Source organism: Nuphar pumila, chromosome 6 (assembly GCF_984573655.1).
Source record: "Nuphar pumila chromosome 6, dmNupPumi1.hap1.1, whole genome shotgun sequence".
Lineage (NCBI taxonomy): Eukaryota > Viridiplantae > Streptophyta > Magnoliopsida > Nymphaeales > Nymphaeaceae > Nuphar > Nuphar pumila.
This window is the reverse complement of record NC_143254.1, coordinates 21,530,313-21,595,859: the sequence shown is the minus strand read 5'-3', so window position 1 is coordinate 21,595,859 and position 65,547 is coordinate 21,530,313. Positions and strand designations below refer to the sequence as shown.

Below are 65,547 nucleotides of genomic sequence, written 5' to 3'. Positions count from 1 at the left end.
CAGGGATATAAAACAAATCATGTTCCAGGATAAACTTTCCCATGGCAAGTACTTTCTTGTCTTTCCCTATTGATACTTTTTCATTGTAGAACCTAACTTCCAGGCCTCTCTTCATCAATGCTGGCACAAAAATCGGATTTCTTCTCATTCCAGGTGCATAAAATACATCTTTGAGGACCATGATGTTGTTCCCAAGATCCAATCTATAATCTTCAACACCTTCCACATCTAGGTAGGTGTTGTTCCCATATACACCCTTTGTTCTCCAACATTGCCCTTCTTCATCTACACCAGCCCCTTTTTCGTTTTTGCTATGTGCCGAGTAGCCCATGCTCAACTTCTATTGCATCGGTACAATACATGTAAGATGCATGAAGGTGATAGCGTTGTTGAGCATGTCAATAAAATGATCGTCATGGCTAAAGAGCTTAAAACAACTGGAACTGAGATTCATGAGAAAATACAGGTGGAAACTATATTGAATAGTTTGCCAGCCTCGCTTGATATGACAGCCACAACATTGAGAATGAGTGGTTCTGTACTTGAATCATATCCAAATCCAACCCATTTCTACCTCACATGACCCACCTAAGACTACCCTGCCTAAATCTCAACTCTCTTGTTGGATCTTCTCATGCCTGTAATAACTCACAAGCCTTGAAATCCTAATGAACTAAGAACCAACTCAAGTATGCCAAAACCTACGAGTTCAAAATAGAGTTTCTAGAGTTTCATGGCCGATTGGATATAAAAGTATTTTATAACTAGACTTATGTGGTCTTTTTCTTTAAGTACCACCATGTTTCAGAGAATCGCAAGGCTTCTTCATTGAGAGCAACACGACTTATAGGTTCAACTTAAGTGTGGAGGGATGAGTTGTAGAAGGTATGGGACAAGTTCAAACATAGGAGGAGATCCGACGTTTGATGCAGACTAGATTTGTTTCTTCAAATTATGTTTCAAAAGACTTAAAGTAGTATATCCAAGAAAGTCTACTTGTTTCTAAAACTTCTACCAAAACCCAAGTAGTTTAAACCAATTTAGAATCTAATTCAGACGAGATTTCATTGAAACCAATCTATGACTTTCCTAAGAACCCAACTCAAATTAAAGAAGATTTGAATCCAAAATATTATAATGAATCTAAATCAATTTTATTGAATCGCCTAAAACCCATTTTAGAGTCAGTTGACCCAATCATAGACAAATCCAATTTGGGCTTGCACAAAAGCTTGTTAAATCTAATTTAAACTTAACCTTCCTATATCTGGATTCAAATCCTTGATATTCAAACCCAATTAGGTCCAAACCAAAGTAAGCTTTCCCTTATCTTACACAATACCCAATACCAATATCTCTTTGCCAAAAACCCATTGGATGTAGTTTATTATAAATTCTCTCAAATTGTAACTAGTACCCAGATCCAAAAACACCCTATGCCCAATTTTTCTAAACCATATCCAAACTATTTTCAGAACCCAAGCTGTATCATGAATCAACATCTGCATTTGGTGTATGGAGTTATGGATACCTCATATTGGAGTATTCATGTATTGGATATATGTATGATTCATTTGATCCATTCTACGTAGAGGTATGATGAATGATTATGACTAGTTTGAGAAGAACATACATGGTTTTTCTACACTTCCCAGAGTGGGTCATACTTGGTATCCCTCCTAGTATGAGGAGCATAACATTGTCTACATTGTACATTGTACATGTGTAACCCAAACAGTAGAGCAAAACCGAAAAATGCAGAAGCGAGATCCAACCTTTAGGGTAAGTCTTTTTCAACTCGAAGAGAATGATGCAGAAATGGGAGCAAGACACTACTTGATCCATAGGGTCCATCCAGATCTATTTTTATTATTTATTTTTTTGTATTTATTTTGGATCTTCTTCAGATCTTCATTGAGTTTCAGATCTATCTCATATCGGTAGTAAGATTAGGGTTTCTAGGGTTTTTCTCTCTTCATTATAAATATTCTTCATAGAGAGACAAAAAGGGAGCCGGTTAATAGACTTATTTTGTTTAAAAACTACCCACATGCCATTTCATCTCTCCTAAACTTTCTTTGCCGTCTCTTGGACCCTATCGATGCCAGATTCTTTATGGGACATGGATGATAGTTGCAATCACCTCTCCTTTCCTTTAGGATAAATACCAAAGTTTCAACCTTGGAATAGCTCCTTAACAACGCCCAAGATGGAGAAACAAGGTTGTTTTGGTTCAAATTGTCAATGTTGCAACATGAAAAGGTAGAGAGGTTGAAGAATTGCAAATTCAAATCTTGTCCAGCTATAAACAAATTAATAAAGAATTTGCATCTTTAGATGACACAAGTATTCAGTTATTGTGTATGAATGATTTGAATATTGCATGATTGTCAAATGTGTAGTCACAACTGCAAGAGATGGGCACAATCTTGAGTGCAGACTGTAGGTTATCAAATAAAGTTAATAAATTAATTCCTATAATACCAAAAGTAATGAATTAAATGAAAGATTAATGCACATATCTAGTTATCTTTCTATTTCTCGTATAATCAATGAAACTAATTAGATAAATTGTAATAGTTACCAAGTTACTATACAATCAATTCCAAAAAAATTAATTAGGTAAGTCAAGCCCATCAAGTCGGCCCAGTAGCCTGTGGGCGGATTCGGGCCCAGTCCATGTATATAACAGATTGGGTTTCAACCCAATAAATAACATGTCAGGACCTAAAACTTTGACCCAAACCCTGCCCATGGTGAGCCGGGTTGGCCTGGCCCATGGTCCACCCCTAGCTAGAACCAGTTTTCAAGATCATCTTTACCTTCTTTTTGTAAGTGTCATTTACTCATGCTAGACGGTTTCCATCAATTTCCCTAACAGGAGTTAACTAGAAGGCTGGATTTGGAATGGTTAAACAAAAGATAAGGCAGGGATGAAATTGGGATCAGCCTATAAGGCAGGGGTGAATATGAAAAAAATCCTTTGGTTATTTGTGCACTTGTTCGCAATACACGGAATTCGACTTTTTAAACTAAGGGTAAGAACAGATCGGATCTGGCCGGATATCCAATCCAAATATTGCGTATGATTCTTGGATTCGGATCCTTCAAGTGAGATCCAAACAAATGTGCATTTGCTTCAGATTCAGATTCCTTTAATATGATCATTTTAGGATTCGTATTAGATTCAGATCAGTATTTTAGGTCGGATCTAATTTGGATTTGTAACAAAATCCAATCCAATTGCATTTTTTAAATGTAAGGAGCATGTTTTGGATATGTTTTCAATGGAAACAGGATTACCACATATAATTCAGGTCTGGATTCAATCTTAGACTATCAGATCTTTTTCAGATTCAGATCAAATGCACAAAATTCTGATTCAGGTTCAGATCAGGCAGGATCCGACCTGTATCTGATCTGTCTGCAGCCCTATTTTGAACCCAACTCCATCATGTTACACTGCTCCCCAGCTTTAGTGGGTTCCAAGCTTACATGTGAATTGGTGATCCAAATCGGTCGGACTTTGACTTGGGTCCAAAACAGATCCAAACCATATTGCCTTCTCTGGTAGTATGCATCCAAATGGGGTTCAGTTGAGACCAAATATGGTCGTTTCTAGTTGGACCCTGGTCAGAATCTGGTAAAGAAATATGATAAAATCTGGGCCAGAACCGGTTTCTAGTTTGACCCAGGTCAGATTTGACCGATTTTCAATTGGACACAGTACCATATGGCCCTTGTAACTAGGGGTGTCAACAGGTTGGGTTTGGTTCGGACCTAGGTGGAACCAGACTTGGACCAGATTTTTGGGTATGGTATCGGGTCTTGACCTAGGATCTAATCGGGCCCACTATAAGAAAAATCATACCCAGACCCAATAATAACTACATGAACCAAACCCAGACCATACTCGGAAAACCATATTTTTTTATCATTTTTACATTGAAAAATTGTGTCTTAATCGGAACTCGGGTTGGGTCTGGGTCTGATATAAAATTTCACAGACTATACCTGGGTCCATACATTAATCAGACATTAGGGTCTGAACCTGAGTCTTAATCGGGTCTTCTTATTTATCACCATACCCGGATCCTATAGGGTTTGGTTTGGTTTGGGTCAGGTTTGGGTAAACCGGAACCATACCCGAATCCAATAAGAACTACATGAACAAGACCCAGGCTATACCCAAAAAAATAATGTTTTTTATCATTTTTACATTAAAAATTTATGGGTCTTAATCGGAACTTGGGTCAGGCCCAGGTCTGGTATAAAATTTCACAAACTATGCCCGGATCCATGTATTAATCAGACCTTTGGATCCGGGCCCAAATCTTAATCGGGTCTTCTTATTTATCACCATATATACCCGGACCCTATAGTGTTTGATACAGGTCGGGTCCGGGTAAACCCGTCCCGTTGACACCCGATATGCCCACTCACCCACTTCAAAACATGTGCAAATTATTTTAATATGGCACTAATACATGAGCTGGTTATGTAACTTGCATGTGCTCATGGACTGAGATCTGTAACATTCTGAAGTGTATTTTGTGTTGGTGTTTGTTTCTTTACAATCAGAGGCACATCACCACAACGAACAATGGCTAATTATTAAAGCCATGTAAGCTTCTACCTTCTATCAAGATAAATACCTTAAAAAAAATAAAAATAATATAAAGATAATAGCTTTTGACCATACATAAATAATAAAAGGGACAACTTTACACTTTCCACTCTTCTTATTTTTTTGGATTGCAATGGGAATACAAATTGTTGGCACACGAAATCTGAAGCTTACTAAATATACAAATCATTGACATCCTAAGACTCCTTTGATTATAGTAGATGTGGGGCATTCTTAGCCTCTTCATGTAAGTATTATATTTGATAATATTCTTTTATATACACAAACAAAAAAACCATATGCCAAGGAAGATACCTTTCTTTAAATTACTGAATTTGCTCAATTAGTGGCTTCAAGGATCAAAAGAGCTCTTTATGGAATTGGAAACGTGTAGAGGTATTCTGGCTCATCTCATTTGACAGCTTGTTTAGTTCTTTGGCCAACGTGGGCACCCCACAATAGAATACACCTGCATGCATGGGAAGAAATACAACATAAGTAAAATAATAAAAAGAAGAGTCCCTTAATTAATTAATTGCATCGTCCTTTCAAGCCAAGCCTTTTAAGTACCATTGGAAATGGCATAATAAATTTATTTTCGAAAAACAAGTGGTATAGTTAATGGCAATTGATGCAAAATGTGGTTTCTATATGTTTTTGTAATAATTCAAACTTAGTTTTATCATTGATTTCATTAAATTTTGACAGGCATGGGTCATGATTTTTTGAGGAGTATCCAACCCGATCTGTGGCTTTTTTACCTTGTACCCAACCTGACCCGAGTATTATATGTATATTTTAATAAAAAATATATTTCTAAAATTATCTGGGTCTGGGATTCTATATATTTTCGTGACCCCGACAAAACCCGAACCCGGTTATTAATTATATGGGTGGGTCCGAGTCAACCCTGACCCAACCCTTTGACAGCAGTCGTTTGCATTCAACAAATGCCGTTGCCTTTCTGACATCACTGGTCCCTGCCATGTTGGATCCAGATCAGGACCTGGTTGAGGCCTGCTGGAGGTTGGAGTTGGATCCAGATCAATGCAATTTCCAGCTGCATCGTGCAAGCTTGCAGTTGCAGATGCTGAAGATGATACCTTGGGAATCAAGTGTTTTTTCTCTTTTTTAGGAAACTTACCTATAGTTGCACCAGGGTGCTTGGAAGCAATTACGGTAAAAACTTTTCTCCAATTGGGTCTTGCAAAGTGGGTCCGTACCTGGAAGGATAATCAATTTCATGTCAGAAACTCTCAGTTTGTTGCTTCATATATATTCAAGAAGTTTGAAAGTTGTTTTCATTTGATTTGTTATAAAAAATAAGCATAGAGAAGTAAATATTTCCTACATAATGAACAGCTAAGAATACTATATATTGAGCAGGTCCAAAAGGGTTTGGCACAGTGGTAAGAGGCCTAGGCCACTAGACGGGCAGTCGAGGTTTGATTCCCATGGGCATCCCTGTGTACAGCAGGCTACTTTTTTTTTGGTTTAGTCAAGCTGGGGTTAGGCGGACCTCCTACCAAAACATCGGGCCGCCTCATGTGGCATAGGGATTCGATCCTGGGCCTTCAGCTTGACACAGGACCTCGTTTACCACGGGATACCACCTCGGTGGTAGCAGGGCCAGCTAATAATAATGGCTGAGTGGCAGTATTCTTAACTCCGAATTAATTACACTTCTGCGTCTAAACTTTAAGTTTGGTGGATCCCGACCAAGATCATGAACTACAATGTTCCTACTATCGTCAGGGGAAGTTATAAGACTAAGATCATGAACTCTAATGATTCTTTTTCGTGATTAGTAAAAGCATAAGAATTTACCAAGATCATGACATGGACATATTTATTGTCTTCAAGCATATGGCTATTGGAGATAGCAAGTGGCTTTGATCTTGCCTTATTTGATGTGAAACATATATGCCTTGGTCTGAATAGGGTCATTTGAGTTCATGAACTTGGTTACATTTCATGTGAATCACGAACATGCTCTTAGAATAATGACTTTTTTTTTTCCTGAAAGGCAAGCTGGAGTTAGGCAGACCTCTACCAGTCATACAACCCTATACCAGTGTGTTTTGAACTTGCAACATTCCATTACATGGTGATGTGCACAAGCTGCTCCTGCCAGACAAGGTGGAGCCCTTGTTGGTTCTTACAAGAAAGGCTTGGTTACCAACGGGGCTCCGCTTGTCTGGTAGGAGCACTAATGCACGTCACCTTATGTTGAAAGGGCGTTGCAGGTTCAAAACACAATGGTATAACTGGTAGGGTCTGCGTAACCCCAGCTTGCCTTTCAAAAACGAAAAAAGAAAGGCTTGGTTGAATGAAAGATAATCACTTCTAATGATAGGGCACATGATGGAAATCCTACCGGAATCAGAATTTGAAGTGTATGGTCCTCAGTAATTTGTAAAGCACAATATGTCACAAAGACACGAGTAAGATCCGACACTTGACATAGTTGGAAGTACATGGAGATATGGTTGTTTAATATTTTAATCAATTAAGAAGCATTTCTGATATTTTAGCATATAAAATATACTTTTACTAAAAATAATTAAAAAACATTAAAATTTAAGCAATGTTCATTCGTAACATAGTGACAAAAGTTAAAAACGGCAAAATCTCGGGAGAGTAAAAAACTCAAGAGATTTTGAAAATGTTCATAAATCTTGCATTTTTTGGGCAAAATCTCGGCAATAAAAATAAATTTAAAAATGTAAAAACTATTTTTTATAATAAAATATAAATAAAACACATTTAAAAATAAAAATCTCAGGGGTTTTCACGATATATATCTGCTAAAATCATAAATATCGGAATATTTGTCACAGTTTGAAAATCTCGCAAGAAATTGCCATTTTAAACTTTCAGGCAATTTCTCGCTATATTCTCGCGATATTTGTTACAGAGGTTCATACACATGTCCCGTTGTGTCCTGTGACAGTGTGTGCCACTGCCGGTTCTTTATATGCGTTTTTAGGTGACCTCTCACATTCCCACATAAATAATCTTACAGAGATCACAAGGGCTTCACTCATCTGGTAGGGCTGATGTCACCAAATTGATGGGACATCACAAGTTCGAAACCCACGAGAGGCGTCCCTTGCCACAAGGCCGAAGTTGGGTGTTATCCCTGATGAGCATGGGGGACCTCAAGGGTTTTATCAACCCGAGGCCATCCAATGTGTCGGTCGAAGATAGAGGTTTTTACCTTCAATTAAAAAAAAAAAAAAATCTAAGTACAGATCGGTGAATTATTCATACATACCCCTGTTCCAGACAGAATATCAACTCCATGTTTGGCATGATTTAAGGCTTGCACCATTGTGAGTAACGTTGACCGTGCATCTCCCTCCTCATAGACACTAGTAAGATAGTTATGCATCTCTATGATACCCTGCAGCCACACAGCCATTTGAGGACAATATAAGAACCACAATAAAGATTATTTAACTGGGTTGAGAAGAATGCCTAGTTTTTCAATACAAGTGATTTTCAAAATGCAAAGCTTGTAAATAGTTTGGAACCTTATACTACGTCAAACTGAGAAAAGGGAGAGAATGCCTCACTTTCTGGTCCATTTCAGCAACTTCATTCATGACTCCTTTGAACCACTCGAAGGATCCTGGCTCTCGAGTCACCCAGTAGAAATGAACGCTGGTTGTTCTCTGTGGCTTCTTCTTTGAACTTCCACCAGACTTGAAGCTGCCCAAACTGTCATCCGACTTGCTTGTTTCTGTATATGAATCCTGCCGCATGAAATGATTACTGATAAGCAAATTATATATACAGGTAAAAGTTTGCTACGATCGATTGTATTTACAATCAACTTAGCTAACACCTTTTTTTTTCCCTCACATCTAGTGCCATATATGTGATTTATATGTTTTTATTAGTGGTGACAGACTTTTGTATTACCTGAATCCAACCTGTATACAGCTTTTTTTGACAATACAAAAAAATCAATGGCTTAGTGCATGTTTTTTTTCGACTCAAGAAAACATGATCCAGGGGTCATTTCTCACTAAATCGAGCATGCTGAACATATCTATGAGGTTAAATAGAGTCAAAACAACTTGTATTCAACTAGATTTTACTGATAATTGACTATATATATATAACCAAAATATGTAAACCAGTCAAATATGTAAACTGATAGGCACCGAGAATTTCATAAGCTTTTTTTATTTTTTAAATTTGACCATACGGATGAAATCTAGATGCATGGTTTTATAGAAACAGACTCTTGGATCATCCGATTACGATGTATAAGAAGGATATTTTAAGGTTTGAAAATCAAAAACTAATAATTTTCATAAATATGCAAGCATAAAAATTCATTTTTTTATCCGATTACAATGATTCAATAGTCGATTCCAAGCAAATGGACCATGTTGAATGCATCTATAGGGTTAGATTTGCAAAAAAGCTATGGGAATCTATGTTCATATCAGTTTACATATTTGACTAGTTTACTTATTCCAGTTGCCCTATATATATAATCACTGGAATATGAGAATTTAAATACGAGACCATAGAAATATGGGCATTTTCAACACTATTTTTGTAAATCCAACCCTGTGGATGTGCTTGGCTTAATGAATTTGCTAAGAATCAACTATTGGATCGTGTATTTTTTATGAAAAAATATGATTTTTGAATACTTAAATATTTATGAAGAATACAAACCATTGATTTTAAAGCCTTAAAAATCTCATTTATGCATCAAAATCAGATGATTCAAGAGCGTGTTCTTATAAAACCAAGCATGTAGATCACATTCACATGGTTAGATTCAATAGAAAAGAATAAAAAATTCTTGAAAATTATGGTTCATACATTAGTTCTCATATTTTCAATTCTCATATTCTAGTAACTATATATATAGTGACAGTCACCGAAATATGAGAACTGAAATATGAGAAATAGAAGTATGGGCATTTTCAACACTTTTTTTGCAAATCCAACCATGTGGATGTGCTTGGCATGGTGAATTTACTAAGAATCAACCATTGGATCATGTATTTTTTGTGAAAAGATGTGATTTTTGAATGCTTAAATATTATGAAGATTACAAGCCATTGATTTTAAAACCTTAAATAAGTCTCATTTATACATCAATATCGGATGATTCAAGAGCGGGTTCTTATAAAACCAAGAATGTATATCACATCTATATTGTTAGAAGAGAAAAGAATACAAAAATCCATGAAAATCTTGGTTCACACATTAGTTCTCATATTCTAGTGACTATATATAGGGAGAGAGATAAAGTGGCAGCTGCCCATCACTTTTTTAACTTACCACCCGCATAACATGAGCGAACAGTATTTTTGGATCGTTTTTTGCAAATCTGAACCTACAGATGTATTCAACATGTCAGATTTGTTAGGAAACCATACTTGGATCATGTTTTTTTATTAAAAAAAATATTTTTTAAGCCTTGAATATTTATGCAAATTTTGGACCGTTGATTTTTAAATCTTATAAAAAACAACATGCGTGAATCAGATAATCCAAAAGTCGATTCCTATAGAATTAAGCTTGTAAAACACATCTGTATTGTCAGATTTGAAAAAAACATAGAGAAAACCTTCAAAATCCTGGAAGGCTGGCAGTAGGCTCGAAAAGTGGTAGGTAACTACCACCTACTCTCTCTCTCTCTATATATATATATATATATATATTGCACTGGTGTTAAACGCTGTTATACAGTGCATCAACCATACGGATGTGTTCAAGTACATCATCCATTTGCTAGGAATTGGCTCTGTTAATGTTCTTTCAATGAAAATATATGATTTTATAATGTTCCAAAATAAAAAAATCTGATGATTCAAAAGCTGGTCCATACATACAATATGGTATCATATATATATATATATATATATATATATATATATATATATATATATATATAGAGAGAGAGAGAGAGAGAGAGAGAGAGAGTTGTGGACTTCCGTTGCCATTCGTGAACATTCACAAGTTCACTACAATTTTATCCCTTAACAAATCTTAAATGCCATGGTTTTATTCACTAATTCTTATAGTTATTTTATAAAGAATGCGAAAGACATTGTGCATTTTCCAAGTCGGTACAAGGTAAAAAATATATCATGTACTTTTGTAAATTTGTTAAAATACACAGGATGATGACAACAAATACATGAAACTACCATGTCATTTTAACATTTGTCAACTCTATGTATTTGTCGTAGACTTGTTAACATGTACATATGGCCATGCATGGAAGTCCACAACACACTCTCTCTCTCAAGCATGGAACCAACAATTTCATGCTAACTCCCACAAATGATGGTTCAATGATACCCTAGGAGAATTATTGTCGTGCTTTTGTCAGATCCAATGACTTGAAGAAAGATAATCATGTTTCTAAGATTAATGATGTAATTTTACTGATGTATGGGAATTCTTTAGTGTGGACATAAAGAGCTTAATAAAAAGAGCACAGGCATTGAAGGCCTTTTAGTTTCCTTTACCATCAGTTCATCTGCTGGTCGGATGTGATTGAGTAGATCTCTGAGTATGCTAATGAAGGGGGTGGCTCCAATTCCAAGTCCAACTAAGAGTAAGACATCATAGCTTTTGTAGTCTTGTGCTGGAGCACCATATGGGCCATCAACCAGCAACCTTGGCATGCTGTGTGCAACATTTGCAGAAGAAAGTTAGGTGGCAAAAGAAACACATGACCCACAAAGATGAACTACTTGGGATTCAGGGATCTCTTAAGTGATCCCTTGTCTGCAACAGCCAATCACGTACTGCGTTTTGAGTGGGGCCTACACTCTGTTGCTATTGCCCCATAGAATGCTTGATAAATTGCGAACAACTGAAGAGTGAATACAACACTGCCAAGTCTGGATCAGAGACACAGGTATCGGTGACTAAGAAGTTCAATGGCTAATATAACTGCTAATTAAAAGAGTTGATTATGGAGTTCTTGAAGCAGTATCTACTAATGGGACTGTCGTAATGGAAGACCACTATAATATTTCTATGCTCTTTTGATCAACTTAAGCACGAGGTCACCAAAAATCACAAAGCTCAAGAAGTTGTTTTCGGTTTCTCATTATGGTTTTATTTGAGAAGTGAAGCCGCGAATCGTAGTCACAGCAGAATGAAATGCAGACGCCTTCCATGAAATGTTGCACATAGCTTATATCCATAAAAGATAAGAAAAAAATGAAATTACCTTGCTTGATCCATTTCTCCAAATTTGCTAAACTTCGCTCTTCCAATTATTGAAGAAGAATCAATAGGCTCTGTGAATACTCTCTTCAGTTCTTCTGTCCAATCCCCAACTGTTCGTATGTGAAGGCTCAGATAATCATCACCAGGTGCAGAAGTAATGGAGAATGGATGCCTGTTCAATTCCATTGATGCAAGTCAGAAGTACTGCTTAAGTTGTATTTCCACTTGTTTAATTCCCGTGACTCTGTGAGTACGCTAACAGCAAGTAGCCATACTGTAGGACATATAGGATCACCAAGGGTGACCATGTATCGTTTGCAGCACAAAGTATGTAAAGAGTATTGTTTGCAGGCATGTACTGTAATCCATCCTTTTAGTGTGTGAATTCCTAGCCATGAATTACATGTAGAGCTTGTTTGACTTAACCAAGAAAAACTGTATTTTCCATGACCATTTTGAACATCTGCTGCAAAGAACAGCCTATCTTTACTGTGGTGAAACTTTACCAATGTGCTACTGCAAATTTTCTAGGTACCAACCTACTTGTTTACACAAGTCACATAATTTGGAGATTTCTCCTTGCAACAACCTTTAAAATTAAGATGGGTGAGGGATTGATTGCAAATACACACAGTCTACAGACAGCTCACTGGCACCCTGTTAAACCAAATTCAAAGATCTGAACTCCAAAGTTAAGGGAGCAAAGGTGTATCAGCACCCAACAATGTAAATTGTCTGCTCTCTTTATAAAAATCATGGTTACTCTAATCTCTTTCAAAAGTCAAAATATACAGAATGCCATCCAAATATTAACTTTATCAAGTGCGTTTGGCATCTCATAAAATATAGTGAAGTTCACGAAGTCTAAAGATTACGTGATCATATTAACAGTGTTAATGAACTAGATCATGATTTATGGGACACCGAAATGCGCCCTCTGTATCAATGGTAAGACTAAAATCTGCTTATTGGAAAAGGCGCTTTTTTTTAGGGAGAGAAAGGCTAAAAGTTATTATGATTTAGTAAGAACTCTGTGGATTTCGGTTGCAATTTATTTGTCAAATATGGTTATTTCTATAATTTCCAGCAGCAACCGTAAAGCTAAATGGGTGTAAAAACTTGGGGATATCTCAAACCCACACACCATTCAAAGGGGGAGACAGCAGGACACTGGAGGAATACATATTGCCCGCTCCTGTAGCGAAATCCTGGAGGCTTGGACATGACCAGGCTTAGAACGCTCCCTGGGTGTGCTGAGACCTGGAAGAAGGATATAACAGAGATCAGAAAAACTAGATGAAATTATGGTTGATTAGTGTGTAAGTAATAGCTCAAATATGTGCTTAATATAGACCCTCAAAATCAATCTTTGGGTACTGTAAATGGTTTGGACTCTGGTCAGATACAGGTTGGCTTCGGAGTTAGGTCTGAGCTTCGAGGTCCCTGTAACCATATTTTGACCAGGTACTATACTACTAATGTTAAACCTAATCACCTCTCTGTCTCTCTCGTTTTTTTCTTGTATGTAACATGTTCATTGCACAAGCAAATTAGGAGACTGTCTTTCAACTTGTACTCAGGTATGGAACTTGCAACGTCTTTCAACTTCAACACCTTAAGCTGATCCACTTAGCCAAGTGCGTGAAGACATTATATATATATATATATATATATAACTTATGGTGCTAGACTCTTGACTTACCTAAATCTAATTTACAAAAGTAAAATCTAACCTTTGTATCATGTTAAGCATTTTCTGTTTACTATTTTTATATGTTAAAGTTGACTCCAACTTGATGTTTTATGTAATTGTTAAACCACTTATTTTCATGGATTGTGAGCCACTATTCTTCACTATCTCACAAATAGAATCATGTGCTGTAGTAGACATTTTTTTTGAAAGGATGTAGTAAACATGATAAGACCTTTCAACATAGTAAATAAAATATGCTAAATGCATCTGTATGGTCAGCACTAAGATTTGGTAGCTGGATCCATACAAACAACAGTGTATACATACTACAGTGTGCTATCATGGTACAGATCCAATATATATATATATATATATATATATATATATATATATATATATATATATATATATATATATATATATATATATATATATATATATATATGAGAACTGTACATATTAAACTCTCTTTTCTTGTTCTGCCCTGTTAGGCCTCATAGTTTAATGTGTTTTATGATAGATATGAACCGTCAGATGTGTTCCGCAACTCAATTTAGTGAAAATCGACTCTTGGATTATGTTTTTTCGACAAAAAAATATACTTTTATGAGCTGGAAAAAATTGATGCCTTCATAGCCATTGATTTTGGATCACCGAAAAAAAATGTATATAGGTCAGATTCCAGTGATCCAAAAGCCGATTTTCACTAAACAAAGCCTATAGATCACATCTATGGTGTTAGATGTAAAAGAAAAATACTGAAAACTATGATTTTTAAAGGGGCCTAATAATGGGGCAGAACGAGAAAATGGAGCAGAAAGCGCGCAATACTCTGCGTGTGTAAGATGTTTACCACTTTTTTTGGCCTACTACCAGCTTATTGAGTTTTTTAAGGGCTTTTTTCATGTTTTTCTTAAATCTGACCATAAAGATATAATCTATTTGTTTGACTTTACAGGGATCGAATGTTAGATCATCTGATTCCAATACATAGGTAGATTTTTATAAGATTTAAAAATCAACCATCTAAAATTTTTATAAATATTCAAGACTTAAAAAATCAATGATTTTTATGAAAAAAACATTATTCAAATTCAAATACTGTTTAGTAGCAAACCGACCATGCTGAACACATCTTCAGGATCAGATTTATGAAAAATAACCTGAAAACACATGTTCTCTGGTGGTAGGTTAGAAAAGTGGTAGGCAGCTACCAGTTATATATATATATATATATATATATATATATATATATATATAGAGAGAGAGAGAGAGAGAGAGAGAGAGAGAGAGAGAGAGAGAGAGAACCTTCAAAATCTTGACTGAGTAGGATTTAGACCTTAGGGCCCTCAGGGTCCTTTCTCCCAAGTAGAGCAGCAAGGGGATAGCAAGGTACATCCATGTCTGCATTTGTAAAACAATCGAATTAAAATAATTTTCTATGGAATATTATAAGCAAGAGAAGATGCAGCAATGTAAAAGTTTGGCTTAAAAGCATAAAGCATATAGACATAGAACTGCCAACAGTTTACTTTTAATCTAAGTGCAACCGTGGATCTGAACCAATGGTTGGGATCAAGCGAGCAGGGCCTGCTTGGTTCCTTCAACAGTATGCGAGTCACGTTGTTATGCATGAGCTTGTACCCTTGTGGAGCCAAAACCATTGGCAATCACGTAGTTGGATGTGAAGTGGACATGGGTTGGTCTCCATGTACCCAACTTACATTTGAACCACATCCACATCTTTTCACAGTGTATGGTTGTGGATATTGTCTTCTCTTAATGCGACCCATATCTAACTGGTTTTCAACCCTAGGGATGAAAATATGGGTCAGATATAAATTCAGTCTTGCTTGCCGTGATGCAGTATCCAATTAGTGGAAATTGGATATGACCTTGAATATGTATCCCATTCAGATCTCACTATAGAGTTCTGGATCGCGACCCCATATATGTCTCCGTGGTACTAGATCCACTGAAAATAAGCAGACTATCGATTTTCAATGTGGAAAAAGTGAAAGATATTGGATTAGATCCGATTTATATCTGAATCCAAATGTATGTGCTTGTCCAATTACAACCCAGATTTGACCAGATGGGGCCATATTCAAGATTAACCCAATCTGGATTATGATATATGCAACCCAAATCTGACAATAGAGGTTGGATTCAGTTTGGGAGCAGGTTGAAACTTGGACCCATCTGCACCCCTAGCATATATTGGAGGTGCAAACGGTTCAGATGTGGGCTAGACCATTCTTGGTGATAATCCGAACCTGCATTTTGTGCACAAGATCCAAATCTGAGTCTAGATCCAAGTACGATCTGACGATCGATCTAGGATTGAATCCGTACCTGAAATGTACATGGTAATACTGGATCTGGGAAAATCAGACTTAAATCAAGGCATTTACAAGTAAAGACTGGATTAGATTTGAATTCACACATAGATCCAATTGGAAACGTCGATCCAAATCCAATCCAAATCCGAAAATGTTTCTAATATGATAATCCAAATACACTTTCAGATCATAATCTTATTTGCAAGAATCCACATCCAGGAAAAAGGTGTCGGATCGAGATTGAAGGTCCTACCAAATCAGATCCAATTTGCACCCCTAGAATATGAGACCTCAAGAAATGTGGTTCACGTACCGTCTTCTGATACCACTTGTGCACAAAGTACATGAAGTAGCCATGGAGGAGCAGGAGGAGGTAGACGATGGCAAGCAGATGGTGCGAGTACCAGAAGGCGTTGAACCCCGTCAGCCGGTCGAGCGGGCGTGGGAGCTTGACGGTGCTCCGCCGGAAGCGGCGGGTTGCGAGCACGAAAGCTACCGCCATGAGCAGGATCATGGCCACCCCTGTGATGCCCTCCACCCCCTTCAGCAGGCTGGGGTATGTAGGCTGCTGGTAGTTGAAGTCTCGGGCAACAAGGGAGAACTGCTCCGGGGATGCATCGATGAGGCGGGGGAAGTCGCACATCAAGTGGTTCCCCGCATGAAGGACGATACCAATCACGATGCCGAACGCTATAACCTGGAAAAATCAAATTTAAATGAGGCCATACATTTTATTAGAAGTTAATATATATATATATATATATATATATATATATATATATATATATATATATATATATATATATATATATATATATATATATATATATATATATATATATATATATATATATGAAAACCTCCCCAATGGAAACCCTCCCAAACCTATCCAATGAAAAAATTTTGGTATTTTTTTTTCAAAATTCTGACCGTAAATATAGTTCACATCTATATGGTCTAAATTTTTGAAAAAAGATATAAAAAATCCAATTAAATGTTCATTGGGGAGATTAAGGAGGTTTTTCCATTGGGGAGGTTTTCATTTCACTATATATATATATATATATATATATATATATATATATATATATATATATATATATATATATATATATTTGGTGTCATTGAAGGCACAAAACTATTGAATATAAATCAGTTTTCATATTTTTCAGTTTCTTTTATATCAGATCTTATGGATGTTATCTAAGTTTGTTTACTAGAAAATGTAACCAGGTTTCAAACATCAATGGCCCACAATGCACTACAATTTCACAAATCAATAAATCATATTTTTAAAATGAAGCTATAAGATCCAAGGTTTGATTCTCAGCAAACAACAATGCTGAAACACATTTATCACGATAAAGCTTGAACATATGATTTCTAGCTCAATAGTTTCATGTCTTTGACAACACCATATATATATATATATATATATATATATATATATATATATATATATATATATATATATATATATATATATATATATAACCATCTGTATTTGGCATAGTTTATTTACTATGTTAAAAGGTTTTGTCATGTCTAATTCATCATAAGATCTTATTTTTGAGACTGAAAATCAACCGCCCATAATTCATAAAAATAAGGGTGGTCTAGAAATGGTATAAAACATTATATTTCACTCAACTTTAAACACATGAAAAGAGTAAATAAAACATGCTAAATATGACCCATTGGTTAGCTTTTGCATATATATATATATATATATATATATATATATATATATATATATATATATATATATATATATATATGAAAATTGAACATATTAGGCATTATTTCTCATTCTGTCCTGTTCTGCCCCACAGGTTTTAAGTGTTTTACGATAGATCTAAACTGTTAGCTGTATTTAGCATGCTAGATTTAGTGAGAATCAACTCTGGGATTATTTTTTTTGATAAAAAATATATTTTTATGAGACAAAAAAAACCGATACCTTCGTATCCACTGATTTTCTATCACCAGGAAAACCAGTACACAAGACAGATTCTGGTGATCCAAAAGCTGGTTCCCACTAGAGAAAACATATAGATCACATCTACCGTGTTATGCGTGAGAAAAAATACTTAAAACTAACATTTTTGAAGGGACCTAACAAGAAAGAAGGAACGAGGAAGGCATTACTCCTCTCTCTCTCTCTCTCTCTCTCTCTCTCTCTCTCTCTCTCTCTCTCTCTATATATATATATATATATATATATATATATATATATATATATATATATATATATATATATATATATATATATATATATATATATATATATATATATATATATATATATATATATATATGAACTCATATTCATAAAACTAAACTCCTCTAGGTTTCACCAAAAGTTTGTGCAGCTAACTTTACATTTAATACATGAAGACAAAAACTCCAAGAAAACCTCAAATCTTTGATACTTGTGGGGTCTCAACTAAGATGGTAGGCCCCACCTGCATAGTTCTCTGGGATAACTTCAATAACTTTATCAGAAGTTGGTTTGATAAAATTAGGCTGGTTTGAATATATCTTGCCATCTTGATTCTTTTATGCAATTAAAACAGAATTATTGATTAGAAAAATCTTGATGATCTCAATGAGTTTGGTAGAGAGCACATTTCCTATTGCCAGTCGTGGCCCACACAAACTAGTATTTCTGGGTAGGGTAGGTAAGAGAGATCCCATAATTATAAAGAAAATGGTTTCCCTCACAAACCATTTCATTTTAAAATCAAGCCTCTGCCACGTTTATAGGTGTAAAAGCTCAAACCACAATTTTCAGAACACCCTGGACCGTTTTAGTTGTGTACACGAAAACACTTTGCGGTAGTTTGGGAATGCCAATACATTTTTAGGTTAGGTTAACTCACCCATAAATTTATTATTATATTAAAAATAATCTCAACTACCAACAAATTAATATATTCAGAAGCAGATACACCCATACACGCATGCACAGTTACAAGCACCCGTACACACACATTTTTGTATTTAGTATTAATTGTAGTAAATTATTATCTGGTAAACCCTATTAAGTTTTTAAAATCTGCTAAAAAAGTTTCATAAATCAAACTCTACAAATGAGATCTCTATATTTTATTTAGTTAAAAACATGTTTTAGATAATGGAATTTGATGTTTAGGTGCGCTTTTAATAACAGTAAAAAATCAATGACCCCATAATTCTTCAAGATTTTGTGATGCAAAAAAAAAAAATTGGTTTCAGCTTGACCCGTATCATGTTTTACTCGTGAAAAAAATCCCATGAGAAACACATCTGATGGGTTAGAAAAATTGGTAAGTCATGACTTTCTACTAAATATCTCAGTTGTTTGGTAGGAGCAGTTATTACTGATATATATATATATATATATATATATATATATATATATATATATATATATATATATATATATATATATATGGGTTTGGCCAAATATTAATTTTTCTTTGAGCCGATCACTACAAACATATAAATATCACAATATTTCAAAACAAGCTAATCTATACAATAGATGCTATTTTGAAAATATATTGATTCAATTAATTTAATTTAGAATATCGAACCCTTAATTCTGAAAATAATACCAAGGTTCAAATATGTTAATATATGCACATGTTTTAAAGAAAACACAATTATAATATACACGAACCCAAAAAATAACCGAAAATAACCCATGAAGCACACCAAATAGCCTTAGAATATTAAAAAAAAATTCTCATAATAATTTTTTTTATATCTAACACTTGTGCACAAGTCCGGCCAATCGGATTTGGCCAGACCCACCTGTGGGTCCAAAATTGGTTTGACCTAGATCGGGTCAGACCCAATAATCCATAACCGAGAGCTGGCCTGTGCAGTGGGTCGGGTCTAACCAACCCGACCCGTACAGTGTCCCACCTGACTCGGTTCAACTCCTCAACCGAATGGAGCTGAACCGAGTAATCAGACCCTTTCACCTCCAAATGCAACCTTAGTCGGCCCGGCCCTTGATTGGGTATCAAACCGGTTTGAGTCAGCACACACTGAACCAGTCCAATGCAATACAGCCAAACTGCCCTATGCCATATAGCCGAACATGCTTATCCCAGTCTGAATCGGCCCTGGATCATAGGCCAAACTGGACTCAGTTGAAGGCCGGATCCGGTCCTGAAAGCCGCATCACCTTACCCGACTCGACCGGGTCGAGGGCTGAATCAGCCAAACACAGTAGCTAACAGAGCGACCAAACAAATGTGACATGCAGTAGCTGCTCCTACCATGTATAGTGTGAGATATTTAGTAGAAAGTCATGGCTGCAGGTGTCATCTAATTTTTGGAACCCATCAGATGTGTTTCTCATGAGAATTCTTTTGACGAGTAAAACATGCTACGGGTCAAGCTGAAATCAATTTTTTTTTGCATCACAAAATCTTGAAGAATTATGGGGTCATTGATTTTTAACTGTTATTAAAAGTGCACCTAAACATCAAATTCCATTATCTAAAACATGTTTTTAACTAAATAAAATATAGAGATCTCATTTGTAGAGTTTGATTTATGAAACCTTTTTATCAGATTTTAAAAACTTAATAGGGTTTACCAGATAATAATTTACTACAATTAATACTAAATACAAGCATGTGTGTGTACGGGTGCTTGCGCCTGTGCATGGGTGTATGTGTGTATCTGCTTCTGAATATATTAATTTGTCGGTAGTTGAGATTATTTTTAATATAATAATAAATTTCTGGGTGAGTTAACCTAACCTAACCTAAAAATGTATTGGCATTCCCAAACTACAGCAAAGTGTTTTCGTGCACACAACTAAAACGGTCCAGGGTGTTCTGAAAATTGTGGTTTGAGCTTTTACACCTATAAACGTGGCAGAGGCTTGATTTTAAAATGAAATGGTTTGTGAGGGAAACCATTTTCCATATAATTATGGAATCTCCCTTACCTACCCTACCCAGAAATACTAGTTTGTGTCGGCCATGACTGGCAATAGGAAATGTGCTCTCTACCAAACTGATTGAGATCATCAAGATTTTTCTAATCAATATATAATTCTGTTTTAATTGCATAAATAATCAAGATGGCAAGACATATTCAAACGAGCCTAATTTTATCAAAACCAACTTCTGATAAAGTTATTGAAGTTATCCCAGTTCTCTGTATGCAGGTGGGGCCTACCATCTTAGTTAAGACCCCACAAGTATCAAAGATTTGAGGTTTTCTTGGAGTTTGTCTTCATGTATTAAATGTAAAGTTAGCTGCACAAACGTTTGGTGGAACCTAGAGGACTTTAATTTTATGTATATGAGTTCCTAGTTTTGGCTTATCAATCTACTTCCTACCAACTGGTATTGACCAGGCCTAAAAGAAAACTTGGAGGAATCATCATAGTCCATCCAAATCTTTTTGATCCATGTGAGTCAAGCATCTAGAGCCTTTATGGACCTGGTCAAGGCATGGCTTGAGTCACCTTTGACCAAGTTGTGGCATAGCCCGATACGACTCTAGTAAGGGTCAAGTCAATAGACTCATATAAGGCCAAGAAGTGACACTAATTCATGTCTAAGCTAACACACAATGTATGCAGTATACCTTGTGAAAATTGATATTGTCGTCAAAAGGCACAAAGAGGTGGGCACGGGTTGACCGGAGCCAGGTGAGGGTGTTCCTGCAGACCGGCAAGAGAATGAGGGCCATGTTGAATTTGAGCATCTCGGCTGCGCCCTTGGCTGTGGTCAAGCAGTAGCCCATGATCTTGAATGCTGCCTTGTGTTTGTACTGGTTGAACTTGAAGTAGAAGAGGCCTGCCATGACAGCAAGCCACAGTGAAATCACCCATGCTCTCTGCCAATTTTCCTGGAAGAAGCACCAAAACCTGCTACTCATCCTTCTCACCAAGGTCTTGGGCTTGAACCCTATGCTCTGGTTCCAGCCTTGGCTGGCACAGCTGAGTGTGTGGCTGTAGTTCATGTAGGTGTCCCTTTGCAAGAGCAGTGCTTCCAATTGCCATAGCTGAAAATTAAATGAAAAAGAAGTCGTTATTACAAATTGGGACTATTCCAACTCTTTTGAAGTCAACTTTGCCTAGTTTGCTATTCCAAGAAAAGATACATGGAATTGCTCAAATAAGAACCATTTCTTTTCTTGATAAATTCTATGGTATTAAGAGACCAATTTCTTCATGTTCTATAAAAAGAGTCATTATTGCAAATTGGGACCATGCCAACTCTTTTTAAGCACAAGACATGAGCTTGAGCAAGTTGGCAAATTTTGGAGATCCCAGGGGGTTGCCCACATGATCTCATACTCATGAACGGGGAGCCCTCCCTCTACCCCAAGTTCGAATCCCTGTGGCAACCCCTTTCTCAAGGCCAAGCAGGAGGCTTCTTGGGGGATGAGGAGGGCGCCCATGGAGGCATGCTAAGACCAATGTGATCAGGTATCTGACTTTGGTGCGGTTTATCTGTGTAAAAAAAAAACATTGGCAAATTTTGATACCAGTACAAGGACCTTCTAATTAGTACCTTTGCCAGGCAGGTGATCAAGGGAACAATCAATCATTAGAAGCATGCAGCAACGTGGAGGCAATATTTAATATAATTAATTAACTTGGGAAAAAAGTCGGTGTGTAACAATATATCAAAACTGTGACATAACTATGGTAAAAATTGTCCACTCAGTCCCTAAAAAGGAAAATTGATCCAGTGTTTGATGCTGAGAGGTCTAATTTCTTTATATGCTTGATCTGGCAAATCACTCAGCCATAAATGTGTGTCGTGCATGAAAAAGATAATAGAGGGACGCCTTCAGTAGGAGACACTTTTGCTGGGCCCCAATCAGTAGGTGTCTCTTTCACATAGATCTCTCTGTCATAGTTTACTCAGTAGAAAATATGTATTAGACCCGTTATTTTCATACTTAGATGTGTTTTTTAGAGATAAAAATCAGAGTTTCATTTCACATAAACTTGGTTGTCAAAGATCCAAGTTTTTTTGTTAAGTCAATTCGATCCAAAGCGTGCTTTTTAGTCAATTAAATGAGCAATAATAAGCACGCCTACAGGTTTAGATTAACAAATAAAAAACCCAAAATATGATTTTTTGTGGGGTCATAATGACTAGATACCTCTCTCTCTGTATATATATCAGTCTAGGCCCCATCCCAGTACCCCAAACCCCTTGGATCTCATCGCATGCTTATAACTCGCTCTTGCTTTTATAAGATGTTAAGGCTGCTGGCCTTTTTAACATATAGGATATCAAGTACACTTGAAATTGAATGAAATAGTTAAAAGAGTTTGATGGGAGTTGGGAAGGGCATGCATCCAGCATGGTGTCAGATCCGAAATGAAAGTTACATGAGCACAACAATTATGAAACTACACTGCCTGGTTCAACTTGCCATGAGTTTAGTCAAGTTGGTTGATAACATGGGATCAGAAAGACTTAAAAAGTGAATCACATGGATGTAAAGAGAGATTAAGCTAAGGGTAGGTGAGACCCAGTTTAAGTCTAGGGCCAGCAATAGCCATGGTCACAACCACGTGTCTGGGTTTGGACCTAGTGAGCCCACATGAATAAGTTTCATCCTGAGATGTAATGATAATCAAACCCAGAACAGTAAACCCAGTCACTTGGCCAAATTCTAGCTGGTCCACACAAGCACCTACTGAAGTAGATGCATGGTTTGGGCCCAGCCTGGGCTTGACCTGCACTGCAGACAATCAGTCTGTTCTGGACCTTAGACACAAATCTCGTACTCAGTTTTTTACTCAGCAAAGGATGACTCACAAGGTCTTAAAAAAATTTGTTTTAACACAAAAAAAAAAACCCCAAAAAAAATTTAAAACCCATGAAAGGAAATTTTAGATCAATTACAAAATTGTCATGTTAAGATTTTTTTTTTTTTGGATAATCTAAAGCAAAAAACCTCCAATCACCAACACACATTGGCTGGCCTTTGGTTCGTAAGGCCCTTGAGCCCCCCCCTGCCCAACGGGGAGTACCCCGAGCTTCGACTTTGCGGTAAGAGACGTCACCCATGGGTTTCGAACTTGTGATATCCTGTCAACTTGCCATGTTAAGTTTGTGATACATTGAAAATAGCAATATCCATGGCAATTTTCAAGAATTGCATGTCTCCAAAGCATTTTGTAATAAAATTGGAAAAAAAATATCAATTTCTCACTCATATTTGGCACCATAACCACTCGAAACAGGTAATATGTCTTTTTTTAATGACCAGAAACCCTAGTCGAAGCGAGAAAAACCTCAGGTGGGGCCCCACGTCCACCCCTGCCTTAAGTGACCCACTTCTTAAAACTGCAACCACACCCATGAGCCAGCCTGGGTTTGATCCAGTGCCTTTATCTCAGCACCCTCACAACTACCCCGCTGGTCACCCGGGTGACCCTGCGATGGTGTCAGAACAGGAAATATATCAAAGCACAATGTTTTGTGTGTTTCGAGATCACCGCTCTCCGTGGCCTTCATCTTTGTCTAACAGTGATGAAAGCCACTGGTGGCGGTTATTTCAAAACACAACAAATTTGCGTTTTGTCATATCACCTATCTGACCTTAAGCAGCGACTAGGTTGTGCAGTTTGCGCCCAGGGTCAAACTAGAGCAGGGATCCAATGCAACCCGACTGCACCAAAAGAGAGTGCCGCTCCCTTTAGCTGCTTAACACGTGTCTTATTCAGAGTGTAGGCCCTAAGTGTTGGCTGGATTTAGCATGTTTAGTGGGGCCCAGCAACATGCGGCGTGGAAAGAGATTGGGGCAACATTCTTTTTGTGCGACTAGATTGTACCTGATCCCTACTCGTCAAAGTAGGACCGCTTAACTTTTTGCAATTATAAAGAATATTTAGAGTTAAAGTTTCATCATTAATTTAGACGATAAACAGCAACAGCACAATCAGCAACCACAAACATGGTAGTAGTGATAGTGGTATCATTATTTTTTTATGGTAATGAACCTTCGCTGAAAAGTAGCCACCTGTGACCCAGCGAGGCAAACCTCAGGTACGTAGGGCTCAAGACCATCCAGACTTACATGGCCCAACACACTCATGCATAGGGATGGCAGTGGACTAGGGAAAAATGTGCCCCGTCTCGCTCCGTAGATGAAAGACATGAAACAGGAATGAAGGCAGGGATGAAGGTTAAAAATAAAACCCATAAGGGGATGGAGGCAGGGATGGACTTATGCTTTCCCCCACCCTGCCCCATCCCGTCCTGCTCCGCCCAATCTCCAATCCTTTTAAAGAATGACAATGGACCGAGGAGAAATGGGGCCCCACCCCACCTCGCCCCCGTTTAAACCAGGAACGAAGGACATGAAACGGGGATGGAGGCAGGAGTGAAGGTTAAAATCCAAACCCGTGCAGGGATAAAGGTCCTAATTTTGAGATGGGAGGTCTCTCGCCCCTTTCCACTACCATCCTCATGCACCAGTAGGGTTTGATCAGGCTCCTTCATCTCAATGCCTTTACAGTCGCCCTGCTGGCCATGCTGGCGAACCCCACATTATAATAATAAAAAATACTATTGCTGCTATTATAATTACATATTATTATTATTATTACCTCAATATAGCCCAAGTTTTCTGGGTCCAATTCTTCCATAATGAGGGTGGCGTATTCATCTGCCTGCTCCTTGAGGCTTGACAGCTTGTTGGCCGACGCGCTTAGCATGATCAACTGTATCCACCAAAAAAAGACCATCATCTCTTATGTTCCCATTAATAAAATACAGAATATATCAAATTAAATAAAAAAAAAGCGGGCATCTGCGGAAATGATTGGATTTGCACAGGAGGGTATATTATGTTCAGTATTTTTTTTTTCAGAGTTCAACACGTAAAACAAATTTTTTGAGGGAAACAAGACATAAACAAATGAAGCTTTTATTTAGAGTCCCACTTTTTGCCTATATTTCAGAAAGAGTCCCATGTGTTTCTGAAATATACGTTTCTGTAAATGTCAAATAGAGACCTCAGTTAAGGTAACTGAGACTAACAGTGAATTAAGCATATGATCAAAATACTGAGTTGCTCCTACTGCGCAATAGAATGGGCAAAACACAAATTTTCATCAAACCAAAGTTTAAAAAGATATTTTATATAGATGTTTCTTGGCTGTATGAGATCTTTAACTCAAATTTTTATCTGTTTGTTTGTTTATTGGTTGATTCCTCACCAACCATGTACTTTGCTTGATTTCTGCTGATTTTATACAGTTTTTCCCTTTCCTCAAAAAGAAAAGAAAAGAAAAACAGGCTTCTTTTTGACATTTCCAATTTAAAGTTCAGTCCTAAAATGTTTTCTCCAAAAACATGAGACATCTTTTGGAGTATAGGTGAAAGGTGGTTCTTTAAATGAAATTTTTCCTTTTGTAAATGAATCCCCATAAATTATAAATCAATTCTTCTAATCTTTATTGAGAATAATGAAATGATAGTTGATACGTCTCTCTCTCTCTCTCATATATATGTTAGGGGCTTCCTCCATTTAATCCAAATGACAACAAGGCGACCAGCCATGTGATGTTCATTGTCATGGTGTAAATAAATTCATAGAATAAAAGCAAGCAAGCAAAATATGTGAGGCTTGAACGCCATGGAAACTTATATATGGGCGATGAAACCCTATCCAGATGTAAAGAGTATCATTAATAATATAAGATAATGAATAGATGATTGATTCCTCTGGTTATTTGGTTGCGCTGTATGCACTTGCTTAATGTCGCCAATGACCAATGTTCTCGTTTTCTCTACTTTTGGCTTTCATTTAATGATTTCTCAAGCCAAAGAAAAATATGTTTCTTCAATATCATTTTTTTTTATGACGAAAAACTCTGGGTGGGATCCAGGGTTACCCTGCCTTAGGTGACCCACCTCTAAGCTATAGACACAGCTGTGCACCAGCGGGATTTGATCAACTCAACACCTTCACAACCACTGCCCTGGCCACCTGGGCGACCCCGCGGTGGATTCTTGGATACCAATTTTGGTTATGAAAAACAAGTCATACAAATTTGTTATAAAAAACACAAATTTTGTTAGAGAGAGATTTTTTACGTGAAACTTAGAGAGAATCAAAGAAAAATACAATATATTCAAGAAAAAGAAAGAAAGATAGGGTTAACTAAGGAATAAATCATTTTACGTCAAATCTGTATAGCGTCAAGCACTACACTGCCGCCAGCAAAAAGAACAAAAAAGGGTCGATATATCTTTCAAAATAACTCGCAAAGAATCAAATGCAAAAACGACAACTTTTTTTTTAATGCTAATACAACTTTAAGAGGTCCTGTTATCAAAATTCTTCATTTTTTAGTAATTCGTTCTGATGATTATTAACGTTAAAATAACTACCCGTTATGTTTAAAGACTCACCATCTTTCCATGTTCGTTCCATGACATTGACAACCATTCCGCTACCCAACGAAGATCGCGTGCATTCCGAAACTTTCAATACCAATAAAAAAAAATAAATAAACAAACAAAAAACGCTTACCTCCTGAACTTCGTCTCTTGTTATTCGCCCATCAGAATTAAAATCCACCCTAGACGAGGCAACGTTAAATACATTTACGACGTTAAAAAACTTTTGAAAAAATAAAATTCAGGCAGCAAATGAGAAGGAATTACATGTTAAGGAAGATCTGCAACAGAAGACAACGTTAAATACGTTTATAACGTTAGAATACTCTGGGAAAAGAAGAGTCATGACGCAGAAGGAATGGGGATTACATGTCAAAGAAGATCTGCAGCCTGGCGTCGAAGCTCTGGTCTGAAATCTGCATCCAGAAATCATAGAGTTCGTCCTTGTTGATCCTCTGGATCTTTTGACGACGCCTCCTCGCCAACGCGTCGAAGATGCGCATAGCGAACTCCTTTGAATCCTCCATCCCTGCCAACAATCAGTGTCTGAATTAACAAGGATTTGGATTCCCGAATGGGAATCTCGATTACATGTTTGTATCGGCTTAATATTCCATGAATTCGTTTTCCTGAAAATTGCTAAAATGACCGAATTCCCGATTTTTAAGCTCGGTTAGAGAGAGGTTGAAAATCCTGAACTTTGCAATAGAGCAGGAACTCACATGGATATCTAGCTTTAGAAATTCAAGTTCCTATGAATTCAAACATAAACAAACTTTTGAGTGAAAGATGCAAGTATTCTGTTTGCCTGGAATAGAACTTCTGGAATTGAAATTCCATGCCACCTGAAAGTTCCTTTGTTTGAATCAGTTCGATTCCTGGAATTCGCTTTTCCAGCTAATTTCCAGATAAGTCAGAATTCAAAAACCTCGGGCATTCGAAAATGGCCACCCGATTCTCGTATTGAAGGTGAAAGATTCAACGGTTTGGGAATTATAATTTCGAAGGAATTCCGAGTCAATGCATGGGTCCAAACAAACTATGGATTGCTTTCTTCTATTCCGAATTAAACCGGTGGGAAAGAGGAAAACGAACCGATGCAGTCGGCGAAGTCTTCCCGAGCGAGCAACCCATCTCTGGCTAAAACCTCGAACTGAGACTCAACACGTGTCCACGGACCGTCGCCCTCTCCTGCCGCGGCCGATGTCGTCTTGCTGATGAAGCGGAGCCCGTTCAGCGCGTGCCTGGCGCGGGGCCGGCTCCTGTCGAGCTTGGCGAGGAGCCGCCGCTCGTTACGAGCCGCGAGCACCGTTTCGTCCCCTCCACCGGCCGTTGAGCTCGCCGACGGAGACCTCGCCGGCCACGTGTGCCGCCGGATCTCCGTCATCAGGTCGGCAGAGAACCGCCATACGCGCGAGGTGCTCCTGCTGAAGAAAGAGTTCCGCGACGCCGTCCTCTCGAGCCTCCCAGCAACGCCTCCACAGTCCTCCGACGCTGAGGCGACGCTGCGTACAAAGACCCCGCCGGTGTCTCCGCCGGCAGCGCTTCCACATTCAATCTCAAGCGTCACCTCCATGAGGTCCCGGCGGCCGGAGGCAGCGGCCGCCGTCGCAAGGTCGTTCAGGAACATCGTCAGCATTCCGGCATTGGCTTCCGGGTTCACAGCGGCGATCTCGGCGTAACTCCGCTGGAAGCTCGCCTCCTGCGAGCTGCTTCCAGACGTCTGAGAGTGCATTTTCCGGCCACTGATCCCTTCCTCCAATTCTCCTCCTCCTCCTCCTCTTCTTCTTCTTCTTCTTCTTCTCTGCAGATCGATCTCGTCGTCGTCTCTGGCCCCGCGTAAGGAAGGCGATCCTTTTAAACTGTCGTTAGGGCACGGATTGAACGTCTCTCTCTCTCTCTCTCTCTCTCTCTCTCACACACACACACACACACACACGCACACGCACACACACACACAGAGTGAAGTCGCATCAGTAGTTGTTGAGTTTTGTTGATACAGCGAGCGGAAGACAAAAAAGAAATGATAATTAAAAAATTCTAAAAAATAAAGTAGTAGAGCGAATGGAACGTTATCTTTCCGGTAGAATCCGGCGCTGTGCTTTCAGCTCACCGAGGTAAATCCACTCTTGTGAACAGATCGATGTCATTTTGCCGATAAATTCATTGTTCCACGTTATTTTCGCTCAATATCTCGCGATAAATGCATCATCTTTCGATTCGTTTTCTATTCACCGTTTTTTATTCCTCTTTATTTTAACGCGATCTAGATCAGACGGCGATTTTTTGAACGCTTTTTCCCGTTGGGAGACTCTTTGCGGATTCACGATCGGAATAGAAATGTCGAGAATGTCAAAGTCTCTACAAAGAGGTTGAGCTATTTAATTGAGTCTGCTATAAATTATTAATTACTTGTATTTTTTTCTCATAAAATTTGAGAACATAAGTATCTTTTTCTTTATTTTGAGGAACTGAGAACATAAATATCGGATATAAAATATTTTACATAGCGAAAATGTTTTGAAAATCAAGGTCCAAAAGTCTTGCCCATCATTGATAATCATTAAATGCACTTAATAATTTAGACTAAACCATGTGTTGATTTGCTAACAGAATATCATGGTATGTTCGTGGAGTTAGGTATGTGAATGCATCACCATTTTCTAGTTATTTAAATTAAATAATCAAAACCACGTAGTTCATTCTTAAAAATTAGATAGTAAGACCCACATTTCCAAGAGAAGGAGAGAACTGGGTATACGTGATGGCCGGAGATCCAAGTTTTAGAATCCTGACCCACATTCTCTCTCTAAAAAGTTGGATTTTTTTTTTTTTTTTTATGATGAGGAACCCTCGCCGAAAACCGGTTTACTCATGAATGGGCCCGCACATTTTTCCTTTAGTACTGTAAACTCCAGAAGAATAAGACCATCTACCAACTTAATACTGAAACTAAGCTCCATTTACATCTTGAATTAGGCCATTGACCCTCTCTTTTTTTATAATTTATTACATGGAAACCAAACTCAAGATTGAAGATCTGGCGTAGGCTATTGACCCTCTTTTTTTTTTCAATTTATTACATGGAAACCAAACCCAAGATTGAACACCTGCCTGCAGTTGACCTTTTTTTTGGATTTATAACCCAATGAAATTAACCACACCCGGCTTGAAGAACTGGTTGCGTTGGCTCAGCCTGCTATACCTACGGTCGTTGTGCCGGCAACGTAAAATTTCAAAGCTGGGACCTCTGCTATTTGTTGGCTGGACCAGAGAGGCAATGCCCATGAAAATCGAACCTTTACCAGCCAAGGCCAACCCCCCTTGGGCTATACAGCTGAGCTGACTCTTACTTGAGGTAATTAAAGTAAAACTCAAAGACCATTTGGTAAAAGACACAACACTTATGCTATATATGAAACCAATCGTCACCATCAACTCTTTGGGGTTAGCCATGTGAGAGTACTACTTCCCTTATTTATTTTCATTTCTACAATGGAATTCAAATTTATGGTGCCTAAGAAAATTTACGTGGTTGTACTTATGTTAGATTTCAATGTTTGTCTGACCTTTGGGGATCTTAGCCAATGTTGTCAATATCGTATCCGGCCTTGGGATCGTTTTGAAAACGATTCAGAGCTGAGCCGAGTTGAATCGGCCAACTTTCAACCAGAAAATGACACATGTCACAATATTAAAATCCTTTTTTATCATTTTTGACAATTTTAAAAGTAAACCCAATCAGCCATATATACTGTATCGATTCCAGGCTGATACGTTCGGCCGATTCAAGCTGATTTGCAATGATACTGACAACACTTATCTTAACCGGAAGCTCAGATCTGGTCATTTTTCTTTGTACAATACTAATCTTATATCTTAATCTACTCCAATTGCTCACCATTATGAAGATCCGGGTCCTTGGTCTCAAATTAATTACATATCCTGCAGATACTGAGCCAAGAAAACCGGCCATACCCAATGGTGGTCCTATAATCTAGAGCCCTGATAGGGCCAGGAAATGAGACGAGAAGGTCGGCTTGGCTCAAAAATTTAGCTTGGTGAGCCGAGCTAACAGCCAGCTTGTTTAGGTAAATGAGCGGAGCAATGAACATATCAGGCTTGGCTTGGCTCGTGTAGGCTTGTTATATATATATATATTATGCATATTATATATATTTTATATATTATCAAACTCTAAAAAACATTTAAAAATAAATTTATAAGAAAATGAAACATCCCTAGGCTCGTAAAGCTAGGCTTGGCTCATGACATGCTCATCACAAGTTGAGCTGAAGCTGGGGTATAACCTTAACAAGCCCCAAGCTGGGCTGGTTAGGCTCTTTTAGCAGCCCTAGTGCTGGAGAGGGGATTTTTAGTGACAGTTCTGACCTTTTGCCTTTTGCATTAAGTGGCCGCTATGGGGACGAGCCCACGGATGCGCTGATCACTGCACCAAGCAATGGCCCTTAGACCAAGAGCAATGATGATATCTAAGTCTAAGTGCAGATGCGTGCAGCAATGTTGTCGATTTCGGCCTGAACCGGTGCCTATCATATCGTCCGAAAATCGATACGATACTAATCTGAATCAGTTTTTTTCTTTTTTGTAAGAAATGTATTAAATATTTAAAATTAAAATTTTAATATTATTTTAATAGTTTTAACATGTGTCACATTCAGATTGATACGAAATATTTTTTAATTATTTTTCAGAACGATTCACTTGAGAATCAGTATCGGCCAGATTCACCTGAATCTTTGGCCAAATGATTCATGGTCCGTGCCGATAATGACAAGATTGCATGCCGTGTAGGGTTCAAGTCCATCAACGCAATGTAATATGCTTTTGGACCCACCACACAAGTTTATTCCAATTCTTTTCTATTTGAACTTTGGTTTTGTTTGATCCATTCAACACCCCCAAGTTGTTGGTGGCAAATATGGGCCAATTACCAATGGGAGCTCCTGGTAAATTTGTGTTGGGACTGTGCAGGTTCAAAACCCAATGGTACAGTTGTATAACTGATAGGGTCTGCCTAACCCCAGCTTGCCTTTCAAAAAAAAAAAAAAAAACTGTGGGCCAACTACCCTCAACTGCGCCCGGTGTTGTTCCCCATGAATCCGTTTGAAAAAGAATAATTTGTGGGTGCACTCAGAATAACATGGTGCTGATCATCAATAATATACTTAATTATCATATCCCTATCAGGGAGAATATCAAGTATCTAATAGAGAAGATTCAATGTGTTCAGCCTCAACCAGGTAGCACCCCGCGTAGTGGCTGAACACCTTCATTTATAAGGGGTGCAAACGGGTTGGATTCAGGCCAGATCTTGATAGATCCAAATCCAAAATACAAATAAGAGATCTGAATCTGGAATAAGATCCAAAGAGGTCAGATTGAATCTTGATCCAAAATACATGTGGTAGCATTGGATCGATACGGAAGCTATTTACATGTAAAAAATACACAGATGCCCCTTAGTGGAGATATTCTTGACGATTAAAAGAATTCAATTAAGTTTAGTGGTTGGTGTGGTGCATTTTGCCACTAGGGTTTGGTGATTCTTTTTTTTCTTTTTTTTGTGAGGGAAACTAGGGTTTAATTTGGTGATTTAATCAAGAGAGAGTCAACAAATCCGAATGGAAAAGGACTCATCAAACTTGCTAGCTTCTAAGGAGTACTAAGGAAGGAGTACATAGTGCTTCTCATTTTCTCATAATTGGAGCAGTAGTACTCCAAATGAGAAAGACAATGTGTACATCCATGTACTATCGAAAGCATAACAGAGAAAGCTAAAAATAAATAAATAAATAGAAAGAAAAGAAAATCATAGTCTATCTTAACACTTACTCAAGCTTGATAACCTTTCTTTAATAGAAGTTTAGATGTAGCTAGGGGTTAGAAACAGGTTAGAAGTCTGGTCATGATTGAGATGTAGCATTATTTATTTATTTATTTGAAAGGCAAGCTGGGGTTAGGCAGACCCCTATCAGATATCTCTTATGCCCCATGTAGGCGCGATTCGAACCTGGGCCTTCAGCTTGGGACAGGATCCCACTTACCACATGGGATACCACCTCGGTGGGCATTCTTTATTGAGTGTTAGGTCAGTGGGATGTTTGAAACTTTTGTGTGGACAATGAAATAAGAACAACCTTCTAGAAGCATACGTCCAAGTATGCTTTTTTTTTTAGCACTCCTTGGAATAAACTATATCACATCTAACCGGGTCCAGCCTAGTTCTTATCAGGATCATGACTAGGATTACGTTTTCGGTCCACATATAAAAAGGTTGGCTTGGTCAAACATAATGTCAAGGAGAGCAGAGGTCCAACCGAACCGACCTCGAGTAAGTCATATTTCTTTTTACCCTAATGTTATGTGCTAGCCCTAGGCCCAGGTCACCAAATCTTAAGGCCAAGTTCATTTTGGCACATCTGGTTTTTAATCTTTTTTGGGTTTTTTCCCCGAATCCAATCGGTTTGCACCCCCTAGTCTGAGGCCTCACGTTATCTTCAAAGCTACCAAATTTTAACCATAGGTGATGCTGTAACCATGAACTTGCATTTGCACGTGATTGCTTTATGAGAGAGAGAGAGAGAGAGAGAGAGGGAGAGAGAGAGAGGTGATGCCATAGCAAAATATCATTCATCTGGACTCTAATTAACATATTCAAAATCCTCAATATTGGAACAATTAGAAGAATAATATTTTGCAACGATATGCATGAAAAACTCTCTCTTTCTCTCTCTCTCTCTCTCTCTCTATATATATATATATATATATATAGAGAGAGAGAGAGAGAGAGAGAGAGTAATGTGTTCCTTAGGCACACTTTAGTTAGGTTTCGTTAGGCCTCTTTTGAAAAATCATAGTTTTAAGTGTTTTTTCTCACATCTAACACCATAGATGTGATCTATAGGTTTTGTTTAGTAGGAACCCGCTTTTGAATCGCAGGAAACTGTATACAGGTTTTTCCGGTGATCCAAAATCAATAGCTATGAAGGTACCAGTTTTTTCAGCTCAGAAAAACATGTTTTTTTTATAGAAAAGGAATGATCCAAGAGTCAATTTCCACTAAATCGAGCATGCTAAACACATCTAAACGGTTCAGATCTATCATAAAACACTTAAAACCTATGGGGCAAAATGAGAAATGGGGCCTTATATAGTTATATATATATATATATATATATAGTGACCCTTGTCATCAAACGGGTAAAGTGTCTTAACAATTTTGGACACGTGTGCACTGCTGACCGTGCGGGCCATCAGCAGTGCAGTTTTTTTTTTTTTTTTTTGGTTTTTAGCAGCAGTCGAGGACAGATGCTAAAGGTTCAAAATTCAAAATTTATTTGATGTGCGGTGTGCGACCATGGGTCCGACCTGAGTTTGACGAAAAACTCGTTCAAAGATATGAGTTTTTTGTATGTATATATAGAGAGAGAAAGAGAGAATAATGTACAAGATTCAGACCGTTCTAGACTCCTTTAAAAAAATATATTTGTATGTGTATTTTACTTAATTTAATCTCATAAATGTGATCTCTATGCTTTATTTAGTAGAAAATATGTATTTGTTTAAACATTTTTCATGTTTTTAAGTAATTTTAGCTCAATAAAAAAAATCAACGGTTTATATTATACCAAAAACGTGATTAACTAAAAAACAAGAATTCTTGTTAAATTGTTTGGAGTAAGTAATTAATGATAAAAGCATCTATAAGTTAATTTAGATTAAGCAAAAAATACATGTAAGCATATTTTTTAAAGGGGTCTAGAAAATAGATAATTAAATGGTTTGGAACCTACACATTGCCATGATTTTTTTAGGTTTTAAAATTTGGTACACGTAGGTAATTGATTTTTCAAACTTAGTAAAATCTAACATATACATACAAAAACATAATTCAAAAGGTCAATTTTTATTAAACTTAATATGTAAATAACATCTGAAGGGTCAAATGTGCAAAAAGACTTCTTACCTACGAGGGTAGCAAACATATATATATATATATATATATATACATATAGTAATGCATTCCTTAATCCCCTTTTTAGTTACATCCCATTAGGCCCATTCAAAAATCATAGTTTCAAGTATTTTTTATCACCTCTAACATCTTAGATATCTATAGGTTTTGTTTAGTGGGAACCAGCTTTTGGATCACCAGACATGTATATAGGTTTCCCGGTGATCTAAAATCAATGGTTACTAAGGTACCAGTTTTTTCTAGCACATAAAAATATATTTTTTCATGATCAAAGAGTTAATTCTCACTAAATCGAGCATGTTAAACACATCTAATGATTCAGATCTATCATAAAACACTTAAAACCTATGGGGCAGAACAAGAAATGGAGTTTAATTTGTTCAGTTCTCATAACTATATATATATATATATATATATATATATATATATATATATGCTTGATGAAAACGCACTCACGCTGCGCTCAACATTTCTTTTGCTTCAAAACCCTGCTAAAGCCTTTTGTTTTATACTATGCCCCTGCTGAGGTCTTTTAGTGATGTTTTGAAGTGTCGCTAAAGATCCCTGAATAGCAACGCTTCAAAAATGCCATAACATATGATTTTAATGCAAAAATCGTGTTTTTGCATGTTAACCATTGATCGCGCGTACATGATGAACGGTCAGCATGTGTGCATTTTCTTAAAGCAGCTATGAATTAACCTGCTACCACTTTTCATATATGTGTGTGTAAGAACTCAACATATTAGGCTCAATTTTCTCATTTTGCCCCATAGTTTGAAGTGTTTTATGATAGATCTGAATCGTTGGATGTGTTTAGCATGCTCGATTTATTGGGAATCGACTTTTGGATCATATTTTTTGACAAAAAAATATATTTTTATGAGTCGAGAAAAATTGATGCCTTCATAGCCATTCATTTTGGATCACCAGAAAAACCTATATACAGTTCAGATTCCGGTCATCAAAAAACCGGTTCTCACTAAACAAAACCTATATATATACCAAAATCTTCAAAAATCAATGGCTCACAATGTACAAAAATTTTATGACTTAAAAAAACTATTTTTATGTCAAAAAACACATGATCCAAAACATCATTCCTATCAAATAAACTATGTTAAGTACATCTATAACGTCTGATTGAAAAGATGTATATGGTATGTGGGAGTAGGTGCTCCCGAAGCGCCATAGCGTTACTAATATATATATATATATATATATATATATATATATATATATCGGGTGGAACATGAAATGGAGAAGGCTAGGCAATTAAACCTCATGCAAAAATTTACTAGTGTGATCACCCCCAACTGCATGCACAAGCAACAATGACCCAACACTCGCCCCCCACCGACCCCGACCCAAAATGGGTCATGCATTTGACCGCTTAGAACCTACTTTTCATGATCAGCTCCTTCTCAATCACTTCAAATGATTTTCTTTACGCCTAACATCTACTATATATGGCAATGCAACAGTGACATATATTGAAAACCGCTGAAGTTGAAAGTTTTTCACCTTCTTTGGTGTCTTTTTCTAAGAAACCTTTTTAGAGACGTGTGTCGGGATATGAAGTAACCCTATGCCTTACACGGACTGACCAGTGAAAGCAAGGGGTTACATCCTGACAATATTGGGGTTTGTTCCGGCATCCTTCATCTCGAGTGTCTTCATGCACACCCTGCTGGCCAAGTGTGCTCAACCCAATGTTGTCAGTATCGCTTAGGTGCTGAATCGATTCAGTTGTATTGGCCGATGCCGATACTCAAGTGAATCGGTGTATCGGCTAAAAATAATTACAAAAATATTACATGTCAATCATAATGCGATAAATGTTAAACTCATTAAATAATATTTAAAATTTATTTTTTAGTATTTTTTTATATTTATTAAAAAAAAGCCAATTCAGGGGTGAAGCGTATCTTTTTCTGCCAATATATATCGACTGATACATGCCGATGCACATCGATACTGACAACATTGGCTAAACCCACAGGTGTCTTTGATAATGGATGATGATTTTGTTATATGAAAAATGACATATTGTCCCTTAAAATTAACACAGTTTCACAAGTATCTACCAATTTGTTGAAATCCTCCTCATATCCGAAATTGTCAATTCTTGATTTTTTTAGGATATTTTTACTCTTCACACAAGCTGATATTCATGCGATATATATATGTCTTCTGAAGGTCACATATCAATAACTATTAGATTTGCGAACTTGACAATATTCATATAAAAAAGTGTTAATATATATATATATATATATATATATATATATATATATATATATATATATATATATATATATATATATATATATATCTTGAATCCCAACACAAAAGATTCACATCTAAAATGCACAGATCTTCTGGTATTCGCAAGCATGATGTGAACATTTTAGAATTTAAAAGTTTGAGTTCAGTAGAATCGTGTTATACATTTGTGGATGTCCTGACTTTCATGCAAATGACATGTGAATCTCCTATAACTAAAAACTCACATAAAGTTAGGATGTCTGCAAATATATTCACGACCTTCACAAATGTATGTTGTGAATATTCTTACACTTGCATGTTTTTTTATTTAATCTCAACAAGTTCACATTATACATTTGTGGACGTCTTGATCTTCGTGTAGACACAATGTGAATCTTTTTTAACTAAAATTTGCATAAATCAGGATGCTCACAAATGTATGACATGATTTTCATAAAATATTGTATGTGAATCTCATGTTAATGCAATGACAATCTATTTTAACATGTGTGTACTTTCTGATTTATATAAAGCTATTATGTTTTGGGGGTTTCTTTTTTGTTTTTTGTCTCTTTAGCACCCTAATCCTTTTTTTTTTTTAAATTGTAACCATTTTCTCTTTCTTTGCAGTGATTCTTGAGCATTTCATCTTTCAGCATTCCACCAAGGTTGCATTAACTTTTTTGTCAACCTTTCTTGTCTTTCAAGCCTCAAAACTTAGGACAAAAAGTGAGTTTCATATGTTATCTTACATTATTAAGGTTTTAAGTTATATATATAAATCATCTATGACAACAACCAAACACAAATATTATAAGAACAATATATATATATATATATATATTGTTCTTATAATATTTGTGTTTGGTTGTTGTCATAGATGATTTATATTTGTTTGCTTGTATTTTATTTAATATTTAGTATTTGATTATATGATTATGATTGGTTTATTTTTGGATAATGAGGTTAGGGTTAACTGAACACACATATTCAATTGGAGTAATCGAGTTAGGATTGAACTGATTAGTTTTCAGTATGAGATAACAATTATCGATGTAGATAGTTGTGTTGATTAAATGTATGAAGAGTATATGTATAGATTTTTGTTATACGCTATTCTTTTATGCACGAAATGTCATGTCGTTGGTATAGGCAGTTCATAATGACTTTAGAAAGGGTTAAAGTATATTATCGTCTTATTGATGCCCCCATTGAAAATCCATAATGGTGTCAAAAAATAGTAGCTTTAAGAAATTTATGATCTTGATGTTTCATAAAACTTGATATGCTAAAAGTATATGAGCTTTCAATATAACTATTTTTAAGACATAGAAAGTCAGAAAAAATCAATACTTATTATGGATGATGATGTGATAGATTCTAGATGTTTACTTAATTGTTTAAGTTACACTACATGACAAAGTTAGATAAGAAGTAGTTGAAAGTAATTTTCAAGAAGCAATTAATAAACAAAATAGTCATCAAAGAAAAAGTATTTCAAATGATGATGCGATTCGTATGGAGAATGTGCATTTATTTTAGGCAATTTGTAATATATTTGTTGAGGGCAATCATGTAGTGAGTATCCAACTCTTTCAAACAATTGGTAATATGAATGTTCATAACATACATGCGGTGGGTGGGCATGTAGTTGTCTCAACCAATTAAGGATATAGATGTCATATGTGCAGTTAATATTCAACTTGTACAAACAATTATTGTTATATATGTAGAGAATGTGCATGTACATAAGCAAACTAGTGCTATTGATGTTTAGTGCAATCATGCGAATAACATTCAACCTTTGAAAACAATCAATGGTTTAGCTATTGATTCATAGATAAAGAGGTAAAATTTATTGGATTGTAAGTGTTATTTTTATGGTTAATCATAAAATTTGAAAATGCAAGAATGACACACTCATGCAAGTAAATGAAGAAATAAAAATGATGCATTGTTATTTAGTTTGTGCATTCAATCAACTAATTAGTGATAACAATGACTCTAGACAACAGAGAGTATGATGACTATAGTGTGTCAGATGAGAGAGACTATCAAATGATAAAAAAACATCAAGTTACAAATGAAGTTGTAAGACAATTAATGACGGATGCAAATGATACAAAATTGCCAATTTAAAAGTCGAACCCTTGGTATATTATGTAAACTATATGAATATTTAGGCACTAGAATTGAGTTTTTCTACTAAGGAGACATGATTGAATAGGTTCTCATTCAATTGATTCTCATACAATGAAAAGCAATTGAGAATCATTGAAGTGAAGGCATCTAAAATTATTAATGAGTTACAAAATAAATAAAAAATAATGTCTGATTTTTTTTCAATGGCTAACAACGGACTCAAATGATAGAGACATTATTGTAAGCCAAATATTTAATGATTTAAAGCATTGTCATAATTTTTTTAAAAATCATGTGATTATGTATATCTATAAGATAAAATTCTTTAAGCTCTACAGTAACAAAGTCATTGTTGTATGCACGAGAAAAAACCCGCATACTATGGTTAGCCCTTAGAAGATTTATTGCACAAAAGTTTACAAAACAATGTTCTTTAAAGTGAAAACATACGAAGGAGAGCACATATGCAGTAATTCATTGGGCAACCTTCGAGTGAAAAAAATGTCTTATGTGTGGATTTCAGGTGTTATTCATAGTCGCCTATATTATAACTCAAAAATGACTCCAAGAAAAATCATTAATGACATCAGTCACAAGAAAATTATAGAGAATAATTACAAACAAATATGGAATTGATAGAAACGCATGAAGGAAGTGTTATATAGTATATTTGCAGAGTTCGCTAAGATGCTTCCTACCTATTTAGACATTTGATGAAGATCAACTCAAGAACTTTAAGGGCTATTGAGACTAATAAGAAAGATCGATTTAAGTATATTTATTTATCCTTCTATCCATGCATCAATGGATTTTTAAAAGTGTGCCCTTTAATTCTTATGGTAGATGATGAATTCGTGCAAAGGTAATGAGAATATTTGTGAACCTAGCTAACAAGTTCACATGTTGAATATGTAAATATTTAGTAAGTTTACAATTGTGGTCAAAAGGTCTGTATATATGAAAGAGGTTTATAAGTTATCTATACGAATGTCAGGAGGGTGACCGCAAATGTATGACACAAATATGTTAAACTCAAATTAGAAAACATGTGAAGGTAAGAACATTCACAAAATAACTTTAAAACATTCACATGCTAAATAGTTTCACATTACATTAACAAGAGGTTGACACATACTATTTTCTAATGTTAGACTTTTGTGAATGTCACACCATACATTTTTTGGACGTACATTTTAATTTTATATGATTTCTAGTTAAAGGAGGTTTGTATGTTGTATGCATGAAAGTCATGACATCCACAAATGTATGGAGTGAACCTACCAAGCTCAAACTTTTAAATTATAGAAGATTCACACTAAGCTTGCAAATCTCATAAGCTCCACACATTTCATATGCGAATCTCTTGTGTTGGGATTCAAGTTAGCCATGTTTGCAAATTTTTTATGTAAATTTTATCAAGCTTGCAAACTTTTCATTCAAACCTCTGTTATTGAGTTGTTACGACCTTCAGACCGCGTACATATCTACCATGTACGCATCAACATGCTTGTTTTGTGTGAAGGGTAAATTTGTCTTAAAAAAGTCAATAATCAGCAATTTTATGCATGAAAAGTATTCCAGCAAATTAATAGGCATTTCGAAAATGCGTCGTTTTAGAAGGATAATACCATCAATTTCGGTTTGTTGTATTACTAACTACTGATAAATCTAGCAGCACTCTTGCATATGACTGACAATAGGGTCCTGATCCCATTTTTTGGGGTGCAGATTTAAAAGCAGATGATACAAATCATGTGAAGTGTTCATGTGCCATACGCGTGTGTGTTTTATGAGTGCGTGCATCTGTCCATGCCTGTGATTTTTTTTTAGAGAGGTGTGTGCGAAACATGATCACAACTCTCTTGTCTAGGTGACTGGCTCCGAACACTAGCTCCAAAGGTTACAAGACAAAACCTCAACCAACTAGTATGAAAATGAAAATTGTGGCAGAGTAGCTGCAAAGTCTATAAGCCCAATTACATAACCACAAAAAGTTTGTCAGGTACTTTATTGAGTTGCAAGCAGATAGCTCATTGTTCAGAAGCTTTGCGATGTACAAGGAGAAGTTAGGTCTCCAAGACTACCAACCTCACAGTTCAATTCGACCAAGGATGCATGCACATTAAATGCAGTACAACACTAGTCAAATCATCAATGAAGCAGTTGAACTCTTTGACTAGCCTTCAACACCTAAATTTCTTCCTTGTCCACATTAATTTCTGTCTCCTGTTTGTGTGTGTGAGAGAGAGGCCTAACCAGAAAGAAGAATGAGGGGCCGGGAGCATAGAAACAAATTGTCCCATGATAACAACCCTGATTAGCTATCTGGCAGGGCCAGGTCTGGACTAATCAGGTCTTGGGCTGCACTTTTTTTGTGGATTTGTAATCCCAAGAAACCACACCCCGCACAAAGACCTGATCGCGCTGGCTCAGCCTGCCATACCTATGGTCATCGTGCCGGTAGAAGCTAGGACCCCTGCTCCCCAGGGCTTATGCTACACACTGGCTTGCGCAGAAGGGTGATGCCCATGGAAATCGAACCTTCACTGCTCGTCAAGCAACCAAGCCCCCCACCCCACTACACCAACTTGCAAAACCAAACTTGCATCATCCCTTGTTAGATACCAGGTGGCACCAGGGGTACCAGATGGAGTCCATTCCCATTTGTGTGTGTTTGTGCACGCATGTTTGTCATTCCATGGTATCTATAGAAGGATGCTATCAAAGCATGAACTATGTCTCCCAGCTTTTGACCTACAATAGTGGTTAGAGGATACGCTCATTGAAGCAAATCTTTCCACACCCCTATTTGCTAAGTAGCCCTAGAAGCAACCATTTTAATGCAGATATAATTTTATTTTGCCAGTCAAGCTGGGGTAAAAACCTTTGGAGACCCTTTAAGTAAGATGTTAATAGTAGGGTTGAAATTAGGTAGGATACAAGTCAATTATTCATCCAAACCATCTAAACTAAATTCACCTTTAAAGATAGTCTAACTAACCCTTCCAAGGAGTCAAAAAGTGATCGGGTTATATTTTTTTTTATTTTACAGGCAATCTGAGGGGTGACCCCCTGATTAAGACCCCTCGGTAACAATATTGTGGCTCAACCATCCAGCTATTTCATTCGATTCCTATTAGGTATACCTACCTAATGGCTAAGGCAAGAAAGAAAGATTATGCTAAAGTTTTTTTTTTCGATTTATAACCCGAAGAAACCGTATCAGCCCTGAGTCGTTTGGCAACCGATTCAAATGTATCTACCGACACTCAACTGAATCATTCTGTATCAGCCCAAAAATAATAATAAATTATTATGTGTATAACGTGACACATGTTAAAACTATTAAAATAATATTTAAAAATTATTTTTTAGTATTTTTTACATTTATTAGAAAATAACCAATTCAGGGGTGAAGCATATAGATTTTCGGAATCGGCCGATACACACCGATACTGATAACATTGGAAGAAATTGCACCCAACTCAAAGACCTTGTTGTGCTGGCTCAGTCTGCCATACTTACAGCCGTCATGCCGGCGGTACAAAACTCCGAGGCTAGGACCCCCACCCTGGGGCCTATGCTGCACGTCAGCTTGCGCAGAGGGGTGATGCTCATGCCTATCTAGCAGCAAAGACCCCACCCCACTACGCCAACGCCTCACCCCCCCCCCCCCCCCCCCACAGGGTTAGCTTACGCAATAGTTTAGGAAAAACAAGGGGTCCACTGCATGGGAAAACTTTGTCAAGGGTAACATGTTTTAAAGGCGTCCCTTTTTTTCAGAAACTCATTTCATGACAAATTTCTACAGGAATCCTTGGAGAGGAAAAAGATCAGGAGCAATCAAACAGATCATATGCAGAATAGTTTACCAGAGCCGAAGTTTTCTCGTGTTGGCATGCACACCCGTAGACTACGAAGAAACTGATGGAAAACATTAAAAGTCCCTATATAAACGGATGATGGATCTCTTGTTGAGGTATCTCAATTTTCTTTTTGTTATTTATCAATAGTTATTGTTAGAGAAATTTCTAAAAGGTGCTCACTTCTAAAGAATCTATATTTTGGAGAATGACAGAGAAACAAAGGAACTTATTGCACACACACACACATAGGTATCCATATAATGATTGGTAGCTGATCACACGTTAGGTGCAAAATGAACGTGCTAAATGGGGTTTTCAGCCTTTTTTTATTTTATTTTTAAATTCTAACCATACAGATGTGATCTATGAAATTGATTTTATAGAGATCAGCTCTTGAAGCGTTCTATTGACACATGGGTGGGTTTTTATAAGGTTCAAAAAATCAACGGTCTAAAATCTTTGTAAAATTTTGAAGCCCCAAATATCATTTTTTTCATCAAAAACATATGATCCAGGTGTGGATTCCTCGTAAATCAACCATGCCCAACACATTAAGCAACTTTCGCATTCCACAATTCAACACTAGGGGACCAACATAAAGTAAAGGGTCATCCAAAATGTAACGGCTGCTAATCACTCCCTTTAACATGAAGAAAATCTAGCCAAATGGCATTCACTGCCTGTAATATGGAGCAACCACATGGAGAATAGCAGTGTGTAAAGGATGTAAAAATAACATACTCCTAAATTTATGTAAAGTACATGGAGTTCACTATGATGTAATGAAAACCAACACCAGAGTACAAGAATATATGTAAAAAGGAGATAAAGGTTGATTAATTATCACATGAACCAAAATTGCAACTGAGCAAATCTAGAGGGGGTTACAACAGCCAAAGTTGGTCAATTATCAGGAGAGGTGTGTACATATAGGGAGATAGGGAAATTTACTCAGCTGCGACAGTTGCATCCTTACACTCGGATAAATCATGTGAGTTTCCCTAAAATCATCATTCAGTGTGGTTTAGGTGTACGCCCATCAACAGCAATGTTATTGGTAACTTCTGTCAGTGCTAAGCGAATCCCAACTAGTTCAGGCTTTGTGATGCCACTCTTTACACTCAGGATCATCAATGAAGGTTTGCCGGAGGTCAGCATTCAATGTGGTTTAGGCACATGTCCATCAACAGAAAAGTTCCTGGTAGCTGCTGGTAGCGCTAAGTGAATCCCATCTAGTTTGGGCTTGACAATGATTTGACAACCAAGCCTAGACCTGTCCACACCATGTAAACCTTTCAGAACATGATTTTGTCAAACATGAAAATGAGGTTCACTCAGATCTTTATACATTCCTATTTCTTGGTTGAAGAAATATCCAGAAATAAAAAATGGAAAACAGAACAATCAGAATATGTTACATTGTTCATATTGAATGAACCTGCATTTGTCATGTGTGTGTGTGTGTGTGTGTGTGTGTGTGTGAGAGAGAGAGAGAGAGAGAGAGAGAGAAATTTCGTCTCGGTAAGCCCAAATGCCAGGTCTAACATGTCATTTTCCTCGTCTGTAGGTTCCTCTAATTTGTTGTATAACTCTATATCCTAACATAGGATCAGTCACGGTATCAAAAAACATGATTTCTAACAGCAAAAATATTAGATGTATGAAAGAGAACAGATCGATGATGTACCGTCACAATTACATGGCATGTGGAACAGGCAAGCGAGCCTTCACAAGCACCTGCAGATAACACACATTTCCACAAAAGACATTACAATCAAGTGATGGTAATCTGGTATTTCAAAAAATAATTGAGTTCATACACTCCAACTTAGGCCACAGGAAAGACTATATGAGACCTGGATGGGGTATCAACAGAAGGATATTTCTGATAGAAGCAAAAATGCCAAGAGGTACCTTCAAGTTCAATGTCATTGGCATGAGCAGCTTCCAACATTGACATTCCAACAGGAACCTTGATTAGTTTCTCTTCTCCATCTTTGTCAACAAATGTAACTGAAATCCTGCCATATAAAAACCTACACATGAGATCACTGGGACCATCATAGCCATAATGTCAAATGTAAATTTACACGTACCATAAGAACTGGCAATAATTTTTGCATCTAGTGGTTGATAAAAGACATAACTCTCCATAAGTCAGAACCACTTGTGATAGAAAAATATGCTAATTAGTTGAACATCAAGCCTTTTATTTGGCGTTAAAAAAAATTTGTTGGACAAATTGTATCTTTTCTTACTATATACATGATTTATTGGTGTATCAAAGGGTTAACACATGCAGTAAAACTCCACATTGAATTTTTAACATGATTGTAGCAATTCTTGTCTATGCCCACTCTTCTCCTCAAACCTTTGGCCGTCATCTCAAATCCTCACATATCAATCATGTACTTCTTTCATAGATCTCATATTATTTGGATAATTAATCTATCCAAGCAAGAAGCCTTCATATGATCCCTTGCAGAGAATTTCTCCATTCATGACATTATGCACTTACCTCGGATGGTAATTTCTAGAAAATAATATCCTTTTAGATAGTTTAGTGCCATAGTACTAAGTTTTTTTTGTTATGAGAAGCACCCTTGACAAAACAGTCTGGACCAAAGGTCCGCCGTAGTAAATCAAAAGAAGAAAAATATATCCTAATTTAAGTAATTTAATCTAATAAACTAGAACAAATCAAACAAAAAAATAATTAATGTTAAAAACCTAAGAGGATTCTCTAGGCTGCAGTAACAAAGTCTCATAATCAACACTCAAAAGAAGTAGGGCATTTATCCCACACCTTAAAGAAACCTAAAAAGATGACCAGCAGATCACAATCTATATAGGAGATTCAAAGTTTCAAACACAATATAAAGTATGCAAGTAATTATCTTGGATGCTCCAGAAAACTACAAAACTATATAAATCTTGCTATGATCATGCCCCTACTTAATTATTAGAATCATTTATTGTTCAGGATGCTCCCTCGTCAACTTCCTTGGGTTGAACATCACGAGTCATTCGCGATCCACTTAACCAGATCAAGCCTGCAAGTGCTGCCAGAACATCAGCCAGCTAATTCTTTCATCGTAGGACATTGGAAAGAGGCCCCTTGAAACTGCTTGACTGACTTCATGGCAATGATTCTTTCTCACTGCACCATTCACTGGGACCTGGCTTATGATCCATACAGTCATCCGATCCTAATATGCTAATGCTAGATAGATTGCCATTCAATCTAATAACCCGTCGTCCTAATATATTTCTCCTTAGAGTCGGTTACTGGAAATTCCAGTTACATGTGGGAAACTCGTTTCATGGGAAACCGTTCGTGAAACAGGAAACCTTGCATTTATGAAACTTGTGGAAAACTTCTAAAAAATCATGGGAAACCCGTTTCCCATCAAGTGAGAAACATGTTTCACATCACATGGGAAACCTACTTACTATATATGGGGAACTCGTTTCCCTAATTTGGGAAACATGTTTTTGTACATTTCTTGCAAGTTTTCCTTAAATGAGAAATTTCTTTTTCAATGAAAGGTAGAGATATATGTGTGATTCAAAATTTTAATGACTTATTTTATATATTTTTTATAAAAAAATTAATCTTTCTATTTATCATAATATTAGTAAAAAAGTGAAGTTTATGTAAGCTTATAATATTCCTCAAGCATATTGTTGGCATTTGCACTATTACTCCACACACACACAACAATTATATATATATATATATATATATATATATATATATATATATATATATATATATATATATATATATATATATATATATATAACGTTTCCCGTTTCACATGAACTTTAGAAAGTCTCCTTTCCTGTTTCCGCTTCCAAACACATTTCTCATTTCCATTTCCCTGCTGGAAACCTTGCCTTAAACAGTTTGTCAACTTCAGACTGGCAATATTCCTTCCGTCTTCTGCCACATTTCTTGTAGCTGAGAATTTTAATTTGCATGCTGGGGATAGCTTGACTAGTTTAGGAGTACCGGAATAGTTTCTACCAAGTCCTCCATATAAGCTGCTTGCTTCATCAAAATGAAGCTCCCAGACATGGTTGAATTTGTGATTTATTATGGATTAATCAAGGAAATTATCCATCATGTATCTTCTGAATCCACTACGCCTTTGTCTAGTTAACTAGCTAATGCCTACTCCATGAAACAGATAAGAGCAGTTGCCACTTGGCAGTAGCTTCTTGAATAGGTATCCATCTACTACGCCTTTGTCTAGTTAACTAGCTAATGCCTACTCCATGAAACAGATAAGAGCAGTTGCCACTTGGCAGTAGCTTCTTGAATAGGTATCCATGGGCTCATTACAACAAATAGTTTAACTGTGCAAGAAGTTTTTTAGGTTCCATACTAATGCAAGGCAGGTCTTCTAGGTGTATTTCTTCTCTAAAATCTACAGGAACATTGCCTACATGGCTACATGGTAGATAGCATTCTCTACTTTTATGCCCTTCGCATTGCCATGCATCCTAGGCCCAACTAATGGCCTGATATATGAAAGAGATCATCTTTCATTAGAGGCTGTAGAATAGGTGGCTTCAGTAGGTACTTGTCTCCAAGGCTTTCAAGCAAACCCCCTCCCAGAATCCTACTTATACTTCATTCTCTTGCTAAACAATTTGCTGAAGGGTTCATATTTTGTAGCAAACTGAGCTACGGGTTGTCTAATAGAATGTAAACTTCCTTGAAATTACTATAGCTCTATGAGCTTCAATGAGGAAATTACATCTACTATCATTAAGATCTAAGAGTCAGATTATCCCTTCTACCAACTAGGAGGCATACCATATTAGAGCATATTGTACAATATAGATGCATTTGTTTTGCATCCTAAGTTACAGATTCCTTTTCTATTTCTTTGCAAACTGAAGATTTTCCAACAATTTACATTAAAAGAAAGTACATATAAGGGAAACTAACTTGCACTTTCTTCAGTTTCATGTACAAACAAAAATGATATCCAAACACAGTGCAAAAGCAAAATGCATGACTGCCTTGGAAATCTACACACACATGTAGAGACAAATAAATAGACATGCAAGCACAAACATGAAACAGACAGTATTCCGAGACAGTTACACAACATTATCAAGTTTCATTTAGAATGCTGCCTGGAAATGGAATTGAATGAGCTATTCACTATTATCGTGACTTTAACCATGACAAACTTGTTAACCCATGCATCAATTCCACATGGCAAGAAAATAACACACAAAAACTCCTTTTTCCTTCTTTTCTGAGATAAGACAAAGGTACAAATCTTACATGGGAAAAGAAAAACTCACATTTCCTTTTCATTCTTTTGTTGATTATCAGAATCACGATCTTCAACAGTTGTCGAAAAAGAATGCTTCTGTCAAGAAGTTAATCTATATCAGTTTTGGCTATTTCTTAATCACAAAAACAAAACAAGAAAGATCAACTAAATGTGAAAAAACTCAACGCATCAGAGAGAAGCTCAGATTAAGGCAAAATATCCCAAAAGGCAGAATCCACAAAATCAGTTAACACTCAAAAAATATTCCCAGTAAAGTTCTTTTCAGACTTGCAAGCATTTTTTTATTGAAGATATTGCCCACAAGACACCCCAAATGTTCCTTTTATTTCATTTCTTTAGCAAATGTTGAATTCCTTATTCCTTTAGGGCTATGTCACATGGGTGCGGGTGCGGGGGTGCGGCAGGGGCAAAAATGTAAATATATATATATATATATATATATATATATATATATATATATATATATAGAAGGTGGTCGGGGTTCCCCCGGCGCGGGTCGGGGTTCAGTTTTTTTTGCTGGTGTGTTTGTTTGAACACTTATTACCCACGTTCTGCTTGTTGTGTACTTTAGCTCAACGGGACAAAATTGATGAACCGAAAGGATGGGCAATCTGATCGACCCAGCATGTTGCGTTCTGCTGACTGTCATGATTCAATCATGTCTGAAACTCCTTGGTCTTCACGAAAAAAAATATAAGCGAAAGGTTTGACGTGGTTTGTTGGAGAGAGAGTCTTCACGAGGCCTGCGGCGCCACTGCCACGCCACTGCCTAGGGTTCTTCAAATTTCATTTTATATACAGTTACACACAGATGACAGCTAAAAGAAATTTATTGGATTTGACATGTAGAAATGAGAGGTCTACACAAGGCTACGGCTAGAGCACCCATCTCATCAGGAGAAAAGTGAATACTAATAGCCACCAAGGCTCTACTACCACCGTTATCATTTATTATGGAGAGAGAAAATCCTTAACGAAAAAGGATTTGGTTGGTTGAAGCATAAAGACTTCAAAAGGCTCTTGAATTTTGGTTTTAATTTTTGAGGAAGATGGATCATCATTTCCAAGTTAACAGTATGTTTTCCAACATTGTGAATTAATTGTTTGGAGGCAGGAATAGCATGGGATGCCAACAAAGCTCGTCAGATGTTGTGGACACAAGTGCCCCTTTATAAAACAAGAGCAGCAGCAGCAGCAAGCAGCTGTCCTGATTTTTTTTTTTTATTTTGCAGCCCATTTCGTAGGGCAATTTTTTTTTAAAAAAAAAATCCAAACAAAAATCGACCGAAATGACCCTGGGTGCGGTCAACGCACCCAGGATCGGGTTGACCGCACCCAGTGACACACCCGCACCCGCGTCGAGTCGCATCGACGCGGGTGCGGCACCCTGCTAGCCGAATCCCTGTGACATAGCTTTAGGGCAGAAAATGAGTCAGGGGTTCAACAACATCCAGCACAGCCCACAAACCATGAGGCCATTCAATTGAGTCGCAGCAGATGAAGCATCACATCAACAGAAAAAGTTTGATCAGAACATTCCATTTGACATATTTGAGTTGAATATGGATTTGAATGAATGAGAGTAGACCTCTTTTTTTTCGATAGCTCCAACAGAAATAGTACGTACTTTCTAGGTTCAATTCCACTTAACCTAGAACCCACCTAAATCTAGCTCCACAACTGTGTGCAGATATGGACATAGATAAGCATCCATGAAAACCAAAGTTACCACCAATTTTCAAAAAAGTTTCCATCTAAACCTATCCTATTAGTATTTATAATGTTAACCACATGGCCTATCCCATGACAGAAAGAACTGCACAAAGTCAATTGGGGGTAATCTCGGATTAGATCCAGCTTGTTATATAGAAAATAAATTTTTTTCTCCCATCAAACCTCAAGACCCAAGCTTCTTGACAATGATGTTAACAGTGCAATGCTTGTAAATAATTTGGAGTTACAGATTCCCTCATAAAGGTGAAAAGAAGTTCTTCAAAGTATTAAAGAGCTTGAAGTCACATTAACATTGGCACCTCTTTCTTTTCATACTCCATAATGGATCTGTAAACACGAGGTAAGAAACAATGTTCAAAGCTTTGCCAGCATTTGAAACACAAAAAACTTTACAGCAAATATGTTTTTTTTAAGTCAAGAATGATATTTATTGTGTTTCATGAAAGCAAGTTAACAGAATTTTTTGCTTTATCTGAGGTTGGAAAGTAAAAGTTGAACAGATGGACCTAAAGATTAACTGGAAAACCTAGAATTGTGACAGAGTGAAAGCTAGATAGAGAAATCCATAGTAAAAAAAGATTCAGCAAAAGCATATGCATGAGATCAATTTTCCCATGTAAATAAGACCATCAAAACTGATACAGCCTAGTGATAAGAAAATGAGATTCTTACCACGTGTTGCCAATAATGGTTTTGTGGCATGTGACTATAACTTGGCAAAAAATGGAATCTTCTTGGTAAAGATAAACCTTTACCTGCAGAAAATAAGGCATCAGAATGATCAAGAAAGAGAACACAGTAATCACTAGCTTGCTAAGATACGGAACCAGTGATCACTTCTTACAACCATACAACAAGAACTTATGTTCATGTTAGCAAGACCTTTTATTAGAAATGGAAAACCCATGATAATGCAATTTATGAATGGGCGTATCTAAAATCTGTAGCTATTTTTTCAATTATAAATCATCCTTGTTGGTTTTTCTTCATATTCATATTCATCCATAGTACCGAATAACTACTAGTCTACTACTAACATGCAAATCTCAACTCCTCTAAACACTAGGATATAAAACAGATAAGTTTTGTCCTGCCCTCTGATTAGTTGAATTACGAAGATTTTTTGGTGTTGATTTCTCTTGTTTGGGTTTTGATTTTGTTGAACGTTGTGGATCTTGTTGCTTGTCTATGATGATGAACGAAACAAATGTTACTGGTTTGAGAATAGTTTGGGGAAGTAGAGAATGAAAGAAGATTCCGTTCACTGTGTTGCAGCTTCTCATTTGATCTAGTCATAGCTTAGTTTATAGCTTTCGCTCTAGTGGACATTGCAAAATCCATGGATTACGGAGATACTCTTGGGTGTTTGAGAATCACTGGAACTTTTCAGAAATGTAAAAGGGTAGATTCATCTATACTATGGAATCCTTTTCCTCCCAGAAAAAAAAGAAGGGTAGATCCATGGTGATTTCTTCTTCTTTAATTGTTAGGAGGGCATCTCTTAGAATTTTAGAAGGGTAGAATGATGATGTTCTTATTCTTTTTCTATTAGGAAAGCGACCTTCGGGAATTCTATAATAAGATGTTTTGAACGATTAACCAGTCATCAATTTGAGTTGGCTGAGTGATATCCACGTTCATATACTTTTATCTTAGGCTGATTATGCAAAAATAGGTTTATTGGGCTCCACTGTTATTGGCTAAACATGCACCAAAAGTGGGCCAAATTACTTGATTGGCAACTCATTCACCTTCTCTACAAGCAAATAATTGAAAGAGACAAGATCCTAGTTGGACGATATAACATATATTTGGTGTCTACTCAAAAATCACAAACTAAAATAAAAAGAAAAAACTTGAAAAATCATTCCCATGTCAACTAGCCATATAGAATTTTAAAATGTGACTGAAACATTAACCCATTATCACACCAATCTAGTGAAGGTGAGTGAGCAAGAGTTCGCCTAGTGAAACCATTTCCAACTGCTGAGCTTAGGTCTCAAATGCAGGAAAGCACCAAACCAAGTTGTCACCCTCTAAATTAACTCATCAAAATGTTTGCATAATTGACAACTTAACATGATCACATGAGCAATCAATACTGGAAATCTTCCACACATTTTACTAAAAAAAAATATGACAACCGATGAATTAATTCAATAAAAAAAATATAAAAGGCAGACAGTGTATTATTTCCTGAGTAGGGCAGATGATTCTAGATATTTTCTGAAACTAGTTTCATATTGGAATCCCAATAATCCTCATGGCCAAATATGATAACTAAATCAATTGAAGTCATAATATCTTGATTGTAGTTTATGGCATCCAGCCCACAGGAAGCGATCCCTAGCTTACCTATCTGGAAGAAGAAAAAACCCAATTATCATCAAATATTAGATCCTTTAAGAAGCCTGGGTAGGCGAATCTAACAGAAAAAACACAGAGAAGGATACCGGTAATGGTTTAGAAAATATGCAGTTGATCAATAACTGAGATATGCTTAACAAAAGAACCATCATAAACATGTAAAAGAGAGAAAAAGTACTTCAAGCTGGCTCTTAGAACATGTGTAAGAGAATCATATCAGAAAAAAAATATTGTACAAAGAGAAGCAAGAAACAGAGTCAGCTGCAAATAATCACTTTACAATTCTTATCTATAGGTACAAGTCAAGGAGAAGATAAGTCATAAAAGGTGTGTATAAGACATGAAAAAGGAAGAAGTTAGAGCATAACTTGGTCATCAAGTCGATTGCAACTGATGCAGAAAGCTGAATATCTAACAATTGCTGAGATCCAAATAACTAGCTTAGATTTGTTCAGTGCTAGGTGCATTATTATTGGATCAGAAGATCTGCAGTGATAAAAATAGAAATCAGAAAATATGAGAGACCAGATGGGAGCTATCCAATATTAGCAATATTTTGACAATATCAAGATCTTATGTTCATATTGTCAAAATCCGATACCCGAGAAAAACACATTGAAACTTTTGCTATATTGGTAAACACATGCATGCATGAGCAGCAACAATCATATCTAAATATATAGCAGATATTAAAAATTTAAAACATTGAATACTGACATTCAAATGTATCCCTATTTGCTATTTTATGCTGACATAGTAATCTAAATCTGAATTATTTTCATCTCCCCATCCAGAAGACAGTCATATAGACAGCACGCAAGTTGAAGATCTGAAGAATGTATTACAGTGACTATACAAAGTTTTAACTCCGAGGCCATCCATCTTCCTACTTGTGAAAGCCTACAAATCAACATAGCTGCACTTGCAACTTGCAAAAACTGGGAAAAAAAGAGGAAAAAAAAAACTTCAGCATGCATGTTCATTTAACCTCACCGAGGACATGGCGTTGGATAGAAATGATTGGAGGAAAAGGATTCATGTGGAAGACCCAAAATGAATTTCTTTTTTGGTTCATATCGCTGACCCCAATTGTTTTGGGATGAAGGCGTAGTTGTTGTTGTTGTGTTGTATGCATGTTCATTTAAAAAACAACTCGCTTTTTGAACCAATCTTAAAAATCTGTTCAATTTCTTTCTCAGTAAACATGACTGGATATATCAATGTATCCTAGTAAAAAATCTAAAAGATAAACAGAATATATTTGAACTCCTCATGTATTCAACAAAATGCACAAGAAATAAATTTTTAACAGAACTTTAGTATGGCATCCTTAAATGCATGTTCTACAGGATTACAAGTTCAAGAATATAAAAACAACAATTGCAAAAGAATATGAACATGAGAAGAAAAGCTTTTATTGCAAAGGATTAAACCATTTACAGTTCCTCATCATATAGTTGATTAATAAATGATAAACTTGACTGCTAGGAGAAACTGTGATATCAATAGCAAGTAATTCCTCTATATTGTAACTCAAAGATCTTATCAATGAATAAACCAGAGGTCTACCCTATGTAGTCAAAGGAGCCAACTAGGCACCTAGTCGGGCTAGTCGCTCCTCTCTCTCTTTGTCTTTCTTTCTCTCTCCCCCTTCCTCAGCCTCTTCTTCTTCTTCTCTCCCCCTTCCTCCGCCTCTTATTCTTTTTCTTCTTCTTCTTCTTCTTCTTCTTCTTCTTCTTCACTCTCTCTTTCTCTCTCCCCCTTCCGCCGCCTCTTCTTCTTCTTCTCTCCCCTTTCCCCTTCTTTTTCTCTCCCCTTTTCTCTGCATCTTCTTCTTCTTCTATCTCTGTCTTTGTTTTCCCCTTCTTCTTCAATCAATTTTCTGATTTATAGAAAAGGTTAATATGTGTGGTTGTATTGAAGAGTGGTGGTGATTAATCAGATTTTTCTGTTGTTGTGCTGATTATTTTTTGTTGCTATAAGTTATGTAATTGTTGTAATTGCTTTGTGTCTATTTTTTGTTGTTGCTGATTTTGTGACTGTGTGTTGATTGAACTGTTATTACTTATTAGTAATTTAGTATCCATGTAATATATATTACATGTCGTTCAAGGTATTATCTCGGTGAGGATATTTCTCGGAGAGATTTTTAAAAGTTGAAAAATCTCGAGAAAATCTTGGGAGTTTAAAAGATTGAAAAAAATATTAATAACAACAAAAAAGATAAGAAAATAATAAATTTTGCAGTATTTTTCTTCCAAAAATATAAATAAAAATGTTGTAAAGGTCTTCAAATATAAAACAAACAAAAAATTGGGAAATGCAAATTAAAAAAAAAACAAAGTTTTCCCCAAAAATATCGTGATAATATCACGATATTTTGAAAATACCATGAGATATTCTCTTTAATATTGGCGGGCTTAAAATATCGGTATTTCTCGCGATATTTTCAAAATATCACTGATATTGTTTTAGCATGTTATTTTAAGAATTTAGATTATTTTTAAATTATTTGGCATTTGTTGATAGTTGTTTGCTTTGCTTATTCAATTGTTTTTAATATGTGGGCAGGTTTTATGTTCAACATGTTTTTTTATCTTTTACTTATTGTTGATTGTTTTTATGTTGCATACATGTTTGTTATTAATTTTGGCAGTTCATTTGCATATTTTTTATGGTTTTATATTTTTTTAATTTAAGGTACCGACTAGTTCACATAGTCTACAACTAGTCTTTTTATGGGACCACTAGCGCTTTTGACTACATAGGATCTACCACATTTCTACTCCTTCCTAAATCATATAAAAGCATTCCTTCTAGAATGCATCTTTTCTGGTGTTGACACCAAGCCTTAATCATATGACAAAAAGAACTATAAACTATAAAGCAAGAGAGGGTGTCAAACTCGTAATGTAATATGAGAGTGCATAACAGTCAATAAAATACTAGTATATTGTTCCAAAATGGGTACAAACATATGGTTACAAAATTAGACAATCAGGATGCTAGTAATTTTCAACAAGGTTCACATAATTGATGAAAATTGAAAAAGTACGCTTTAAAATATCTTGCTCTTGTCCGGCCCCGACACAAACTCGAGGAAAGGGAAAGGAAAAAAAGGAAACTGTACAGCCACTTAAAAGGAAATATTCACACGTCTATATGCATTAAACTCCTGTATGAAGGTTTTGGGCTGTCTATAAGTGTCCAAGGAGAGTTGACAATGAAATGAATTTAAGAGCAAAACCAGAATACTGACAAGTCTACATTTACCAAGAGCACAAATTCACCTAAAATCCTAGAAAAAACACATAAGCCACGTTTGGAAGCAAGAAAAAATCTCATAGGAAAAAAATTGTCTATGAGAAGTTTTGATATGATAATTTTCTAAATGAAAAAATTTCACTTATTTGTGTGCATGAGAAAAATAAGAAAAAATGTTAGAAAAATGAGAGAGAGGAAAGGGGGGGGGTGGTGGCAGTGGTGTAGGATAAAGAGGAGGAGGCGCTGTGGAAAAGAACGGGAGGAATATTAATGGCTGTGCAGCAGGAGTGGTGGTGGTCGCAGTGCTTGATAGGACGGAAAGCTCAGGTTGGGGAGAGCAGGTGGAGGTGAGGTGAGGGCAACCATGATTGACACCACTCCACCGCCACCTTGCCTTCATGTTTTGGTCACTGACAATTGCGCTGTTGACCGGAGAATCGTCGAGAAGATCCTTAAATCTGGCCTATTCAAGGGTGGGTACCTTTCATTTCCCTTGCTTCAGAGTATGGCAAGATAGAATGGTGGTGTTTGGGATTGTGGGTGCTTTTTGTTTTTGGCTCTCTGTTTCAATGTTGTTTTTTATGGTCGTGTGAAGTAAATTAAAGTGAGGTTTGGGAATTGATTGTACTCTGTTTTTCTGTGATTTAGATTCGTTGGTGTTCCTTTTCTTGTTGTTTCAAGGCTGTTTTTTTCATGGTGGTGTGAGGGAAATGGTGTGGTTTGGGCATAGTTGGTTCTGTTTCTTCTACAGTTTGGATCTATTGGTGTTCCTTTTCTTCTTCTTTCAATGATGGTCTGTCATGAGCAGTGTTTTAAAAACCGGTGACTCGTCACTCGGCTTGTCCTTGAGTGACTCGTGACTCGGCCGGGTCAACTCGGTGACTCGGCGGGGTCATGTTAACTTTTATTTTATATAAAATATATAAATATATGTATATATTATCTATATTTTATAGTATTTTACCAATATATTATATATAATATACATTATATGATATTTTTTATAGTATCACATAACAAATGGATGATGAAACCTAAATGTGACTTCCTAGTTCCTATAGGCGATTTTATTCTATGGATTTAAATGATTTTTTATCTTTAAATGATTTTTATTTTCTTTTTTATACAAAATCTGGGGGTAACCCTTGTTAAAATATATGTACTTATATATTTCGAAACTATAATTTGAAACTCAAAAATCAAATTTCAAACATCCCAGAACTCGCCTGAGTCAAGCCGAGTCAAGCCCGAGTTTTGGCAAACCGAGTTTGCCTTGCCGGGTTGACTCGCTGGAGGGCCGAGCCGAGTCAACGAGTTGACTCGACGAGTTTTAAAACACTGAGAAAAAATTGTACTTTTTAGAAAAACTCCGAGAGAGAAAAATCCTTTCTGGTTTGGAAGGGTCAGAAAATCCGTACATTTTTCCTTCCTACCTTCGCTTTTCCTACATCTTTCTCACTTTCAAACGTGCCCCTAGTGAAGCAGAGGATAAGATAGAAAACTCAAGAAGCACCTATGTCACAAACATATGCACGTCACAAACACATGGTTAGTACACAAAATCTAAGTAGCACAAAGCTCCATTCCTAAGTCTAGATAAGATCAATTGATGCAGAGCAGGACCAGATCGGGCGTGTCCCGCGTGACCCAGGCATGACCAAGGAACCCGACCCACAGGGGATGGACGATCGGACCCAAGAGTTGGATCCGATCGCAGGGACGTGACCCTGCACACCTACTCCAGACGAGGGAAGGCCCGGATCATCCCAGATCCATCTGCAGAGTGAAGACATCTCGGATCCAGGATCGGACCCAAGACCCGGGTCCACTAGCAGGCTTTAAAAACCCTCTTCTAGGGTTGTGTGAGACAAAGAATCTGGAATATTGCAGCAGCCTTCTTCTTCCTTTTTTTTTGTCAGCAGTTTTTCTTTAGGTGTTCTTTATTCTTTTTCTATTGCTTGTCTTATTTTGTTTATGTTCACCCCATTGTTCGATTGAGAATCGTATTGAAATAAAAGCAAGTGCCATCGTTTTCGGTGGACATTCTTCTTATCTTCTGCACATCGCACGACCGTGAGAGTCGTGCCATCGTCTTCCGCAACCAAGTGCATCGAAGCCCATCCCCTCGCTGCATCATCAATTCACATGATTCCAGACCTTGCACATGACATAGTGAATGCAAAGATGAAATTATACATGAAGCAAAATGAGGACCTCAAAAACGCTACCAACAACTACAAGACTCATCTCTAGTCATACGAACAGAAACGCTAGAACCAATTAGTTAATGAAGGAACTACATGATCCTGCTACCAAGGAGTCCAATGAAAAACATTCAGGATAATAAATTCAATACCTTAAGCCTACAAAGTCAACGGCCACACAAACGACAAAACAAACATGAGAGAGCCTATACCATTCTAAAAGATATTGCATTAGACCAAGTCTTCTTCCCATAAATTCCTACCAATTCTTATCTCCATTACTCGAAAGAGGGCACTATCCTAATTCATAATACTGGAATGAAGAATCCAACAACATCCAAGGCCAAATAAAAACTCAGAATAGTCACAATACTCTAGAAGTCTCACCCCATGCATAGCACCAGTGTAGCAAACTATTTCTTAGTGAAGTATAAAAAAACCGCCAAAAACTTGGCAATTGGCACCAATCCTCCAGGTTAGCACTCAATGTAAGAAAAGAAAACCGGAAAGAGGCGATTAAAAGACAGAACATCAAGCAAATACTTATCAAAATGATTGAAATTTTCCCCCGGACAGCTATACAAGTTCTTTCAAACAATTCAACAAACACTTGGCATGCGGTTCCCATCTACCACACACTATCTGACAAGATTAGATTGATCGTGATCAGTAACCAACATAAGCAAATCCTCTCAAAACCAAGACAAAAGGAAAAAATCAAACAATTCTCAAATACCCCAATCCATGTGCTTCGACCAAAGCGAATAATACCCAACGAATCTCGCCACCAAGTTCACCATATATCCCAAAAAATACAACGAAAAACACATCAAAATCACAACAAAAACTTTTATTTTATGCTTAAACCCGATTCCCATCAATGAACGACTGGAAAAAAATGACGCCCACAAGTAGGAATTCATGGAGGGAGACAGAAAAGCGGAACAGGGCCAGGAAAATCACAGAAATTCGCCAAGAAAAACCACCAAAAGCTTTTGCATAGCATCAAAATATCGCAAAATCGATCGAAATAAATCATGATTCTACTTACCCAACAAACGAAAACAGAAAGGTAGTGCTGAGAAACGTCCCCTGTTACCATACAAAAAGTCGGAGTCGGACAAAGGCCTCACCGCCTTTGCCCAGCGGTCGGTATAGTGGTCCAGGACTGCAAGCATAGGGCTGAAAACGGGTCCAAAATAGGTGGGCATTCAACCCGATTCGTTTCTATTTCAAGAGCAGAGGTAAGGGTGGGATATGGGTCGGTTATGGTAAGAGTGGGCATAGTAAGGGTGTCAATACAATAGGCCTGCAAACGGATCGAATATGGTCAGATATCTGATCCAAGTCCGACGTGTTTTTCGGATATGGATTTTTTAAGTAAAATCTGAATGTGGTTTCGGATTTATTCAATCGGATCACTTTCAAAATCGGGTCGGATTCAAATTCACGTTTTATGTTGGATTTGGAGTTGATCCAAATCAAAATCCAACCTGAATACATTCTTTTTTACATGTGAATAGCTTGTTTTGTTATATTTTTTCTGGATCCAGTATTATCACATGTATTTTGGATTTGGATTCAATCTAACCTCCTTAGATCTGGATCCAGATTTTGATCTACTGTTTGATTTTCTGATTTAGATATGCTGATTTTTCACCAAAAATAAGTTAAAATAAAAAGACAAACAAGGTTTTTAAATCAGATTTTGCAAAAAGTGTGGGTCCTCAGCCTCCAAGTTAATTGTCTTTCCTCTCCAAGCTACGAGGGATCAACTATAACATGATTGTAGCTTCTCAGATTGGATCTTCATGTATTCAGGTTGTGCGTACCTCTATTTGACCTCCTGAAAAATAAGAAAACAAAACCTCGAGTTTGCTAGTAGGGGTGGCAAAACCTGACACGACCCGCCAACCCGCCTCTTAGGCGAGTTCGGGTTGGGCTTAAACTAACCCGTTTAATAAACGGGTTGACCCACCTAACCCGTTTATTAAACGGGTCAGGTTCGTGTTAGGGGTATGCCAACCCACCAACCTGACCCGCCAACCCGTTTACCCGACCCAACCTGTTTATAAACGGGTTGGCGGGTCGTGTCGGGTTACCCGTTTAATAAACGGGTCGGGTTCGTGTTTGCCACAGCCGACCCGTTTAATAAACGGGTCGGGTTCGGGTTGAGGTATGTTGACCCGCCAACCCAACCCGATTGCCACCCCTATGTGCTAGGCACTACCGCAGCATGAAAAACACAAAAAATGAGGCAAAATGCAGTGTGTAAGATAAACTGATTTAATGTAATAAACCTAGATAAAATAAGAAAATGTGGAAAGTGCAAAGAAAAGGGACTCACCACGAGTTTAAGTATATCTCCTAGACGATCTGGCGAGCGTGAGATAAATACAACAGAGCTTTTGCATGGCTAGGGCAGGGTAGGATTTCTACTGGAATAAATGGGTTTCAACTACATTACCTACATGAAAATAACTTAGATTTGGTGCAAAATTCATGCAAAAATGCATGAGAAAGCATGGAAAAAAGATACAAGTGTTTCATCAGAGGTCAAGTCTGACGACAAGTTGGATCGAATAAGTTTCTGAAAATATGGAGTAGGGAATTTTCAAATTCTTTCTGACGACAAATCTGAACTTTCCAAATTTTGTTTGATGACAAGTCTGGACCTTGCCATTATGTCTAATCTTAAGTCTAAGAGTTTCCAATTTTTCTAACGACAAGCTGGAGAAATTCCCACTTTTTTTCGTTGCAAGATAGGTCGTCGTGTCTAATAATAAGGCCACTTGTCGTCAGACTCTATGCACCACCTTTTCATAACCGAACGCCCAGTCTAGGCTTCCCATGATTTTTTCCTTCTTGTCTGGGTTCCTTTTGTGCCATTATTTTGTGTCACCATGGTGATGGTTACTAAAAACCACATGTTTCCTTTGTTTCCAATGATCGACACATGGTTTCTGGTGAGTTATCATCCTTGCTAACACTTGTTTTTTGCCTTTACTTACCATTTTCTTTACAGTGGTCTAATGATTTTGTTTTCCTTTTGACAGAACATTAATCAAGTTCTCCTGATACGGGAGCTCCTAGAGGAGCATAGGTAAACACCTAATTTTTGGACCAAGATATTTTTCGTACCAAAATACAATGTTTTCGATTCATTTTAAGGTTTTGCTAACTTTAACTTTAGTTTTAGCCTCCAAAATGACATTCTTAAGGTTTTTATCCAAAGTATAAATTAAACTAAAAGATCTTAGCTTTTCAACAAGTCATAAGTATAACCAAAACAAGGTAACTTAGTAAAAAAAACTTATTTTCTGCTAGGTTAATTTTGAGTGTATTTTTTATCACTAAAAATTAAAATTGAGGATGTTACCTTTTCAACGCATCAAAAATTACCTCAATCTAACTTATGAATAAGAAGTTATGGCCAAAACAAGTTAATTTGTTGAGCATTTTTAGCCAATTCTCCCAAGACAATCAAGATTATCATTATTGGAGCAATATCGACATAATGAATTGCCATTATTGATTTTTGGATTGTCATTATGACTTTTAGAGTATGCTGAGATGGATGTGTGGAAATACAATAAAAGATAAGATTCGGAACGAGGAGATACGTAAGAAGGTAGGCGTTGCACCCATTGAAAATAAGATGAGAGAGAATCGTTTACGATGGTTTGGACATATTCGGCGAAGGCCTAATGATGCTCCAGTTAGAAGGATGGAGAAATGGGAAAATATATTAGTTAAAAGAGGTCGGGGTAGGCCTAGGAAGACATGGATGGAGGTGATAGGAAAGGATATGACTGCTTTGAACCTCACCGAGGACATGGCATTGGATAGAAATGATTGGAGGAGAAGGATTCATGTGGAAGACCCAAAATGATTTTCTTTTTTGGTTCATATCGCAGACCCCAATTGTTTTGGGATGAAGGCGTAGTTGTTGTTGTTGTTGATATAATGGATTGTTGTTATTGTTGGGCCGATTATCGTTATTACATTTCTTGTCGACAACTATTTCTAAGCTTCGACAATTTAATAAAATGGTGTGTTTTTGCTCTTATCTATGCACATCAGCCTTCTTAGAATAAAAACTATCTCTTAATTATACTCATTATTAAACCTATTCAATTGTGATTTTATCTCATATTCTCTTTCTTAAGATCAAATCTCAACCCTTAATTCGAATTTCAACCATGGATCTTTCTTTGGATCTTAGATACATAAAAAGTATATTCGGATTCGCCTAGAAATCCATAAACAGGTGATCTTCCCTTCATATGGAAGAAGATTTGGAATTTTTTTTCTTAGCACTCTTACCTTGTTGACTGACAAGCCTAACCTACCTAATCTAGCCGGCTAAGCCTAGTCTTAGCCCATATTGAACCTAATTTAGAACCTAGATCTCTCAACTCAAACCCATATCGAGCTCACGCCAAGCCGAAGTATTATTTGTGCTCTCGCACTCATCGAATATAAAGAAGGATACCTAAGCTCGAGGTGAGTATGGTTGTATTCTTAATTGTTATTTTATTTATTTTATTTCGTTTATTAAGTTTATATTGTCCTAACGTCAATATATTTTGGTGTTTTCATATTTTTTTGAGTTTTGGTGGTTCTTACCACCAAACTCACTTTTTTAATTAGGAGTTCTTTTTTGAACTCGAATCAGGTAGGCATTTCATAGCATTGATCACGCTATTTGTAGCACCTTAAAGCTTTATCATAGAGGTAAGCAATGATGCATCTCAATTATTTTTTAGGAGGAATTGTTCGGTTTATAAAGTATTGTTTGGCCTTATACATCCAATCTTGTGAGTTCTTTCCTATGAAAGTGAAAAACATTTACCAGTCGAGGAAGAGAAATACCAAAATTTTGCATTCTAGGGCATGTTCCTCTCTCTCTTAGGTGTGGTCTAAGAATTGATTCTTATGCATCTTCATCTTCCAAATCTACATGTTTCTTGCAAAAACCTTCACTACAGTTAGGAATTACTATTGAGCAGCATGAAAGCTTCCTTAGAGTTGTTGCAGCAAGTTTGTTATCTCTTAGAGGTTAGTCTCTAAACCGGTCATGCGATTTTCAACACCACCAAACTTGGTGTTAGTCTCTTCAGTGAATTTGTTGATGAACTCATGATTTATTTCTGTTAGTAGGTATTGATTTTTCTTAGCTAGGATTAAAATTCTTCCTTTGTAAACATAGGGAAGGCCTAGGAGGTTTGATGATTTAGAGTTCAGAAGTCAATATCAAAGTTGAATATCAAAAATTGTTATTTTCAGTTTATTCTAGTTATTTTTTGTTTTGGATAATTTTTAATATTTTCTTTGAATTTCCTATTTTCCTAAATAATTCGTAGTTGGGTAGTTTTTTCTCACAAATTGGGTCCTCTCGATTCACATCACAATCACACTAGTAAGGGCATCGCATGACAGAATGAGAAAATGAAAAAGAGTTATGCATGTTATCTTTATTATTTAATTTATAAATAGTCCAGACCGTGTTAATTCGTGGCCCAGCCTGTATCTGACCTGCCAAAAACATGGTTGGATTTAGGCCTGAATCAAGCTAGACTAGGTTTCAGAAACCAGCCCAAGCCTGGGCCAACCGTGCAGCCCCATGGGCTCCCTGCAGGCTTAATGCCTACCCCTACTAATCACAACCAAAGTACTGAAGAAAACCAGCCAAGATGAGTTGTTTTCTTCAACAAAAATGCATTGGTTTCATAAATATGGGAGAGAGATATCTTTTCTATTTATGTCTCTGTTTTCTTAATTATTTTGTAATCATAAATTCAATTCAATATTGTGGTTCAACAAATGATCGACGAGTGGCGACTAACATAGGTTGATGCAAAAATTGTTTATGTCTAACTCCAATTCATGGATCTAATTTAGCTTTGGATACATGCTTAACACTTAATCTTGATGGTCTGAGGAGTTTTACTGAATATGCTCCAACAACAGTTGTCAGGCTGTATTAAGTATAAAGATAAAATCATTACAAATGTCCACAAATCCACCCGCAAATGAGCTTTTGGGAACAAGATGAATATTACTATATTTTTTTGGTCAAGCTAAGAAATATCAATATTCACAGTGATAATGCCATCATTAACTCTCCATTGCTGGTAGAGATGCACTACAACAAAGCAGTAGATTAGCGACGACCACATTCCGTCGCTAACATTGTTAGCGACGGATTAGCGACAACGAGGCGACAGTATGCTTACGTCGCGAATATTTCGACGCTAACTGGCGACGGAATTATTCTGTCGCCAGGTCCGTCGCTAATTGCGACGGAATAGCGAGCGCTATATTCCGTCGCTAATCCGCCGCTACTAAACGGCGACCACGGCTTGGCGACGGATTTACTTTCGTCGCTATGTCGTCGCTAGATTAATATGAATAGCGACGGATGGTTCCGTCGCTAATCCGTCGCAAACACGAAAAAAAATTAAAAAAAAATTATTTGAAAATTAATTACCGAGAACTGTACAATTTCTATTTCCTGTACAATTTATATTTCCTGTAAATAAAAAACAAACCACACAAAAAAATTCATATAACAAGTATCTACAACAATTAATCGTTCCACCTTAAAATTAAGAAGTTTAATTATTTACAATTCAACAATTACAATTAGGAAAAATAAAAAAATAGAACTTCTTCAACACAGTCCTCTAATCATCGCCAAGATTTTGTGCGTCTTCTTGTTCATTGTCTTTATCTGTCCCTTCAGCTCCACTACCCTGATTATCGCTAGCAGCCTACACAAGAAAAGAACAGTCAGTATTGATAAACAAAATATAATGAAATAAATTACACATTATATGTGATTCTATCATGTGCTCATGTGTGATCTAAGGCAATAAAAAAACTCTATATGTGATTCTATCATGCTCATATGTATGCTAACGCAGTCAAAAAATTGAATATGTGATTATAGCATGTTCATATGTGTTCTAAGGCATCTAAAAAAACTCTATATGTGATTCTATCATGCTCAAATGTGCTTTAAGGCAGGCAAAAAACTATATATGTGATTCAATCATGCTCATATGGGTGCTAAGGCAGTAAAAAAATTGAATATGTGAATATAGCAT

General features: G+C 36.7%; 2 protein-coding genes and 1 long non-coding RNA gene across 4 annotated transcripts in view; all 3 read right to left on the bottom strand.

The window, feature by feature from the left end:
• Window positions 1–4,986: 4,986 nt before the first annotated feature.
• On the bottom strand, window positions 4,987–29,008 carry LOC149834279 (Riboflavin synthase-like superfamily protein). Its single transcript, XM_090009331.1, has 14 exons — window positions 28,369–29,008; window positions 27,643–27,802; window positions 27,407–27,455; window positions 25,476–25,589; window positions 21,482–21,901; window positions 16,197–16,580; window positions 14,850–14,945; window positions 12,993–13,108; window positions 11,850–12,020; window positions 11,137–11,296; window positions 8,206–8,385; window positions 7,905–8,033; window positions 5,772–5,850; window positions 4,987–5,096 (listed from the first exon to the last, which is right to left on the bottom strand). Exons 1-14 carry the CDS (start codon window positions 29,006–29,008, stop codon window positions 4,987–4,989), a joined length of 2,808 nt encoding a protein of 935 aa, XP_089865457.1.
• A 15,147-nt stretch (window positions 29,009–44,155) lies between these two features.
• LOC149834278 (adrenodoxin-like protein 2, mitochondrial) lies at window positions 44,156–59,571 on the bottom strand. 2 transcript variants are annotated; one of them, XM_090010047.1, is made up of 7 exons: window positions 59,487–59,571; window positions 53,336–53,453; window positions 51,273–51,355; window positions 48,874–48,941; window positions 45,463–45,569; window positions 45,236–45,285; window positions 44,156–44,821 (listed from the first exon to the last, which is right to left on the bottom strand). In XM_090010047.1, exons 3-7 carry the CDS (start codon window positions 51,300–51,302, stop codon window positions 44,816–44,818), a joined length of 261 nt encoding a protein of 86 aa, XP_089866173.1. In that variant the 5' UTR covers window positions 51,303–51,355; window positions 53,336–53,453; window positions 59,487–59,571; the 3' UTR covers window positions 44,156–44,815. The 2 variants fall into 2 exon arrangements, with proteins under 2 accessions (XP_089866173.1, XP_089866172.1); XM_090010046.1 differs by having other exon boundaries at window positions 48,874–48,938; window positions 51,273–51,357; window positions 53,337–53,453.
• A 5,447-nt stretch (window positions 59,572–65,018) lies between these two features.
• The window catches only part of LOC149834277 (uncharacterized), a 1,418-nt gene continuing 889 nt past the window's right edge, over window positions 65,019–65,547 (bottom strand). The window contains exon 2 of the long non-coding RNA XR_016432520.1: window positions 65,019–65,211. This is a non-coding gene — a long non-coding RNA (uncharacterized LOC149834277). The remainder of the gene's footprint in view (window positions 65,212–65,547) is intronic.

What these genes read in the sequence shown, in the direction of transcription:
- LOC149834279 (XM_090009331.1), bottom strand. Translation starts at nt 29,008, where the DNA reads ATGCACTCTCAGACGTCTGGAAGCAGCTCGCAGGAGGCGAGCTTCCAG. An exon ending in CAAGAGACGAAGTTCAGGAG is followed by an intron (nt 25,590 to 27,406) that starts GTAAGCGTTTTT and finishes TGGTGGATACAG; the next exon opens with TTGATCATGCTAAGCGCGTC. An exon ending in ACTCAGTCAAGATTTTGAAG is followed by an intron (nt 13,109 to 14,849) that starts GTTCTCTCTCTC and finishes TCCTTCTTCCAG; the next exon opens with GTCTCAGCACACCCAGGGAG.
- LOC149834278 (XM_090010046.1), bottom strand. Translation starts at nt 53,434, where the DNA reads ATGCACCTAGCACTGAACAAATCTAAGCTAGTTATTTGGATCTCAGCA. An exon ending in ACCATTATTGGCAACACGTG is followed by an intron (nt 48,939 to 51,272) that starts GTAAGAATCTCA and finishes TCTTGACAGAAG; the next exon opens with CATTCTTTTTCGACAACTGT. An exon ending in CAAAAGAATGAAAAGGAAAT is followed by an intron (nt 45,570 to 48,873) that starts GTGAGTTTTTCT and finishes TTTATATGGCAG; the next exon opens with GATTTCAGTTACATTTGTTG.